This window comes from Archocentrus centrarchus, chromosome 19, assembly GCF_007364275.1.
Source record: "Archocentrus centrarchus isolate MPI-CPG fArcCen1 chromosome 19, fArcCen1, whole genome shotgun sequence".
NCBI lineage: Eukaryota > Metazoa > Chordata > Actinopteri > Cichliformes > Cichlidae > Archocentrus > Archocentrus centrarchus.
In genome coordinates, this window is record NC_044364.1 from 9,791,241 (window position 1) to 9,863,329 (window position 72,089).

General features: G+C 38.8%; 2 protein-coding genes across 4 annotated transcripts in view; both read right to left on the bottom strand.

The window, feature by feature from the left end:
* Positions 1–29,554: 29,554 nt before the first annotated feature.
* On the bottom strand, positions 29,555–46,982 carry LOC115798182 (integrin alpha-M-like). Its single transcript, XM_030754934.1, has 30 exons — positions 46,931–46,982; positions 43,188–43,290; positions 42,879–42,982; positions 42,556–42,626; positions 42,041–42,155; positions 41,384–41,511; positions 41,124–41,269; positions 40,584–40,734; positions 38,728–38,878; positions 38,375–38,448; positions 38,086–38,203; positions 36,357–36,496; positions 36,100–36,246; positions 35,797–36,006; positions 35,515–35,648; positions 35,056–35,198; positions 34,793–34,947; positions 34,533–34,655; positions 32,654–32,727; positions 31,947–32,088; positions 31,759–31,857; positions 31,570–31,649; positions 31,396–31,482; positions 31,227–31,296; positions 31,028–31,126; positions 30,847–30,927; positions 30,623–30,733; positions 30,340–30,453; positions 30,152–30,262; positions 29,555–29,952 (listed from the first exon to the last, which is right to left on the bottom strand). Exons 1-30 carry the CDS (start codon positions 46,965–46,967, stop codon positions 29,842–29,844), a joined length of 3,429 nt encoding a protein of 1,142 aa, XP_030610794.1. The 5' UTR covers positions 46,968–46,982; the 3' UTR covers positions 29,555–29,841.
* Positions 46,983–51,592: 4,610 nt separating this feature from the next.
* LOC115798177 (integrin alpha-M-like) overlaps positions 51,593–72,089 on the bottom strand; it is a 65,891-nt gene continuing 45,394 nt past the window's right edge. For all 3 annotated transcript variants that reach the window (XM_030754929.1, XM_030754926.1, XM_030754927.1), the window contains exons 5-31: positions 69,440–69,510; positions 69,130–69,244; positions 68,223–68,350; positions 67,963–68,108; positions 66,752–66,899; positions 62,509–62,659; positions 61,012–61,085; positions 60,719–60,836; positions 59,172–59,311; positions 58,910–59,056; positions 58,608–58,817; positions 58,365–58,498; positions 57,804–57,946; positions 57,542–57,696; positions 57,282–57,404; positions 55,481–55,554; positions 54,874–55,015; positions 54,686–54,784; positions 54,517–54,596; positions 54,343–54,429; positions 54,174–54,243; positions 53,983–54,081; positions 53,781–53,861; positions 53,554–53,664; positions 53,302–53,415; positions 53,114–53,224; positions 51,593–52,911 (exon numbers count right to left, since the gene is read on the bottom strand). In XM_030754929.1, the coding sequence (XP_030610789.1) occupies positions 52,801–52,911; positions 53,114–53,224; positions 53,302–53,415; positions 53,554–53,664; positions 53,781–53,861; positions 53,983–54,081; positions 54,174–54,243; positions 54,343–54,429; positions 54,517–54,596; positions 54,686–54,784; positions 54,874–55,015; positions 55,481–55,554; positions 57,282–57,404; positions 57,542–57,696; positions 57,804–57,946; positions 58,365–58,498; positions 58,608–58,817; positions 58,910–59,056; positions 59,172–59,311; positions 60,719–60,836; positions 61,012–61,085; positions 62,509–62,659; positions 66,752–66,899; positions 67,963–68,108; positions 68,223–68,350; positions 69,130–69,244; positions 69,440–69,510 (3,182 nt within the window). In that variant the 3' untranslated portion in view covers positions 51,593–52,800. The remainder of the gene's footprint in view (positions 52,912–53,113; positions 53,225–53,301; positions 53,416–53,553; positions 53,665–53,780; positions 53,862–53,982; positions 54,082–54,173; positions 54,244–54,342; positions 54,430–54,516; positions 54,597–54,685; positions 54,785–54,873; positions 55,016–55,480; positions 55,555–57,281; positions 57,405–57,541; positions 57,697–57,803; positions 57,947–58,364; positions 58,499–58,607; positions 58,818–58,909; positions 59,057–59,171; positions 59,312–60,718; positions 60,837–61,011; positions 61,086–62,508; positions 62,660–66,751; positions 66,900–67,962; positions 68,109–68,222; positions 68,351–69,129; positions 69,245–69,439; positions 69,511–72,089) is intronic.

Consider the following 72,089-nt stretch of genomic DNA (forward strand, 5'->3'; position numbering starts at 1 on the left):
TGCTATAATTGGTTAAATACACTGAAATTGTGCTTTTTGTCAAGGTCACGCTTGTCATACAGGCATTAACCTGTGACCTGTGGTGGATCTTGTGCTACTCCATCACAGGTGTTCTAGTTCTAAATTGTTAATCTATGTTAGCGCTGCAATTCACAGTCGACTAACAAACACAAGCACAGTGCTGTAGTTCCTGATATAAATTCAAATTTGTATACCTTTTGATATGTATATTCTTAAGTCTGAGATACTGTATAATGCATGTCTAACATTCATTATAAATTTAGCTTCAAGTAATACTGAACAAGGACCATACTTTAATTTACAAGGTTTACAATGTGTGCATTTAGTGATCTTTTTTATAACATACCAGTTAATATTAAAAAAAAAGTGTTAAACATAACCTTAAGTTTGAATCAAATAAGGGAAAAAACTTACCTAGTATCTTTAGACATATTTTCACATTTTTCAATAACTTCCCACGATGATCATGTTCTTCCAACTGGTAACATCCAGCGTGTTTCTTCATGGCTTTACCTAGCTTGAGCCTTCCATTGTTGATTCTGCCTGACTGATTTATATATTCCTCATTTAAAGTCACTTTCCCATTTGTCTCTATTTTTAAAATCCTCTGTTTCTCATCCTTCCTGACTACAATCGAAGTATTAGCTTTATAAGACAGATTAAAAATCAGTGGCTGTCCTGCAGCTCCAAAACAATAAGTTCCAGCAGATTCTGAGAAATGGCATTCAACTGGCCCTAAAAGAAACAAAAAATACATAAAATTAAATGTTTGATATAAAATACACATAAAATTAATTTTATAATTGAACTTATGAATTGTGTATTTTAATTTAAGGATAATCCAATATGATTATTACTAGTACTTTAAGTACTTTAATCTTTTAAAACTTTAACTATAAATAAATTATTTTTTCAATGATGCTTACCCATTCAAATAATATTTCTGTATTGAAATCTGAGTACAACAACTATTAAACTGAATACCTTTTGCCTGTGCTGTTGATGCCAGAACTGTGATGCTAATGTAGATGAAAATCATTGTTTCTGTAAAAATTTAGAAACACATCACACTTTATTTAAAATTATGCTGAGTCTAGTTTACTCAGACATTTGAAAAGTTGAATAAAAAGTAAATTCATACATTAAAAAGGTTAGACAATCTTTATAAAATAGCATACATGATTTATTTATTTAATAATCAGTCATTTTTTAGAGAAAATTTTGCAGAATTTTTGCTTGTTTTAACCAAAATCAACCTGCATGGATTCAAACTGAAAGCTGTCACTCACCACATTTGAAAGAGATGATGTGTTCTGTATGGCAGCGCAAAACTGTGCAGTGAATTTTTTTACTGGCAGAGGCTGACTTACTGTATTCCTCTTTGCTTCCTCTCTGATAAGAATCAAGGAAGTAGTTACTGCACTGTCACCCACAACTGTACAAACTGGGCTTTTATAAAGATATACCCATACTTTTAAAAATGGCTAAACTTGTTGAAAATATATATTTAAATATAAATATAGGTGTTTACATGTCAGTACATCTAAATACCTGAGGTGGCAAAAGCATTCTTTACTTGGGCAGAAATACTTATGTTAAAGAAAATACTCTGGTAAAAGTTAAACTGGTTCAACTTCTTCACTCAAGTAAAAGTAAAAATGTACAGGCTCTGAAAAGTACTCAAAGTACGAAAGTAAGAGTAGCTCTTTGGAGGACATTTCTAACAGCTATTTTTGTGTAAAGCTAACTGAACCTGCTATATTAATATAATAATATAAAATATTATTACATGAGAATACAAATGTTATTGCAATCTAAATTTTAATCCACAAAGATTAAACGACACAAGCTGCGAAAGGGGATTTAAACAGCTCTGTTTTCTGTTGCCTACATTGTAGAAGGTGACTTTGCCTCCACACCTAAACACAAAAATGAGTATACTCAGGTGTTACAGTGGGATTCAGAAGGTGGGGTAACCCCAAGATCAGTTGCAGTGGCTCCGCATGGGGAAAAGAATCACAACTTTCTATTGTGAGCTCCAGTAAATTTTCTTTATGTGGAGGCTGTGATCAGCTGACCTGCTGCTGCTGCTGCTCTGAGGGTTATTGCTCTGCGTGGATGAACTGAATTAAAAAAGATGTCACCCATGTCATCTTGGCTGATTTCCATCTCCTACTTTATGCTGACTGTATACAGGTTGTAAATGTGTTGAATTCAGAAAATTAATCTAAACATCATGAGCTTAGATTCAAATTCATCTCTGCTACATTTGAAGTAACCTAACTCAGACCATGAACACAGCAGCTGTGCACCAGTCCAACAGAGTTTTATTGTAAATACAGTACAGAAAGCTGACCTGTTTATCCTGCACTAAACTGCAGAGTATTTTCAGATAAGATTTGAATCACACAAAGTTAGCGTACCTCAGTTTGCAGTCCTTACCTTTAAATCTAACCTCTCTTATTCCTCCCTTGTCCTCTTTCTTACATTTTTCTTCATCTCTGAGTGAACTTCTCTCTCATTCTTTTCTCTCCCTGGAAATACAGAAGCTGGGCCCTTACCTAGCTGAAACATTGTGTGATAAACTGCAGACACTTTGTGTGTTTGCTTATATTTGTTGAGCATTTAAAAAACATTGCATTTAAAAATACCTGACACCACACGTTACTCTTTTTATGCACGCTCTACTTCAGCCGCCCTAGCCAGATGCTGAAGTACCACGACCACAACTTACGGGCATCAGCAATTGGCCCACTTTAACCCCTGATTATAGCACTATTAATGATGCATAAATTTTATGGTTTTGCCTCTTTAATCTCTTTGTATGCAATAAGCCCTGGTGATGGAAGATTGCCTCTTATCTGTTTGATGTGTGAAGGCACAGTGACAAAATTAAAACTTCCATCAGATGTCTGAAACTTAAAGTAATGAGTCTGTTTTGAAAATGTAAGGAGTAAAAAGTACAGATATTTGGGTAAAATGTAGGAAGTAAAAGTAAAAAGTTGTCAGAAAAATAAATACGCTAAATACTATATACAAATCTGGAAGATACCACCCTATTCCAGCTGAGAAAAAGATGCTCACGTGCGCAATCACGCAATCACGTGCGGCTTCCAAAAAAAAAATCACGTGCGGCTTCCAAAAAAAGAAACGAACGAAAAGAAAAAAATAAACGGCTCACTATCAGGAGCCGGCTTCTGTTGTTCACTTCAAAGAGCCAGATCGTTCGCGACGACAAATGAGAATTCAGAATGCCATGTGGAAAATGCCCCCACTGTGTAAAATGTGGGTCTGGCAGCTGACAGGAGAGAGAGGGAACTCAGTTCTTAGCTATGATGGGAAAAAACAGCCTCTGGACTTGATGACATGATCCTCCAGTATGATGTAAACATTCAGTTAAAGCCTGATCCAAACATGGAAAGGAGAACACACATGTCCTGATCCTGATGTGAACAGCGCCTCCTTGAGCTAACCACATTGCTCACACTAAGACAAACAAATCCATCATAAAAACCTGCAATAACCTTCAATCATCTATGGGCTGATCAGCCTTTAAGATTACTTATAAGGATATCTGTGGCTATATCTCTCAGTTCTCTGTCAGACAGTAAGGTAGTACAACAAGCTACATTAAAACTATTTGGAGGCTGACTGATAGGATCCAAGAACAGTACTGCTGCAATCACAGCAGAGGCGATTGCTCTAAGACTGCAAGGGAAGCTCAGCTTCCCCTAAAATGTAAAAAAATAAGTGATCAAATATATACTGTTGTGTGTACATGTCATTGACTAAATATGCGCTACAACGCGCTCAACTTTTGTTCAGAACCAGCTTCTTATCACTGGTAACGACGCAGCTTTCCTCTCACTCATTCCCGCAGCTTCACAGTGCTTTAATAAACAGTGCGGATGCTGGGCGTCAACAGAGTTCAATAGCGAAGCAAAGAGTGCAGCGAAACGAGACGAGTCATTGGATAAATGCTGGGCTTTGTCACGCCCATCGGACGCTCAGCGTCTCTGGGGGTCTATGGGGCAGTGGGCTGGCCTCGGCGGGCCCGGACGCTCAGCTTCTGCATGATGATTGGATGATCTGTCTGAGGCTGAACCCCTTTTTGATTGACAGCAAAATGAGCGAATCAGTGATCCTTTGGTGTAAACATCCATGGGAGCATTTTAAAATTTTCATTCTGTTCTGAGTTGAACCAGAGACTTTCCTAATCCTCTTAGCGGCATTTTCTTTGTTAAAAACGACTAGTGACAAATCGAGCTTCTATTTCTGGTGGTTTTTTTGTAGCTGCTTGTGTTTGGAGATTGACTTCTATCACTCTTTCTGACTTCTATCGCAGTTTCTGTCCAGCGGGTGCTGCTGAGACCCTCCACCGTCACAAAGCACTCACAGGTGGACACACTTCACACTAGCCTCGCGCCAGTTCAAGCTAGCAAGCTAGCTAGGTAGCAAGCTGCACATAATGGCAGACAGTTTGAATGTTGTGGACCGGAGTTGGACAGTGCAATGCCTCAGGTGTACAAACTATTGTCATTAGTGGCAATGATTGGAGCTACATCTGCAGGTGTAGAGAGGAGCTTCTCCTGTTTAACGCGGCTCAAGTCTTAGACCCACAACACCATGGGCCAAGGCAGTTTAAGCAGCCTAGCTCTGCTGGCCATTGAGAAGACACTAGTCAAGTCCCTGGAAAAGACGCCTTGTTGGTATGACAGGGTCACAGATCATTTTCTTGAAAAGGAACAGAGGGTAGAATTTACGTATAAATAAACCAACACATTTTATGATGTGGGCCGAAATTGTGCTTCCCCTCCTTGAAAGACCAGCATCCGCCACTGAATCACAGCACCTGGAAAGCTTCTCAGACGTGGACATTGCTCACTTTCCAAACAGTTTTTCCTGGAGTTGCAGCAACAGTGATGGTTCCAGGCTTTAGCCAGCAGAGACACTGTGTGAAGCTCTGATCTGCTCTGTGCTGGTCATTCGCAGCAGGTCAGACACAGCCTGCTGCGTCTCTCAGACCGGAGTTCCCTTTTTTGTCTGCACCTTAGTTTGAATGAAACCTTATGAAGTAAGGCTGCAAAGTTTGCTTTGTAATTCATTAATGTGGAAATATTTATGTGGCTCAACAATGAATCCATTGTTTGATTTCTGAGGCATCAAGAAAAAGTAACAAGAAGGCTTGTGAAAAAGATTCCTGATAAAATCAAAGAACTGCAAATTGGTTTTCTTTCAAAATCAGTCACTGAAAATGTAACACAGATCAGTGTGAATATGAATGTAACTTTGCTCTAATGGGGAAATGATTCTCCGTTTTTCTCATAAAATAACAGGCTGAGTCATTTTTAACAAACTTTTTTTTGCCTAAATCATCTAGTTTTAGAGGGTTCATCTTTCCTGGAAAACCTGAAAGTTATTATTTTAACAAGGTGAAGAAATGATATATTGCACTGCTTTGATGATTGTTTAATCAACTATCATGTCAATAAAGAATGAATGAAAAAGAAAATGGAGCTAATTACACTGCCTGGCCAAAAAAAAAAAAAGTTGCCACCTGGATTTAACTAAGCATATAGGTACGAGCCTCCAAATGTCTTCCTCAAAGACCCATCGTCTTCGAGGAAGAAATGTGGCTGTAAAAAAATCCTGAATGATCAAAGAAAAACAACAGTAGCACTCAGGGCTATGTTTAAGGTTTAGCAACATTTTGTGCTCAAAGAATGAGGTCAGCTGACTACTGAATGACCAGGTTATTCCATCAATGGATTGTTTCTTCCCTGATGGCACGGGCATATTCCAAGATGACAATGCCAGGATTCATCGGGCTCGAATTGTGAAAGAGTGGTTCTGGGAGCATGAGACATAATTTTCACACATGGATTGGCCACCGTCCAGACCTCAACCCCATTGAGAATATTTGGGATGTGGAGAAGGCTTTTTTTTGGCCAGACAGTGTATAACGTTAAGCGCTGATGAAACACGCACATTGTGTTCTTGGGCACTGAATTATCTCCGCGGAGTTTTCCGTGACCCTCAGCTGCTTACGGAGGTCACAGTCACTGTTCCTATAGAGATACTCTGTATGGAAAACCAGGCTGAGTGACCTCCTAATCCATGTTTAAGTCCAGACTCAACTCAGGGTCCTCTGCTGTACCCCACTGTTCCGCTACTTTTTCACACGCCAAAAGCCAGACACGGCCGTGGTATTCATATACTCTTGTTTTCACAATTTTCCTGTTATGTATGGAGTTCTACTCTTCCTCCTCTCTGTCCTCTATCTCTGTCACTCCCACACTTCGGGGCTTAGACTGAGCTTTTTTTAAAGTTAGGGGTTCGACTCCCAACCAAGGCATACTTTCAGTAACTGTCCCCATGCATACAATACGTATGTACCATACATACCACACCGTAAATACTGTGCCATAGATACTGTACGTACCTTACGTATGGTACATACTATATGCACCATACAGTACGTACCGAACATACCGTAAATTCCATAACAAACGTACCATAAAACCAAACCGTACATATCGTACGTACCATACATATAGTACGTACATACTGTGCGATCCATACATAGATTATAAATTACTTATATTTTTTTTTAAAATTTTTATATCACCTTATCGTGGTGGAGGGGTTTGTGTGTCCCAGTGATCCCAGGAGCTATGTTGCCTGGGGGCTTGTCCCCCTGGTAGGGTCCCCCATGGCAAACTGGTCCTGGATGAGGGTCCAGACAAAAAGCGGTTCAGAAGACCCCTATGTTTGTAACAGCAAGGGAACAGTTTACCCTGCCCGGGATAGGGTTACCGGGGCCCCACCCTGGAGCCAGGCCTGGGGAGGGAGGCAGGGCATTAGCCTGTGGTGCTCGGCTGGGCGCAGCCAAAAGAGGTTACATGGGCCCGCCCTCCTGTAAGCCCACCACCTGCAGGAGGTGTCGTAGGGGTTGGGTGCAGTATGTATTGGGCGGTGGCCGATGGGGCGGAGGCCCTGGCTATCGAGACTGGCTATTGGGACATGGAATGTCACCTCTCTGGTGGGGAAGGAGCCTGAGCTAGTGTGTGAGGTTGAGAGATGCCAGCTAGATATAGTTGGGCTCACCTCAATGCATGGCCTGGGCTCTGGAACCAGTCTCCTGGAGAAGTGCTGGACTCTGTTCCAGTCTGGAGTTGCCCTCGGTGAGAGGCTGAGAGCTGGGGTGGGTATTCTTGTATCGCCCTGGCTTGCTGCCTGTACGTCTGAGTTTTCACTGGTGGACGAGAGGGTTATTTCCCTGGGCCTTCGGCCCGGGGAACGGGTCCTGACTGTTGTTTGCGCTTATGCGCCGAATGACAGTTCAAAGTACCCACCCTTTTTGGAGTCGCTGGGCGGGGTGCTCGAGAGTGCTCCATCTGGTGACTCCATAGTCTTGCTGGGAGACTTCAGTGCTCATGTGGGCAATGACAGTAAGACCTGGAGGGGCGTCACGGGGAGTTCAAGTATCTCGGGGTCTTGTTCACGAGTGACGGGAGATGGGAGCGGGAGATCGACAGACAGATCGGGGCTGCTTCTGCAGTGATGCGGACACTGCACCGGACTGTCATGGTGAAGAAGGAGCTTAGTGTAAAAGCGAAGCTCTCGATTTACCGGTCAATCTACGTTCCTACCCTCACCTATGGTCACGAGCTTTGGATAGTGACCGAAAGAATAAGATCGCGAATACAAGTGGCAGAAATGAGTTTCCTTCGAAGGGTGACTGGCCTTTCCCTTAGAGATAAAGTGAGGAGTGCAGCCATCTGGGAGGGGCTCAGAGTAGAGCCGCTGCTCCTCCACATTGAAAGGAGGCAGTTGAGGTGGCTCGGGCATCTGATTAAGATGCCTCCTGGCCGCCTCTTGGGTGAGGTGTTCCGGGCATGTCCCACCGGGAGGAGGCCCCGTGGTAGACCCAGGACATGCTGGGGAGATTATATCTCTCGGCTGGCCTGGGAACACCTTGGGGTCCCTCCGGATGAGCTGGAGGAGGTGGCTGGGGAGAGGGAAGCCTGCCTCCGCGACCCGGCCCCGGATAAGCGGAAGAGAATGGATGGATATATATACCTACATACGGTACATATATACCGTATAATCTGTATGCACCATACATACCGTACATACATACATACATAGGTCCCATAACATACATACCGTACCTACCGTACATACTGTTTGTATAGTACGTACGTACCATACGATCCGTACCGAACGTATGGTACATACCGTACAACCATACCGTACCTACCATACATACCGTATGTTCCATAACATACATAACGTACCTACCGTACAAACCGTTTGTACCGTAGGGTACATACCATACAAGCCGTACCGGCTGACATAACATGACTGACATAACATATGGTATATATGTTATGTCAGGTATTGAAAAGCAGCCGGAATGATGTGGTGGTAACATTAAGATCCTTACAGCAGGAGATTAAGGGTTTAAGTCCCGACCAAGGCATGCTTTTAGTAAGTGTCCCCTTGTTTTTATATATTTTATACAAATAAATCTATAAATATAAATATATTTTTAAGAATTTTTATTTATATTTTTATCTTAGAATATTTACATACACATATTTATGTTTTTATATATTTATTTATATTAGCAGTGGGACTCGATTAAAAAAATAAATCCAATTAATTAGAAGCTTTTTAATTAATTAATCAAAATTAATTGCATTTTAATCACATTTAAATATTTAACATGAGAAATATTAATTTAAGTTTGGTCGATGAATGAATTAATATACATAAGCTTAAACTTCAAAATTTTCCCGCCAGTCTACTACACAGACCAACGAAGGGCAGAAGTGCTCCTGTGATAAGCAAACTCCTGAAATTAAAGTTAAGCAATCATAACTGGATAGTTTTATTCAACATTAATGTCTCACTTAATATAGTTGGAAATCATTCTCTCAGCTGTATTCCTTGATGTTGAAATGTGTTATGCTTGTTTTAACAGCTTATTTTGAATTAAAGACTTAAGCCACAAAAAGGAGCAAAAGTTCGTTCTCTGTTTAACCAGCTGCTTTTCCACAGCTATGCTTCGCATTCACGGTTCCTAGGCAACATGAGCTACACAGAGGTGAGGCAGGATACACTGATATGAAGGCTAGTCGCTAACTTCCAGCCTTTGTGGTCTTTGTGGGCTGCGAAGGACCCAGTCTATGTGGGCCGGGGTCCTTCGAAGGATGCGGCCCCTGAATTTCTGACATCGTGTGTCGATATAATCTGTATGCCTGGAACTCATGCAAAGTGCGATTAAAATGCTTTAATAAAAATTAAAGAAATTTTAATTTGTTATTTTCCCCGTAATTAATTAATATATATATATATATATATATATATATATATATATATATATATATATATATATATATATATATATATTCAGATTCAATTTGTATAGTTGAAGGTGCCCATTCAAGTGTCTTATAAAGATGATCAGTATTATAATTAATATAAAAATAAATTAGGGGTTGGACTCGATTAAAAAAATTAATCTAATTAATTAGGAGCTTAATTAATTGAAATTAATCTCATTTTAATCTCATTTAAACATTTAACATGATAAATATTAATTTAAGTTTGGTTGATGAATGAATCAATATACATAAGCTTAAACATCAACATTTTGTTTAGTTTCCCACCAGTCTGCTACACAGGCCAACAAAGGTGGAAGTGCTCCTGTGATAAGCAAACTCCTGAAATTAAAGTTAAGCATCATAACTGGATAGTTTTATTCAACATTAATGTCTCACTTAATATAGTTGGTGTTGATGTTGAAATATGTTATGATTGTTTTAACAGCTTGTTTTGAATTAAAGACTTAAAATTAAACCACAAAAAGGAGCAAAAAGTTCGTTCTCTGTTTAACCAGCTGCTTTTACACAGCTGTGCTTCGCACTCACGGTTGCTAAGCGACATGAGCTATGCAGTAAGGGCAGGTGACACTGATATGAAGGATAACCGCTCACTTCCAGCCTTTGAAGTCTTCGTGGGCTGCGAAGGACGTGGGCCGGGTCCTTCGAACGATGCGGCCGCTGAATTTTTGACATAGTGCGGAACTCGTGCACTGAGAAACGTTCCGGTGCAAAGTGCGATTAAAATGCATTAAAATTTTTAATTCGTTAATTTCCCCCTAATTATTTAATTGAAATTAACGCAATAAAGTCCCACCCCTAAAATAAATATATATAAAATTAAAAATTTCAATATACATACCATACTGTACCTACCGTGCGGTCCATAACATGCATACCATACCGTGCATATACGTACCATACTGTACATATATTATTTATATTTTTATATGTTTATGTTTTTACATTTATATATATATATATATATATATATATATATGTATATAAATACATAATGTAAAGAAAAATATATTTTGTTACTTATATGTTTATATACATAAATTTATGGTTATACATTTTTTAAACTGTTTAAATAATTTTTTTTATATTGACTGAGCTGTTTTATATATAAATACATAAAAAATAAATATAAAATTATTATATAAATATATATGTATATAAGATACAACTAAAAATGTATAATATATGTACGGTATGTACGGAAAGTACGCTATGTATAGTACATACAGGTACATACCGTATGTATATATATATTTATATTTTAAAATATATATAAAAAAAAAAAATTAAAAAAAAAAAAAAAAAAAAAAAAAAATATATATATATATATATATATATATATATATATATATATATATATATATATATATATATATATATATGTTTATTAATATTAAAATATATAAACAATAAAAAGATAAATAAAAAATATAAATAATAATTTATAATATATGTATGGTACATCCTGTACGTACATACGGTATGTATGCTGGGGAATGTACGGTACGTACGGTAGATACAGGTACATACAGTATGTACAGTATGTTCGGTATGTATGGTAGGATACGTACATTATGCATGGTACATAAAATAGGTACCATATGTATGTAATGGAATGTGTGGTACGTACGATAGGTACAGTATGGTATGTACGGCAAGATATGTACAGTATGTACGTATTGTAGGTAAGGTATGTATATTTATATATCTATTAAAACATAAAAATATAAAAAATAAATATGAAAAATTTATATAAATATATATATATATATATAAAATATAACTAAAAATTTATAATATATGTACGGTATATGCGGTATATATATTTATATTCATTAATATAAATTAAATTATAAATTATATAAATTATAAATAAATTAATATAAAAATATATTAAAAATATAAATAAATATAGAAAATTTATAATATGTGTATGGTATGGTATGTACGGTATGGTATGTATGTTCTTAAATGCATGGTATGTACGGAAGGTATGGTATGGTTTGTACGGTATGTGCCATACATACAGTATGGAATGTACGGTACGTACAGTAAGTACAGTATGGTATGTACGGTAAGATATGTACGGTAAGACACTACGGAATTGTATGTAAGGTATGTACAGTACATACTGTATGTATATTTCTATGCATCTATTAAAATATAAAAATATAAAAAATATAAATATCTAAAAATTTATAATATATGTAAGGTATGGTATCGTATACGGTATGTATCGTATGGAATGTACAGTACATACAGGTCCATACAGTCTCTATGGTATGTTCGGTACATACAGTATTATACGGTAGGTGTGTAATGGTATGTACGGTATATTTTAATATATTTATATATATATTTATTAATGTATAAATATATGAAAAATAAAATATAAATAAATATATAAAAATTAAAAATATAAATTGTAAATATATATTTTTAATGTATATTTTATATTTATATAAATATAAAAATAAAAAGATAAATATAAACATATAAATAAAATTAAAAATGTATAATATATGTATGGTATGTATGTACCGTATGGTACATAGTGTATGGTACATACTGTTGTGGAATGTACGGTACAAACGGTAGGCACAGTATAGTATGTACGGTAAGATACGTACGTATGTACGGTATTGTATGTAAGGTACGGTATGTATATTTATATTTACATATATGTATTAAAATATAAAAAATAAATCTAAAAAATTTATATATGTATATAAAATATAACTAAAAATTTTATAATCTATGTATGGTATGGAACGAATGGTATGTACGGAAGGTACATATATTTATATTTTAATATATTTATTAATATAAAAATAGAAGAAAAATAAAAATATAAAAAAATATATAAAAATTAAAAATATAAATTATAAATATATTCTCTGGAGCTTGAAAAAAGGCGACTGGACTTCTTTTTGTTTCTTGAAGACGTTTCACCTCTCATCCGAAAGGCTTCTTCAGTTCTCAACCAAATGGTGGAGAGACCCAGGTATTTAAACCCCAATGTCCACATTTTGGACAGGGAAAACAGATGGTTTGAAAGAGGAGTGAAAGAAGCCATCTATGTCCACTGTGAACAACCATCATTGAACAGAGGAGGTGGATTACGTCACCAACTTTCCCCCGCTTACAGTGCTGTCCTGAGCTCCCTTCCCAGACGTCTCAACCCCCATTCACACCTTTGTTCCAGTGACCTCAATAGGCCACAGGAAACAATGGAGCGGAGTCCTAAGTTGGTTTCAACTGAAACCACTGATTAAATATGACCCACGCCCCCTTCACACCTGGGCACATGTGTTCAAGCACATGATCAATAGAGGGTCATAACCACCTCCAGGGGACTACGCCCACAGGGGTTTAAATACCTGGGTCTCTCCACCATTTGGTTGAGAACTGAAGAAGCCTTTCGGATGAGAGGTGAAACGTCTTCAAGAAACAAAAAGAAGTCCAGTCGCCTTTTTTCAAGCTCCAGAGACTACTATGACCTGGATAACTGAGAATCTACACAGACATATAAATATATTATTTTTAAAGTATATTTATATATTTTCTATATTTTTATACATAAAAAAATATAAATATAAAATATAAATAAAAATTTATAATATATGTATGGTATGGTATGTACGATATGGTACATACTGTACGTATGGTGTGGAACATACGGTATGTACGGAAGGTATGGCATGGTTTGTACAAAATGTGCCATACATACGATATGTGTCGTATGGAATGTACGGTACATACAGGTCCATACAGTATCTACGGTATGTTCGGTACAGACGGTATTATACGGTAGGTACGGTATGTGTGTAATGGAATGTACGGTGCGTACAGCAGGTACAGTATGGTATGTATGGTAAGATACGTACAGTACATAAGGTATATATATATACAGGGGTTGGACAATGAAACTGAAACACCTGGTTTTATACAAGTCCTGCACAGTGGACAGAGGGATTTTAAGCCATTCTTCTTGCAGGATAGTGGCCAGGTCACGATGTGATGCTCGCTCCTCCAGAACACCCCAAAGTGGCTCAATAATATTTAGATAATATTGGTGACTGTGCAGGCCATGGGAGATGTTCAACTTCACTTTCATGTTCATCAAACAATCTTTCACCAGTCTTGCTGTGTGTATTGGTGCACTGTCATCCTGATACACGGCACCGCCTTCAGGATACAATGTTTGAACCATTGGATGCACATGGTCCTCCAGAATGGTTTGGTAGTCCTTGGCAGTGACGCGCCCATCTAGCACAGGTATTGGGCCAAGGGAATGCCATGATTTGGCAGCCCAAACCATCACTGATCCACCCCCATACTTCACTCTGGGCATGCAACAATCTGGGTGGTACGCTTCTTTGGGGCTTCTCCACACTGTAACTCTCCCGGATGTGGGGAAAACAGCAAAGGTGGACTCATCAGAGAACAATACATGTTTCACATTGTCCACAGCCCAAGATTTGCGCTCCTTGCACCACTGAAACTGACGTTTGGCATTGGCACGAGTGACCAAAGGTTTGGCTATAGCAGCCCGGCTGTGTATATTGACCCTGTGGAGCTCCCGACGGACAGTTTTGGTGGAAACAGGAGAGCTGAGGTGCACATTTTTCTGCCATGATTTGGGCAGCCGTGGTTTTATGTTTTTTGGATACAATCCGGGTTAGCACCCGAACATCCCTTTCAGACAGCTTCCTCTTGCGTCCACAGTTAATCCTGTTGGATGTGATTCATCCTTCTTGGTGGTATGCTGACATTACCCTGGATACCGTGGCTCTTGATACATCACAAAGACTTGCTGTCTTGGTCACAGATGCGCCAGCAAGACGTGCACCAACAATTTGTCCTCTTTTGAACTCTGGTATGTCACCCATAATGTTGTGTGCATTGCAATATTTTGAGCAAAACTGTGCTCTTACCCTGCTAATTGAACCTTCACGCTCTGCTCTTACTGGTGCAATGTGCAATTAATGAAGATTGGCCACCAGGCTGGTCCAATTTAGCCATGAAACCTCCCACACTAAAATGACAGGTGTTTCAGTTTCATTGTCCAACCCCTGTATGTATATATATTAAAATATAAAAATATAAATATCTAAAAATTTGTAATATATGTAAGGTATGGTACGTACGGTATGTATGGTAAGATACGTACAGTACATACGGTATGTATATTTATATATATTGTTAGATCCCACAGGTATTTACCTCTGTGACAGCTACTCCGTTTCATAGGGTCCAGATCACTTTCATCAGTGGGGTATTACCCTCTCCTGCAACTCAGTGACACTACTTAAGCTGTGACGGGGTGACTCATCTGGCTTCTAACCACTAATAATCCTAACCTCTGCCCCGCTTCCTCTATACTCCAATGCCGCTGATCAGGAAGGCTTCCACAGTCGACCCCGAAATATAGTCCGAATTAGTTGTAGTGGCTCATCCCTTGATCAGTGCACTTGTTACTGGCCAGATTATTTTATCGGCTCGGACAGTGAGCCCAAGGGACATAAGTAAAGTTGAAGTGGATTACTAACGACTAGTGTGTCCAAACAGAACCAGATGTTGTAGCTTGACTTGCCTAGAGTTTTACTGTTGCATGGATGTAGATGTACCGTTAATGGGGAAAATAATTCTCCAGAGAATTATACTGACTTTTTAGAGTCAAATTTTATTATGCAGGTTTCAGCTCAAGCAGTTTGCATTTAGCTCAAAATCAATTCTTAATCAATTCTCCAAATTCAACAATCAACTTAGAATTTAAGTTTCAGAATCAAAATGAATCAATCACAGAGCATATCTTTCAGAATTACTAGATCTGAATCAGGATGGTATACTTAAGAGCTGGGTTGTTGAGGAAGGGGCTTGAAAATATCCAATTGGTTAACATCCTATTTTGGGAAGAAAGGACTTCAAGTGAGTCACTCGGCCGAAGCGACCACACCCGATGTCCAGTCCGTTGCTGCCGCAGTGAAGTGGGGAAAAAGGAGAAGTCCAAAAAGAAAGATGTTGGTTTTCTTCTGTCAACTGTCCTCTTTTATAGTCCTTACTGTTATGCAGAAATCCTCCCTGAAATCCAACAGCCTAGGTACTTCCAATCTTCAACTGAAAATACAGGGAGAATGCACTCAAAACCATTCCAAGTCAATTAGTTGTCCACAGCTGGGTTGGCCCTGTCCATTCTGCAGATCAGTCCTGGTGCTGGGAAGGGCTCCCAAGATTCTCTTACTTCTGTGCATCGCCTTTTATATTTTAAATCTAAGACACATCCTAGTTTTAAAACATCATCACGACAAATTATCACTCCAATGCCCAGCTTCCAATTATGGTATTTGACTTAACCATTACTTCATTTCTCGTAATACAAGGCCTGTTAGGTACTTTCCATCTAAAGCTATTTTCAGCTTGTTTTTCCCCTCAGTTCCTACTGATTCCTAGGCAACAAGTTTCAGTTCCTCATCTTACCCTGCTCAGTGATTCTCCAAGATTTCACAATTTCCTTAACTTGTTGTGCTTTAAAATCATTTCTGTGTTAAACACATTCTTATCAACTTAGAAATCATACAGATTATTTGTTACATTCCATAAATCAATTTTCATTTTATATAACTCAGAATTATGATTATCCATATAGCACCAGGCATAGGCCATCGAATAACCAAGGTCTTAACCTCAACTGATTTCATATATATATATATATATATATATATATATATATATATATATATATATATATATATGTATAAATATAAAAAATATAAATATCTAAACATTTATAATATATGTAAGGTATGGTACGTACGGTATGGTTTGTACGGTATGGTACATACGGTATGTATGGTATGGAATGTACGGTACGTACGGTAGGTACAGTAGGGTATGTACGGTAAGATACGTGCGGTCTGTACGGTATTGTATGTGAGGTACGTATAGTACATACGGTATGTATATTTATATTTCTATGTATCTATTAAAATATAAAATATAAAAAATATAAATATCTAAAAATTTATATGTAAGGTATGGTACGCACGGTATGTGTGTACGGTATGGTACGTACGGTATGTTTTAATATATTTATATATATATTTATTAATGTATAAATATATGAAAAATAAAATATAAATAAATATATAAAAACTAAAAATATGAATTGTAAATATATATTTTTAATGGATATTTTATATTTATATAAATATAAAAATATGAATAAAAATACAGTATATACCATACTGTATTTTTATTCATATTTTTGTACGGTATGGTACATACTGTACATACATATGGTATGTATGTTGTGGACTGTACGTACGTACGGAAGGTATGGTGTGGTTTGTACGGTATGTGCCATACATACGGTATGTGTGGTATGGAATGTACGGTACATACGGTAGGTACAGTATGGTATGTACGGTAAGATATTTACGGTATGTACGGTATTGTATGTATATTTATATTTACATATATGTATAAAAATATAAAAAATAAATCCAAAAAATTTATATATATATATATATATATATATATATATATATATATATATATATATAGGTATATATAAAATATAAATAAAACTTTATAATATATGTACGGTATGGTACAAATGGTATGTATTTATGGTTTGGTTTGTACAAAATCTGCCATACATATGGTATGTATCGTATGGAATGTACAGTACATACAGGTCCTTACAGACTCTACGGTATGTTCGGTACATACGGTATGATACGGTAAATGTGTAATGGAATGTACGGTACGTACGGTATGGTATGTACGGTATGGTTTGTACGGTATATTTTAATATATTTATATATATATATTTATTAATGTATAAATGTATGAAAAATAAAATATAAATAAATATATAAAAATTAAAAATGTGAATTGTAAATATATATTTTTAATGTATATTTTATATTTATATAAATATAAAAATAAAAAGATAAATATAAAAATATGAATAAAAATTTATAATATATGTATGGTATGTATGTACGGTATGGTACATACTGTACGTACATATGGTATGTATGTTGTGGACTGTACGTATGTACGGAAGGTATGGTGGGGTTTGTACGGTATGTGCCATACATACGGTATATGTGCTTTGGAATGTACGGTACATACGGTAGGTACAGTATGGTATGTACGGTAAGATATGTATGTAAGGTACGGTATGTATATTTATATTTACATATATGTATAAAAATATAAAAAATAAATCTAAAAAATTTATATAAATATATATGTATATATAAAATATAAATAAAACTTTATAATATATGTACGGTATGGTACAAATGGTTTTTATGGTTGTATCATATACGGTATGTATCGTATGAAATGTACAGTACATACAGGTCCATACAGTCTCTACGGTATGTTCGGTACATACGGTATTATACGGTAGATGTGTAATGGAATGTACGGTACGTACGGTATGGTATGTACGGTATATTTTAATATATTTATATATATATTTATTAATGTATAAATATATGAAAAATAAAACATAAATAAATATATAAAAATTAAAAATATAAATTGTAAATATATATTTTTTAATGTATATTTTATATTTATATAAATATAAAAATAAAAAGATAAATATAAACATATAAATAAAATTAAAAATGTATAATATATGTATGGTATGTATGTACGGTATGGTACATAGTGTATGGTACATACTGTTGTGGAATGTACGGTACATACGGTAGGCACAGTATAGTATGTACGGTAAGATACGTACGTATGTACGGTATTGTATGTAAGGTACGGTATGTATATTTATATTTACATATATGTATTAAAATATAAAAAATAAATCTAAAAAATTTATATATGTATATAAAATATAACTAAAAATTTATAATATATGTATGGTATCAGAATCAGAATCAGAATCTTTATTGTCATTGTACACAGAAGTTGCACAACGAAATTTAAAATGCATTCCTTTTAGGTGCCTCAGACAATAAATAATAAAATAATAAAAAATATGAGTGATAAAAATGATTACTAAAATACAGTGCACAATAGTAAATTAAGATGAATCTAGCCCCAATACACACACCAACGCACGCACACAGTCAGCACTACCACCCCACATCACTGTCCAAACCACACAGAGTTCAGTTCAATGATAGCCCTGGCATAAAAGCTGTTCCTCAGTCTGTTTGTTCTGGCCTTCATTGTCCTGAAACGTCTGCCTGATGGCAGTAGCTGAAACAAGGAGTGTCCAGGGTGTGAGGGGTCCTGGAGGATGTTCTGTGCCCTCCTCTGGCAGCGGGCATTGAACAGTTCCTGGAGGGAGGGCAGGGGACAGCCTATGATCTTTTGAGCCGTATTGATGATTCGCTGGAGTGTTTTCCTGTCTGCTGCTGTGCAGCTGTTGAACTACACGCACAGACAGTAGGTCAGGATGCTCTCTACACAGCAACGGTAGAAGGACACCAGCAGATTCTGGGTCAGATAGTTGCTCCTAAGAACCCTCAGGAAATGCAGTCTCTGTTGGGCCTTCCTGTAAATGCTGGTCGTATTGATACTCCAGGTCAAATCATCCTGCAGATGTACTCCCAGGAACCTAAAATCTGAAACCAGCTCCACTTCATCCCCCTCAATGAACAGAGGTTGAATGACATGTGTTGTCCTCCTAAAGTCTACTACCATCTCCTTTGTCTTAGTGGTGTTCAGGATCAAGTTATTCTCACTGCACCACCTTGACAGCCGCTGCACCTCGTCCCGGTATGCTGACTCATCCCCGCCTGATATGAGCCCCACCACAGTGGTGTCATCCGCAAACTTAATGATGCAGTTACTGGCATGTATGGAGGTGCAGTCATGTGTGTAGAGGGTGAAGAGTAGGGGACTCAGCACACAGCCCTGTGGAGAGCCGGTGCTGAGGCTGATGGCTGAAGAGAGGTGGGGACCTACTCTTACCCTCTGGGAACGGTCTGTCAGGAAGTCCTTGATCCAAAGACAGGTGGAGCGTGGTATCCCCAGATCTGACAGTTTAGTCACCAGTCTGCCAGGAAGGATGGTGTTAAACGCCGAGCTGAAGTCCACAAAGAGCAGCCGAGCGTAGTTCCCCCCCTGCTCCAGGTGAGAGAAGGCAGAGTGGAGGGCCGTGGCAATGGCGTCCTCTGTGGACCGGTTGGCTCTGTAGGCAAACTGGTGGGGGTCTAGTCTGGGAGAGAGACTGGAGATGACGTGAGCCCGGACAAGCTTTTCAAAGCACTTCATAACAATTGGTGTTAGTGCTACTGGCCTGTAGTCATTCAAACCTCTGATAGTGTTCTTCTTGGGGATGGGGACGATAATGGAGGACTTCAGGCAGGAAGGGACAGCAGCCTGGCTCAGGGACTGGTTAAAAATGCTGGTAAAAATGCCAGCCAGCTGAGCCGCACAGACCTTCAGTATCCGTCCAGAGACACCATCGGGCCCCACAGCTTTCCTGGGGTTCACAGTTTCCAGCATACGCCTCACCTCTTGCTCTTGCAGCCTGAGGATGCTGCTGCTGCCTGCTGAGGGATGTTGGATGGCTGTCTCTGATTGCTGTACCTCAAAGCGTGCAAAGAAGCTGTTCAGCTCCTCTGCCAGATTGATGTTACGCTGATCAACTAACAGGCTGGGTTTGTAGTTCAAAATATGCCGAACCCCTTGCCACACCTGCCTGAAGTCGTGGCTCTGGAAACAGTCCTCAATCCTCCTCTTATACACAGCCTTGGCCTCCCTGATGCCCCTCTTCAGGTTGGCTCTGGCAGCGCTGTAAAGCGCCCCATCACCAGCTCTGAAGGCGATGTTCCTTTCTCTGAGTAAGCTCTGCACCTTTCCATTCATCCATGGCTTTCTATTTGGAAAAACCCGGATATTCTTGTCCACAGTTACAGTGTCGGTGCAGAACTTGATGTAGTCCAGAACAGCCGAGGTATACTGCTCCAGGTCCTGGTGCTTGAATACGTCCCAGTCAGTTGTTTCAAAGCAGTCCTGCAGCTGTTGAGAGGCACCTTCAGGCCAGGTCTGAACAGTCTTAGATGTAGAAAGAGCAGTTTTGCTGAGGGGGGTGTATGCTGGAATCATAAGCAGGGACAGATGGTCTGACTGGCCCAGATGTGGCAGTGGCACAGCCCTGAAACCCAGCTTGATGTTAGAGTAGACTTTATCCAGTGTGTTGTTCCCTCTTGTAGGGCATTTAACATGCTGATGGAACTTGGGTAGAACAGTCTTTAAATCGACATGGTTAAAGTCTCCTGCAATGATGTGTAAAGCCTCAGGATATCTGCTCTGTTGACTGCAAACCGTGTCATGTAAGAGACTAACAGCCGAGTTAGCATTAGCATCAGGGGGAAGATAAACAACAGTGATCAAAACAGCTGTAAACTCACGGGGCAGATAGATGGGCCTGCATTTAACAGTCATGTACTCCAGGTCCGGAGAGCAGTGGCTGTTCACAGTCATACTGTCTGTACACCAGCTGTTGTTTACATACAAGCACACACCCCCTCCTCTGCTCTTACCAGAGGTCCGCATTCTGTCATGCCGGTGCGTTGTCCTGCCGGCTAGCTCGATGGCTGCATCAGGAATGGATGAATGAAGCCAGGTCTCAGTGAAGAGCAAAACGCAGCAGTCCTTCACGGTCCTGTTTGTAGCCACCAGCAGTCTCAACTCATCCATTTTATTCGGGAGTGATCTTACATTGGCGAGGAAAACACTGGGTAACGGAGGTCTATGAGGCCGTTTACGTAGCCTCTCCAAAACGCCAGCTCTGCCGCCTCTTTTCTGCCTCCTTTCTCTGCGCCGTCTCCGTCGGCGACCCCCCCTCACAGGGATGATGAACCACAAAGAGCCAGGTGGTCTGGCGATGTCCACCGGGATGTTGTGAGAGTGGAGGAAGTCAGCCGTAACCGCCTGCTCACTTTGTGCTCCTATATGTAGGAGTTCGTGCCGTCTGTATGTTATAATGTCCGCCCGACATAATGGTGATGTGTTGAGCCACAGTTGAAGCACACATAACAACATACACAATTTCACAGAGCACCGAAAAGGAGAGCACTGAGCCGCTGCGACTATGCGCGCCGCCATCTTGAAAATAGTGAGCTAGCACAAATGGTACAAATGGTATGTACGGAAGGTACATATATTTATATTTTAATATATTTATTAATATAAAAATAGAAGAAAAATAAAAATATAAAAAATATATAAAAATTAAAATTATAAATTATAAATATATTATTTTTAAAGTATATTTATATATTTTCTATATTTTTATACATAAAAAAATATAAATATAAAATATAAATAAAAATTTATAATATATGTATGGTATGGTATGTACGATATGGTACATACTGTACGTATGGTGTGGAACATACGGTATGTACGGAAGGTATGGCATGGTTTGTACAAAATGTGCCATACATACGATATGTGTCGTATGGAATGTACGGTACATACAGGTCCATACAGTATCTACGGTATGTTCGGTACAGACGGTATTATACGGTAGGTACGGTATGTGTGTAATGGAATGTACGGTGCGTACAGCAGGTACAGTATGGTATGTATGGTAAGATACGTACAGTACATAAGGTATATATATATACAGTGGTTGGACAATGAAACTGAAACACCTGGTTTTATACAAGTCCTGCACAGTGGACAGAGGGATTTTAAGCCATTCTTCTTGCAGGATAGTGGCCAGGTCACGATGTGATGCTGGTGGAGGAAAACGTTTCCTGACTCGCTCCTCCAGAACACCCCAAAGTGGCTCAATAATATTTAGATAATATTGGTGACTGTGCAGGCCATGGGAGATGTTCAACTTCACTTTCATGTTCATCAAACAATCTTTCACCAGTCTTGCTGTGTGTATTGGTGCACTGTCATCCTGATACACGGCACCGCCTTCAGGATACAATGTTTGAACCATTGGATGCACATGGTCCTCCAGAATGGTTTGGTAGTCCTTGGCAGTGACACGCCCATCTAGCACAGGTATTGGGCCAAGGGAATGCCATCACTGATCCACCCCCATACTTCACTCTGGGCATGTTTTCAGTTTCATTGTCCAACCCCTGTATGTATATATATTAAAATATAAAAATATAAATATCTAAAAATTTGTAATATATGTAAGGTATGGTACGTACGGTATGTATGGTAAGATACGTACAGTACATACGGTATGTATATTTATATATATTGTTAGATCCCACAGGTATTTACCTCTGTGACAGCTACTCCGTTTCATAGGGTCCAGATCACTTTCATCAGTGGGGTATTACCCTCTCCTGCAACTCAGTGACACTACTTAAGCTGTGACGGGGTGACTCATCTGGCTTCTAACCACTAATAATCCTAACCTCTGCCCCGCTTCCTCTATACTCCAATGCCGCTGATCAGGAAGGCTTCCACAGTCGACCCTGAAATATAGTCCGAATTAGTTGTAGTGGCTCATCCCTTGATCAGTGTACTTGTTACTGGCCAGATTATTTTATCGGCTCGGACAGTGAGCCCAAGGGACATAAGTAAAGTTGAAGTGGATTACTAACGACTAGTGTGTCCAAACAGAACCAGATGTTGTAGCTTGACTTGCCTAGAGTTTTACTGTTGCATGGATGTAGATGTACCGTTAATGGGGAAAATAATTCTCAAGAGAATTATACTGACTTTTTAGAGTCAAATTTTATTATGCAGGTTTCAGCTCAAGCAGTTTGCATTTAGCTCAAAATCAATTATAAATATATTATTTTTAAAGTATATTTATATATTTTCTATATTTTTATACATAAAAAAATATAAATATAAAATATAAATAAAAATTTATAATATATGTATGGTATGGTATGTACGATATGGTACATACTGTACGTATGGTGTGGAACATACGGTATGTACGGAAGGTATGGCATGGTTTGTACAAAATGTGCCATACATACGATATGTGTCGTATGGAATGTACAGTACATACAGGTCCATACAGTATCTACGGTATGTTCGGTACAGACGGTATTATACGGTAGGTACGGTATGTGTGTAATGGAATGTACGGTGCGTACAGCAGGTACAGTATGGTATGTATGGTAAGATACGTACAGTACATAAGGTATATATATATACAGTGGTTGGACAATGAAACTGAAACACCTGGTTTTATACAAGTCCTGCACAGTGGACAGAGGGATTTTAAGCCATTCTTCTTGCAGGATAGTGGCCAGGTCACGATGTGATGCTGGTGGAGGAAAACGTTTCCTGACTCGCTCCTCCAGAACACCCCAAAGTGGCTCAATAATATTTAGATAATATTGGTGACTGTGCAGGCCGTGGGAGATGTTCAACTTCACTTTCATGTTCATCAAACAATCTTTCACCAGTCTTGCTGTGTGTATTGGTGCACTGTCATCCTGATACACGGCACCGCCTTCAGGATACAATGTTTGAACCATTGGATGCACATGGTCCTCCAGAATGGTTTGGTAGTCCTTGGCAGTGACACGCCCATCTAGCACAGGTATTGGGCCAAGGGAATGCCATCACTGATCCACCCCCATACTTCACTCTGGGCATGCAACAATCTGGGTGGTACGCTTCTTTGGGGCTTCTCCACACTGTAACTCTCCCAGATGTGGGGAAAACAGCAAAGGTGGACTCATCAGAGAACAATACATGTTTCACATTGTCCACAGCCCAAGATTTGCGCTCCTTGCACCACTGAAACTGACGTTTGGCATTGGCACGAGTGACCAAAGGTTTGGCTATAGCAGCCCGGCCGTGTATATTGACCCTGTGGAGCTCCCGACGGACAGTTTTGGTGGAAACAGGAGAGCTGAGGTGCACATTTTTCTGCCATGATTTGGGCAGCCGTGGTTTTATGTTTTTTGGATACAATCCGGGTTAGCACCCGAACATCCCTTTCAGACAGCTTCCTCTTGCGTCCACAGTTAATCCTGTTGGATGTGATTCATCCTTCTTGGTGGTATGCTGACATTACCCTGGATACCGTGGCTCTTGATACATCACAAAGACTTGCTGTCTTGGTCACAGATGCGCCAGCAAGACGTGCACCAACAATTTGTCCTCTTTTGAACTCTGGTATGTCACCCATAATGTTGTGTGCATTGCAATATTTTGAGCAAAACTGTGCTCTTACCCTGCTAATTGAACCTTCACGCTCTGCTCTTACTGGTGCAATGTGCAATTAATGAAGATTGGCCACCAGGCTGGTCCAATTTAGCCATGAAACCTCCCACACTAAAATGACAGGTGTTTCAGTTTCATTGTCCAACCCCTGTATGTATATATATTAAAATATAAAAATATAAATATCTAAAAATTTGTAATATATGTAAGGTATGGTACGTACGGTATGTATGGTAAGATACGTACAGTACATACGGTATGTATATTTATATATATTGTTAGATCCCACAGGTATTTACCTCTGTGACAGCTACTCCGTTTCATAGGGTCCAGATCACTTTCATCAGTGGGGTATTACCCTCTCCTGCAACTCAGTGACACTACTTAAGCTGTGACGGGGTGACTCATCTGGCTTCTAACCACTAATAATCCTAACCTCTGCCCCGCTTCCTCTATACTCCAATGCCGCTGATCAGGAAGGCTTCCACAGTCGACCCTGAAATATAGTCCGAATTAGTTGTAGTGGCTCATCCCTTGATCAGTGTACTTGTTACTGGCCAGATTATTTTATCGGCTCGGACAGTGAGCCCAAGGGACATAAGTAAAGTTGAAGTGGATTACTAACGACTAGTGTGTCCAAACAGAACCAGATGTTGTAGCTTGACTTGCCTAGAGTTTTACTGTTGCATGGATGTAGATGTACCGTTAATGGGGAAAATAATTCTCAAGAGAATTATACTGACTTTTTAGAGTCAAATTTTATTATGCAGGTTTCAGCTCAAGCAGTTTGCATTTAGCTCAAAATCAATTCTTAATCAATTCTCCAAATTCAACAATCAACTTAGAATTTAAGTTTCAGAATCAAAATGAATCAATCACAGAGCATATCTTTCAGAATTACTAGATCTGAATCAGGATGGTATACTTAAGAGCTGGGTTGTTGAGGAAGGGGCTTGAAAATATCCAATTGGTTAACATCCTATTTTGGGAAGAAAGGACTTCAAGTGAGTCACTCGGCCGAAGCGACCACACCCGATGTCCAGTCCGTTGCTGCCGCAGTGAAGTGGGGAAAAAGGAGAAGTCCAAAAAGAAAGATGTTGGTTTTCTTCTGTCAACTGTCCTCTTTTATAGTCCTTACTGTTATGCAGAAATCCTCCCTGAAATCCAACAGCCTAGGTACTTCCAATCTTCAACTGAAAATAAGATTAAGATTAAGATAGTGTTTATTTGTCACATGCACAGTTATACACAGTACAATGCACAGTGAAATGTATTTTGTACCTGCAACCATATATACACACACATATAAATAAGAAGAATAAAAATAAAAAAAGTAATTCACACTATACACTATACTCTATATACTATACACTATACACACTTTTATAAATTATAATATTTACATTGTGCAATAATGGTCCAGTTAGGGCTCAGAGTTGAGCAGACGGATGGCTTGTGGGTAAAAACTCTTCTTCAACCTTTCAGTCTTAGTCCTCAGGCAGCGGTAACGCCGGCCTGATGGGAGCAGGGAGAAGAGAGAGTGTCCGGGGTGGCTGAGCTGTTTTAGGATCTTCATGGCCCTCAGCCTGCACTGCTTGGTGTAAATGTCCTGCAGGTTGGGGAGGGTGGTTCTGATGGTCCGTTCAGCTGAACGAACCACCCTTTTTAGGGCCATGAAGTCCTGCTTGGTGCAGTTTCCCATCCAGGTGGTGATGCTCCCACGCATGATGCTCTCGATGGTGCAGGTGTAAAAGTTCCTGAGCACCTTGAGTGGGAGCTTGAAGTCTCTCAGCCGCCTGAGGAGGTAGAGACGCTGTCTGGCCTTCTTCACAGTGATGTTTATGTGATGAGTCCAGGACAGGTCCTGTGAGATGGTCACTCCCAGGTATTTGAAAGTGTCCACTCTTTCCACCTCAGCACCACTGATGACAAGTGGATGGTAGTCCCTCTGCTGCTTCCTGCTGAAGTCCACGATCAGTTCCTTTGTTTTGCTGACGTTGAGCAGGAGGTGGTTCTCCTGGCACCAGTTCTCTAGGCGGGAGACCTCTCTCCTGTAGGCTGTCTCCTCATTGTCTCCTCACTGTATCAAATACAGGGAGAATGCACTCAAAACCATTCCAAGTCAATTAGTTGTCCACAGCTGGGTTGGCCCTGTCCATTCTGCAGATCAGTCCTGGTGCTGGGAAGGGCTCCCAAGATTCTCTTACTTCTGTGCATCGCCTTTTATATTTTAAATCTAAGACACATCCTAGTTTTAAAACATCATCATGACAAATATCACTCCAATGCCCAGCTTCCAATTATGGTATTTGACTTAACCATTACTTCATTTCTCGTAATACAAGGCCTGTTAGGTACTTTCCATCTAAGGCTATTTTCAGTTCCTTCCTCACTTGTTTTTGAGTAACTGATATCGAGCCATATCCCCATTATTAAAATTTATATTTCGCAAGTTAATTAAACTTTTTACTGATTTGGAAATCCATGGTTTATTATTGGAAATATAGTCATGGGCGGAGCTTCTGGAGGGGCTGGGAGGGTGGCACGCCCCCGGCCCAGGGCTAGAGGGAGCCCGGATGGGAGAGAGGAGAGGAGAATAAGATTTCAGGTAGCCAGGCCTCTGTCACGTCCGTGGTGAGGTGGAGAAGGAGGGCCCTGTCTTGATTATATCGCAATATGCATGGCTCAATGTGCACAGTATACAACCCACTATACATCACACATCATTCATGTTTTACACGGGGGTTTTAAAGGTTGCCAGAGTCAGGACTGAGTCATGGTTGCTCAAAACTTTACAAGACCGACTGACTTTAGTGATCTAGTAGGTGTAAAATATTGAATAAGATGTTGGACTGCATGACTGGCTTTATTTTCACTCTAAAGGCCGTTTCACACCGGACGCGCTGCGTTTTTGCGAATTAATCGCCCTCATAAAACGCACTGTGAAAGAAAGGAAGTCGACATCAAACGATGATGTAATGAGGTTGTGATGTTTCTAAACAAGAGAAGGAAGAAACAGATTCTGGGTTCATCCAACTCATAAGAAAGCAACAGCAGGGAGAGTTTCATGGTTTGATCCAGGAGTTGAAGCTGCATCGCGGCCGCTTTGGCGCATACTTCAGGATGTCAGTGGGCAGTTGTTATTGGCAGAGTTGGGATCATATGTGAGGAGGCAGAGAATAATTTCAGAAAGCCGACTGGATTACAACAGCGTGTAGCTGTGTGTCTGAGGTAAAATAGTATGAGTTTACTGTTCCCAGCTGTATATTCAGTACATTGGTGCGCGTTTTGAGCTATGAACTCGCATGTTGCTAAATGCAGCGCTCTGATTGGTCAGATCTGTTTGTGCGTCTGGTGTGTAAAGGACCGGACGCGTAAATTCCGTGCGAATGTTTCGTGCGTTTCGGACTCGCCTGTTCTTAATGCAGCCGTTCACACCAACCTCGTCATTTCACAGGACGAATTTGCAGCATTTATTTTTCGGTTCAAGTTCGATTTTTCTGAATAAACAGGTCTGACCAATCAGAGCGCTGCATTTAGCAGCATGTGAGGTCATAGCTCAAAACGCGCACCAATGTACTGAATATACAGTGATGTGGGAACAATAAAATCATAATATTTTACCTCAGACGCACAGCTACACGCTGCTCCGGGTCAGTCAGCTCTCTGATATTATCCTCTGCCTCCTCACATGTGATCCCAACTCTGCCAACAAGAGCTCAAACTGTCCCACTGACATCCTGAAATATGCGCGAAAGCATCCGTGATGCAGCTTCAACTCCTGGATCAAGCCATGAAACTCTCCCTGCTGCTGCTTTCTTATGAGCTGGATGAACACATAAACTCTCTTTCTTCCTTCTCTTGTTTAGAAACATCAGGGCCTCATTACATCATCGCTTGATGTCGACTTCCTTTCTTTCCCAGTGCATTTTATGAGGGCGATTTATTCGCAAAAACAGCGCGTCCGGTGTGTATGTAGGTTACACGACAAGTTCACATCCGAAAGATTCGGAATTTCATGTCGTTTTTACGCAACGCACCCGGTGTGAAACGGCCTTAAAGGCCTTAAAGGCCTTAAGTGGAGCATTTTTACGGACTAAGCTAAGATGAGTGGCATTTCATAACATACACATTCCCACTGTTCTGGGCATGTGTATGTTGTAAAATGATGTTTATTATTTGGGTATAAAGGGCCCGGTCATTTGCCCTGCCCCCGGCCCGGCTCTGATTTGTTCCGCTAGTGCTAACAGGATAAACACCCATAAGTTGGTTTCAGCCATAGTCACAATCGGGAAGCAAGTCAGTGAGATTCAACCTCCACTGCCTGAAGAGGATGCTGCAACACCATGAGGATTGAATGATTGTGTGAAAGATGCTGACACTTATGAAATTTTTCTTACCCTGAATATGCTTTAGCTAAAGTTGCATTTATATTATATGTTTATTTACCTCAAGTGCTATGCTTTTGTGTCTGAGTGCAGGGGACTCAGACCCATGTGGTGTGCTTTGTGGATGATGATGCTTTGTTTGGTAACATCAGATTGTTTAACGGTGACAGAGGTTTCTGGAGTGGGGAGATTAATGTTGCATCTTACGCTGGCAGCCACACCATGTGCGTGTGAGAGTTTCATGTTAAATTCATATGATTTGAGCAGCATTTGGCACCTGCTATAAAATATGTTAGCAAAAAAACAGCTCCCGCAGTAGATTACACATTACACAAGCCTGAAAAGTTTTGTCATTTATTCCGGAAAAAATCATATCACATTTATGTTTTTGTAAACAAGCTAAGTGCTTTTAAGGTATTAAATTTCATACATCTTACAGTACATGATGGCATGAAAGTTCACAATACAAAAAAATTCTAAAAAAAAAAAATAATAATAATAATAAAGAAAATTACAACATTTGCAGAAATTTAAACACAAAGATTCTGAAAAAAAAAAAAGAATGACAGACAGAGGGGCAGAAGTTTATATGGCCTATAACGATACTTCTTTGGATATTTTAGGTTTATTCTATGACCTTGCTTTGAGAGTCCTGACCACCAGGTAGGACCCTCGGTTATAGGTAATAGTGAATGAGTGAGCGAGGGAGTGATTTCAGACACAGCAACAGCTGTTTTAGGTTTACTGTATCAAATGCAGTAGCATGGACATTTCTACACACTGTGTTCATTCCTAAAGATATCAGGAAGGTCTGTATCTTTCATAGTGATTAAATGAACAACTACGCACAAATATTATCTTTGTTATTCTGCTGGGGGTGCACCTGCCTCAGTCCCTGCATCAGTCCCTGGATCTGGACTGCCTTCTGCATTTTCATTCATCATCTGTTTGTATTTACTCTTGAAAAATCCAGCCTGGGAGTGCAAGAAAATAAAAAAAAAACACAAAAATTCAGCAGTTGAGCATTAGAGTTGCAATAAAAGTGGATGAAAATAACCACATTATGTGACTGAATGTAAAAACCTGTAAAGTTTTTTCTCTTAACTGGACGTGTTCTCTAATAACTTTTTAAGCTGAGTAATTAAATAAAAAAGTGTAAGAAGAGTCTTTTACCTTATACAGGCCAGCAGTGAGTAAAGTCAGTAAAGCCAACCCTCCCAGGGATCCTCCGACAATCGCTCTGGTGAAATCTGGTTTAGGATACACTTCTACCTCTGCCTCAATCTGAGAGATGAGGTGACAGAATGTGGATGACATTCAAGCTCTTATAAATCAAACAAGAGAAAATAATGTGTAATCACCTTGCGAACTGGAGGATTGTTGTTGGACCCTATTGAAAAGTAGATGTACTGGTTTTTGTCGTACTCCAGACTGGCTGTGCTGGTCAAGAGGAATTTGGCAGATTGAAGTCCAATCTAAGACCAAAAAGAATGGAATAATTGAACCTAAATTAGGCAGTGGTTGACTTTAATAGGAAAATTATTAAATCTAAAGATTCAACCAAGTTACTACAACATACTCAGGAACGATTGCAAAAATATATATATATATTATGTTATGTTATACAAACTACCCATCAACTACCTGCTCTATCCATCCTGAACTGAGGTTGGAAGAGATTTTGTACGTCCTGCTCTCCCGTATTCCCATGAATGTGTTGCACTTAAACACTCTGCACCTGGCTACAGAGCAGTCCTGTGGGGGATTTAAAAGAAGAGTGAATGTGATCCAATGTAATGTGATGTAATGTGTTTTTAAATCTATTACTAGGCTGAATTTCAATGGTTAAAGTGTATAGAGATACTTACCACTACTTTATTCTCTTGTATCTGAGGAACAAAATTTCTGACACCCGATTCTTCATCATTTCCTCTCTGACAATCTGAAATCTAAAATATATTTATTTCATGTATGTTTGGTTGTGTCCCAAAAACCTAAGATTGAGCCATTTTTGGAGTCAGCAGCTAAAACTTCTGACATATATTTTACCTGTAGACTGTTCAAATCCACCCAAATGTCTTTTTCACCGAGCTTCACTGGAACCCTGATCACCACAGTGAAATTAAGCGCTCTGATATCATTTGTAACCTAAAAGAAGGAGAGAAATGGATAACCAAGGATGTAGTTAGATCTAAATCATACAATGAACTTTTAAAAACTTCAGATATATACAGGTGTTACATTTTACCTGGATAGATTGTTGCACTGGTTTCTGTAAATTATTCATCCCAAATGTGAAATTGTTGTAGCTGAGGGAGCTAAACAGACATATTTTAAACATTACATAAATACCATACAATACAACATTTATTACTTTCTACATGATTTATTTTGTTAAGAACAGAACAACAACACACCTTTCAAATGTCATAAAAATGCTGTACTTCACATTGATCGATTTCTTTTTGTAGAGTTGACTTGTAGCAGCATGCTCCTGATTTCCACTGAAAGAGAGAAGTGAAATTATTTGTACTGTATCTGCGGGCTTATTGCTTAAATGAAGAGTACCTGCAACAAAGGAACAAGAGTACCTGGTGGCATTTGCAGTGACAAAAATCCTCCTCTCAAGCTGACTATTGGTGTCAACCCCATAGGAGACAATGAAGGAAGCCTTAATTGAAGGAGAGAGATGAGAGTGACTGCTCTTTGTTTAGAAACTGTACAAAAGTGAGAAACAATGAATGAGAAAAGATGTTCTGAACAAAAAATAAAAAACAAACCTTAGTTTTGCTTTTGAAAATTGGCTTGTCAATAGAGCAGTCTGTGCTTCCTCGTGATAAACCATCTTCACTGTCCAAGGAGTTGCACTCAATTCTTCCCTTTATTAGAAAACAAAATGACTGCTGGATGCATTGGGAGAGTAGCAGATCAGTGGTGAATTGATACAGACTTGATCCTGATGCCTTACCTGCAGAATGGTGAACTTCCTGTAGGAGAGTCCAGCTGGGTAGGTGAGAATAACACGGCTGTTGTAGGAGTTTTCCCCTCTGTTTTCCACTGTGACTGTGACATCCAAAAGCTCATCAATGCCCACTTTAACCTCTGAGGATCTGGCAGAATATGGAGGAGGACGAGAATAAAGGGAGAGGAAAATAAGATGCTAGCATGCTGATACTAAGTGGGAAGGTATTTTTACCATCTTAATTTATTGAGTTAACATTTGCTGACAACTGAGGCTGTCATCAGTTTTAATGGTATTACTGATGGCACGTTATGGCAAGTTAAAGGTTTACCAAAGAACTTACAATTGATATTCAGGAAGCAACAAGCTGTTAATGAAATTATAATTTATTCCAAAGTAAAATCAGAAATTAGACCCACAAAGTTGTGCCAAAATGAACATAAAGGAGAAAGTTTGTTGATGTGTTTATATGGGAAGATTCTCAGCAGACCACTCAAATCATTATGAGTGATCCTCTGATCACTTCTATTCAATTATCTGGCAATCATTTAAATAGCAGTTCAATACTTCTTTAATGAAACACGATCAGTTTTAGTGTAAAACTGTTAAACCTAGCATGTTACCAGACAGGGTCTAGTGGGGGTGGAGCCTTTCGCAGCTGCCATGGGGCGAGAGGCCACAAGCAAAGCTCAAGTTTTGTAACCGAGTCTCACCTGGTGAAGTTGAAATCCACTTTCAGGCTATCAACACATTCGTTGTCAGTGCCACAGCTGATTTCAAACCCTAACTGCAAATGAGAGCACAGTGGAAAAAGTATTTATATTATACATTATTTACAGGTTAAATGAAACATTGCATAAGTAAATCCAATGTCAATTGTATTTATATTTTAACATTTTAATTATGTAGCAGATTTCATTACATGTAAACTCAATGTTCTACCATAGCAATAAAAAAATCAACAAAACAAAACTTCACAAAGAAATAAAATACAAGTTAACATTACACACACACACAAAAACACAGTTATTAACTGTAAGCATGTGATAATAAAAAGGTTTTCTGTCTTTTCTGAATGTAAACACAGTTGTAACTGACCTCAGGTCAGCAGGCAGCTTGTTTCAAGGAAAAGGACCACAGTAACTGAAAGCACCCTCAGTACACTTAATTCTGTTTCCTCAATACACTTATTACTTTCTATTTCTATTTCTGGGAACAGTTAGAAGATCTGGACCTGATAACCTGAAAAGATCTTATTGGGTTATAGACACTGAGCAAGTCAGAGATGACCTGAGGGTCCAATCCACTGAGCGCTTTATTGAACTAGCAGAAGGATTTTAATGGCAATCCTAGTATATTGAACTGGGAACTGGGTCAAACCTGTTTGATCTGAATTCAAGCAATTTAGAAACGTTACTCTAGAAGAAAGAAGCAAACTCACTGCATGTATCTGTGGAAACATTCAGTCAGTAAAGTTTTGGAGTAATTTATCGATTAAAATAAAAAAGTGGAATAGGACTGGCTGTTAATCAGCTGGGAGATGTGGGATTTGATTTCATTCTTTTTAGTAGTGAAGTGCATTTTTATAGATTTCAAAGTCAATTTGTAGTTCATTTTTTCTATATTTTCTCTTAGCTCTCCACAGAGATTCTTTTCTATTGTTATATTTTTGCTGTTTCTCCAAGGTGCTTTAAGTGGACCACATATAAAAACAGTTCTGACAGAGAAATATAATTGATAATTTGAGAAATGGCTTTAGAGAAATTGTCTGAAATAGATCTGAGATGGCAATGAACATTTGTAACTGTGATATCAAGTCCTCTGGAAAAAATTGCATCAAGCGTGTGACCTTTTGCAAGGGTGTTACCAGTCACATGTTTAAAATGAAAACATTCCAATAAAATGATCAACACTTTCATGTCTGAATTGCATAAAATGTACAGACAGTGGCTGAAACTTTTCATTGTTATTAATGCTCGGTTTCACTTCAGCGATTTGGATGTTATAACTTTGCTCTTCTCCACAGCTCGCTGATGGACCAACAACAGCACATGCAAGAGTAACCCTCGGACCCATTTTTGACACTACGCCCATCTGACAACAAACACTCTTTGGAGGTAGATGAGCATCCCGAGACTGTCCGTAAACTGCCTTTACACCTTCCACCTTTAAAAAACATCATGGTCTTCTTCACAGCCAGGAAACTCATCTGTGTGATCTCAGACAGAGGCACTCTTCATAAGGTAAATGCTTGTATTTTGAATTTGTTCTTTTTTTCACTGCTGTTGAAGCAGCAGAGAACTGCGCAGCTTCTCCTCAGTGCCCAAAGTAGAGTTAAATGGAAGGTAAAAGGAGACAACTGTGCAGGTTTTAGTACAATTTGCATTTACTGTAGGGAGACAACACTGCAGTAATGTTGACTTATTTGCTTCCAGTACTTCAGTAGAAGTCTCTCCACTAGGTATTGGTCAATTTCATGCAAGTAACATAATGAATTCAGAAAATTTAAGGGCAAGACCAAAGATGCTTTTATACCTTCATAAAGACTAGACTCAGTTGTTCACTTAATAAGGTTTTTAAATGATTACTTACAGGATAAATGGTGGTTTGAGCCTGTGGGGCGAGACTTGGTCTGAGATTTGTGTTTGAGGGCAAACCATCAAATGTGAATTTGAGCTCATTGGAAAGCGCACTGAGAGCATCTTCTGGACAGGCCTGCAAGAAAAGAGCAGTGTTAGGCTTCAATTCAGTGTTGGAGGATTCTTAAAAATAAAATTGATTAAATAAAATCTTTTGTTTAATGAGTTGAACCTCTGTTGGTTGCAGTACTTTTTTCTGATGTTAGGTTTTACCTCAATATGGAATGTCAGAGTTAAACACTTTTTTTCCCCCACGTCAACAGTAACTGATCCAGACTGCTCTCGTTGTTTCCCACTGATGTAAGCTCGGCTGTTTGGAGGTTTGCGAGTGGCATCCAGTGTTAAAATATAATTAATCCTTGCTTGAGCTGGAACATCAGAGTTTGATTTAAAACATTATAAATGTAAACTCACAAAAAATAAATGAACTGATGCAGTGGTTTTGTGGTTTAGAAAAAGTGGGCAGAATGATGAACCTGTGTTGACTGTAGATACTCTGCTCATGGTAAAGCAGATTGTAGCTGTGTTCTCCAGTGGTTTTGAACAGTCTACATTCTGAGTAGGAATTTGCTTTGGGCTGAATGACACCTCAGCTTCTACCATCACTATGGGTCTTGATCTGGAAAGTAGGAAAATGTATGTGAACAACATTTGGATTTTTAATTTTGGTGTTCTGACCCAAATTAGTAACAAGGCTGCCCAACAATGTAATCTTTCCCATGTTCTACCAACATTCTACAATTTATAAATTCCACCATTTATGATCGACTTAATGCTATTTTATATAAAAATGTATGTATTGTTCTATAACAATGACCTTTCAAATTGACCTAAACTTTTTTACCATTAGTGCATTCATTAAAGTTGCACCTCAACAAAAACAGTAGAACTGACATAGATCATAATAATGCATGACTGGACTATCTTGGACTTACCTCAGTAAGACAACTTTGCCCTTTGAACCCACCACTAAGTCAGGCAGTTTATCACCACTCTGGTCAAATGATGATTGACTGATTGATAGGCCGAAGAACTTCAGTCCTGACTGAACCTCAGAGCCAGTAATTCTCTGTGTACATGGAAATACTTTTATTTAATCAAATTGTAGATTGTATAGATATTGATGTTACATCAATATCTATATCTTGTAAAGGTATCTATGTATAGATCTATACAAGATATTTATACATCTTTGTGAACTCTTCGATGTTGTGTACCTGTGAGTAAGTAGGACTGATTCTTCTTCCTTCACTGTTGAATATGTAGATGCTGCCTTCACCATCATTCTCCAAAGGTGCTCCAACTGCCAAATCCCTGAATCCATCTGAGTTTAGATCAGGCAGCACAGCAAGAGAAGAGCCGAACCTTCCTTTGACAGCTGCATGTCCTCTTAGTATTAATGGTTCATTAAAATTACACTCTACAAACTGAAAGTAGAAGTATTAGTATTATATGGTCATTTAAAAGGAGATAAAAAAAAAAAGATTAATTAAACTGCAGCAGATCAGACTGTGATTTACCAAACCAGTTAATCTGCAAACATAAACTCTTCCCTCTCCATTAGGCTCCAAGTGCATTGGGGCAGATATGAAGATTAGATCAGTGATGCCATCATTATCTATGTCCATGGCACACACCTCTGCCCCGAAATATTCACCAGTCTGATACTGTGTAAGCAACAAATTATTAATGAAAAGAGAAAAACAGTTTTATTTGAGAAAATTATTTATATAAAGTTTACAATGTCATTCAGCTCTGCCCTGCTGCAAATACATACCTGTGATGCAAAGGGTTCAATTGTTTGGTTTTCAAAGCTTTCTCTGTTAACGGCGACCACAACTCCTCTGTGTTTGTATCTTGGAGCACCAACAATTGTCAGAGAACCACTTTGGGTTTTAGCAATTGCCATGGAGTAACCTAGAATTTAGGTGGGCAAAAGGGGGAAGACAGATTAGGACTCTTTATTTCTTCCTCACAACTGTGTCCATTTTTCAAACTCATCAACTTGTTTAGGTGCAGCAGAGCTGTGTATGTACAGTGCTGTGAAAATGTATTTTCGGTCTACACCAAACATGTATTTTTTTTTTCAAGTTTTTCAGAAAACACACACAAAAAGGACCAAATACTAAAAACATGATGATTTAAGCAAAAATAAAAAAGAAATTGTCAAAATGTTTTATTAAACTTTATTTTAGAAAGGTGATGATATTTTAATATTAGACAAAGATCATTAAATAAGTAAAGATAAGTAAATACAAAATGCAGTTTTTAAATGATGGTTTTATTTATTAAGGGAAAATAGCTGGGGCGCCTGGGTGGCTTAGTGGTGAAGCCGGCGACCACATACAAATGCTGCGTTGCGGTGCAGGCGGCCCGTCGCCAATTTGCCCGCGTGTCTTCCTCTGTATCTTTCCCCCATTTTCTGTCTCTCTCCACTGCTAACAAAAGCCGCTGTGGCCAAAAACGCAAAAAAAAAAAAAAAAAAAAAAAAAAAAACTGTTCAAACCTTTGGGGCCTTGTGTGGAAAAGTAATTGCCCCCTAAATCTAATAACTGGTTGTGCCACCGTTGGCAGCAAGAACTGCAATCAAGCATTTGCAATCTGTCAGTGAGTCTTTCACATCACTGTGGAGGAATTTTGACCCACTCTTTTTTGCATAATTGTTCTTATTTAGCCACACAGGGCGGTTTGGCTTGTTTAAGCCAAAGCATCTCATCAGGTTTAAGCCCAGACTTTGCCTAGAAACCTTTTTTTTTTTTTTTTTTCTTTTTTTCAAGTCATTGAGCGTTGGACTTGCTGTTGTGTTTCCAATCATTGTCCTGTTGTATAACCCAAGTGTGCTTGAGCTTCAGGGCACAAACTGATGGCTGGACATTCTCCTTCAGGAGTTTCTGGTAGAGAGCAGAATTCGTGGGTCCATCAATTATGGCAAGTCATCCAGGTCCTGAAGCAGCAAAGCAGCCCGGTCTCTTTCTTATTGTTGAATCATGAACACAGACCTCAACTGCAACAATTGAGTTATTTAGATGGTGTTGTGGGTCCTTTTGTGACCTCCTGGATGAGTCATTGATTCACTCTTGGACTAATTTAGCCAGTTGGTCAGCCACTCCTTGGAAGGTCCACAAGTTTTCTCCATTTGGGGATAATGACTCACCAAGGTTTGCTGAAGTCTCAAAGCATTTGAAATGGGTTTATATTCAGATTTTCTTTCGAGACTGATAGATGTCAATTAATTTATTTCCCATCGATTGTTTGGCTCCTTCAGATCGTGGCATGATGTGTTGCTTTTTGAGATTTTTTTTTAGCCTACTTCAATTTGTCAAACAGGCTTATTTAAAAACTGCATTTTTCTATGTACTTGGGTTATTTTTATCTAATATTAAATTGATGATTTGAAACATGTAACTGTGACAAATATGGGGGAAAAAATCAGGAAGCAGGCAGATACTTTTCACAGTATATGATTATGTGTTTAAGTTAGATTGTTAAAAGTGTAATATTCTTACCAAGATAACTGTCAGGCTCCAAAGACACATCCTCATATGTTTTCACCTTCTGGCCCCTTGTGTACTGCACGTAGCCTCCCTTCCACTGGTTTGCACCAACAATAGACATTTGAATTCCCTACAGTGTAGACAGAAAATGTATTTTATATATAATTTATTTTACATTTTAAATCTGGATTGTGTTTAGCTGTATAACTGTTTGCTTTTAGGCAATAAAAAGTGCAACACAGGCATGTGTGACTCTTTCTATGACTTTACTGTGTGTTGAGTTTCTGGTAGTTTTAATGACCTCAGGCACAAAAGCTGCACTGAATCCTTCCTGAGACATTTCCATTTTCAGTGACTCTCCACTGCTTTGAGAGCCTGTAACATAAATGGAAAAGGCAACCAGAATATATAAAAAATCTAAACTTTTTTTCATTGTACTTCAAGTAGTCATTTCAAACAATTTTTTGTTGTTTATTCCTAAACTGCTGAAGCAGCTATCATTCATTTCGTTAATGTATAGTGACAGGATGTTGTGCTTGAAATGAAACACTAATAAGTAAAACACAATAAAGTTAATAAAAATGTGATCATGTTCATTTTTGGAACCTTGGAACATGAATTTTAACTGTTGTAACAATAAATTTATGTTTGTACCTTCAATGGAGAAAATTTTGTCCTGCAGGTTCTGTCTTATTATTTCAAGTGCATTGAAGTTCTCCACTTGAAACACATATTTGTCTGAAGGAGGCGATGCAATGGTGTTCAGTTCTTGTTTTGCTGCATGTTTCTTAAATGCATTCCCCACCTAGGGTAATTGAAAAACGTATGTTTCAGTTCTCATCCTGTGCAAAATGATTTGCTCACTTTATTGAAATACAGTCCATAAACTTAAGATTGGTATTGTACAAAAACAATGAATAGAATCCAAGTTTCCTTTATTAGTCATTGTACACAATGAGATTATGTTCCAGAACATCCATCCAAGAAAAGACAAACAAATCAAACAAACAGGGGAGATAAGTGTCTGCAGCCTTGCAGCCATCAGAGGTGCTGCCCTTTAAAAATGATGGAAACAATAGTGAACACAATGGGGTAAGTGAGGAGAAAAAAAGCATCTCATACTTTGCCCCAACAGGGCACAATATGAGGTTGAAAAAACCTGTACAGCGTGGTGTGAGCACATATACTGCATGGGAGTGCTGGGGTGGGCGAGGATGGAAGGGAGCCAGCAGAGGTGAGTGGGTTCAGGTTACTGTGGACCCAACTCCCTCCTCAGCTAACAGTTCCTGATAAGAGGTGTAATGTTCATCAGCAGTCTTGGTCTAGGGATATCAGTTCACACAGGTCAGAGGACAGTGCAGGGACGTAGAGCATCTGTTTACACAACATCCAGGAGGAAAAAAATGAGATATCTGGCAATCCAAGGCCGCCAGGGAGCCAAATTTCAGATACTACAATTGTTTTGGAACAGGCTGTCACTGATTAATTTTCTGACAGCCTTACAATCTTGCTGGCACCTCTTAATGGCAAAAAATCCAATCATCTGAATTTTCTTGGTTCTTTCCTTGCTGCGCAGAAACAGACACTTCTCCAAGATCTAATCCCTTCCGATTCAGCTCCAGCATAAACTGAGCCGGAGTTGAGTTTGTATTGCTCTGCATCCCCTCACAGGCAGCCTTAGCAAGGCCCAAACGGCTGCCCAGACTTCCCAAATTTCATGATAAGCCAGATATCCCCAAGTCCAATCAGGAGAAATCCTGGAATCAATAAGCCAAATATATATGCCACATCCTCAATCGACAGTACAGTATAGAATATCACTGCTGCAACAATTTCTTCCTTCCTATATATTACATGATATATTGCATTATATTAGAGAGTGAGGTCACCAAGTGCTGACGTATATAGTGCATAAAAGTCAAAAATCATAATACATTTTATTTGTAAGACCCTTCAAGACACCCCAGGATACTTTACAGAGGTAAAAACAAAACAAAACAAAACAAAAAATCACAGATAATATATATAAAAGCATAAAATGAATAGAAAAATGTGAGTATGCCATCTTGAATTTTTGATACGAGAATGAAAGGATAGAGAGCTGTCAAGGATGACACCCAGACTCTTAACCTGAGGGGAGGGGGAAACTAAGGAACTGTGGAGGGGAAACTGTTAGCTTTGGATGGAATAAATTTTGTTCAGACGAGGAGGAACTCAGTTTTATCACTGTTTAATTTAAGAAAATGCTCTGCCCACTCAATAACCTCCTCACGCATTAACATCAGCACAACAACTGTGCAGCAGGAGCTTCATGGCCTGGGTTTTCATGGCCAAGCAGCTTCTGGAAGTTTAATGAGCGGATGAGCCGATACTTTTCTCCATCACATGACTGTTGCATTATATTAGAGAGTCAGTTGTCAGACTACATGACTGTAGTCTGACAACTGACCAAAACACATCATCACTATGAAACTCAACACTCTGCAAGTTTAAATAATGAAAGTACTTACCCCAATAGCAAATCGAACAATGTTTTTATTCTCTGCTAGCTGTGCTGCACCTCGCAGATCCTTCCGGTCATTGGATTCTCCATCAGTAATTACTATCAAGACCTTCTTCACATTTGGTCTGGAACCACTTTGTGATGTGAAAACCTTTTCCCTGTCAAATTAAGAAAACAAAAGTCTAATATTAACACATCTTTTTACAGTTCATCTTGTAGTCATAGGGTCAGTTGCATGATTGGTTATCATTTCAGCATGTATCATTCTTTTTTACATTATCTTTCAACATTACTGAGATTTTTGTACTTTGCAGATCCAACTAATACAGGCATTGTTTTCTTAAATTTAACTGCAAGTATTTGAATTTAGCCTTGGCTGGGGCCATCTCATCCACACTGTAGAAGATAATACTTTAAAATCCACTTCTATGTACATTGTCTCATTTGAAAGGCTTGCATCAGTCGGAATCAACACAGTATTCACTGTGGTCAGATTCAAAGAAAGAAAATAACTATAGTGCTTCAGTAATATCATTGCATTCCTTACGCAACATTTTTGATGGCCTTAGCTGTGTAAGTAGTTCTCTGCAGTTGTTTGATTCCATTGATGTCTTTGTCTACTGATCCAGATGAGGAAAATTTCTTAAAGTGAAACTCAACCTGTGGTGAACGAGAGAACTGGGAAACAGAAAACTGAAAAAAGGGAGAAAAAATATTTAATACATCTAAAGTCGAATGGAAATGGAAATTATAAAATAACTTTTATGTCTATGCTATGATTTAACTGACAGAGTGACAGTGTCTCACCTGCGTGTCACCTGAGAGAAATGACAGGATTAGATCTTTCACAAACTTCTTCATTGTTAGAAAATCTCGAGGAGATACGCTGCCTGAACCATCCAACAGAAAAGCGATGTCTGCTTGTGATTGGCACTCTATCAAAGAGATGGATTCAAAATAGAATTCATTTTTATGAGTAAATGTTAATATTTTCCCCTCACACTCATGTTGTACGAACAAAAATAATTTGCCCCTTTTAGTAAAAGGACTGTGAACTGTGTGTGTGTGTGTGTGTGTGTGTGTGTGTGTGTGTGTGTGTGTGTGTGTGCGTATGTTTATAATACCTTGTGGGGACAATTTTCCTGACATATACTATGTTGTGGGGACCAATTGCTCCTTGTGGGGACTGGAACCTTGTCCCCACAAGGGGAAACCCTGTTTTTGGGTCAGGGGTCAAAGTTAGGGCTAAGGTATGAATTGAGTTTAGGTTAGGGTTAGGGTTAGGTATGTGATGGTTAGGGTTAGGAAAAGGGTAAAGGTAAGGTTTAGGCTGTAGAAATGAATGGAAGTCAATGGAAATTCCCCACAAAGATAGCAAAACACACTTGTGTGTGTGTGTGTGTGTGTGTGTGTGTGTGTGTGTGTGTGTGTGTGTGTGTGTGTCAAAACTCCATTTAGTGTTACCTTGAAGAGAAGAAGGTATGGGTGGTTCAAATTTATTGTTATGGTTCATCTGAAAGCACACACCGCTGAACATGGTGATACTTTTGCAGACCTTTGGAATAGTTGGACCGCAGACCTGAGAGGACACAAAGTCATGTTGTGAGTCAGACAGTATGCAGATTAGTTCCCTGTCCAATGGTTCATTCCATATAAGATCAACCAAATCTCGAACTATAACAGGTGGAACAAAATTTGGCAGTTTAATTCTTTTGTTAATTTATTGTTTTTTCCCTGTATTTTAGAGCCCTCAAAACTTTAAGTACTGTATGTGATAGATCCACATTAAGTTTTCAGTGCTGAAAAACACATTTAGTGTTTTAGCTGATTCTGTGGGGTGACAGGGAGGAGGCACAGTTATTTTTCCTGAAATGACCTTCATGCATTTTCTAAATATAACAAGACATTTGACACAAATGGGACAGGATTTTTTTAATCCTCTGTAATTCTTTGGTAATGTGTGCAGTTCACCAACTCACCACAGTGTTTTGTGTTGTGGGATCACTTTTCATTATCAAACCAAGCGACATGTTGACTGCAAAACCTGGTGCTGCATTGAAATGTTTCAATGGGTATTAAAACACTGATAAAAGACACTTTTGTGAAAGGAAAAGAACAACATCCAAACTGGCTGCCAAGCACCACAATTATAACCCTTCCCCAGTTCACACAACTACAACTAATAAAAATTTTTAATATTTGACTTTTCCTTTCCTTGTTTTACTTCATCAGTTGGTAAGTTTATATCAGTTTTGAAAGCTGAATAGAGTTTTGGGTAATTGACACATGGATGGTTACCTACCTTTAAATGGTAGATTCTGGCAATTTTGGGCAGAGGTGGAGCACTTATATATCTTCCCTCTTTCATTTTGTGAATACTGTTCAAGTGGAGCGCTGACGACCAAACTAAGGAAATGAATCCAGACAATGATACTGTATAAGTCTAGAGAGCTTCAAATAAACTACACGTTTTCTGTTAAGAAGTATTGTATGCTTGTTACTGTTAGCAAAAGCAGAGATATTTGTTCAAAAAAATCAAAATAAATAGCAGTAATCTTAAAAACGCAGTTGCAAACCCACATTCAACAGAACAATGCATGTCCTGACTTACTCTGATTGTCTTTGAACCACCTGGTAGCCAAAACCAGCAGCAGAGCTCCTCAGGGTCTTCCAGGCCACAGGATCAATGTTGAAACAAAGTGCAGCATTTAGCACTGAGAGTTAAAGAAGGAAGAACTTCAATAATCTTATTTAAACACACTGTATAGTATAGAATACTGTACAGAATGACAATGTGATTATAGCAACTCTAATTATAATCACAGACACCCGCTTCAAATAATAGCCTAAATCGTTTTTTCAGGTTTTTTTCACAAAACACAAAAACTGAACCAAATATTGAAACTAATAGGCAAAAATATTTTTTGGTCAAAAATTACTTAGGCTATTATTCTGTTTGTTTCTTTCTTTTGTGTTTCTTTCATTACCACTAGAGAGCACCAAAGTCAGACATTTGAACATTTTCGCTCAGCGCAATTACTCACTGGAAAAACACACACACACACACACACACACACACACACACACACACACACACACACACACACACACACACACACACACACACCCTGAATACATTTGCTTATCTAAAGCACTGAAAAAAATCCATCTGGATGGAGAATTGCACTTGCGTGCACTCTCCTGTTATCCTGGCCCTATAATACGAAGCGAGTTCAACAGATCCGTTGTATGGCTGCATATTACAGCTTTAAACCTTTGATGCATAACATATGCACACCCCTTCTAATGCACAACATGGGTCAAAAATGACCCGTATTCATTTACCAGGTTATTTCATGCTGAGTTTTTCTTTGCTCTATCTTTTGAAATCAATTTATTCTTTAAATATCTTCTTTTTAATTACCACAGATGAGTATTTTTTTTTTGTTTCATTTACTACTTCATCAACAAAAATACTTTTTATATTACTACACATGGGTCATCCAAGTGTGATTTAAAATGAAATGTCTTAATACTATAATAAAAATCCATTTCAAGTAATTACTTTATCAGTGAATGGGGCCACTTAAGCTTAAAGTACATGGTCTATAGTATACTTGCTATACTTATACTTATACTTAAGTATACTTCGTAAAATGAACTTTAAGTATACTACTTTTTGCTAAGGGTTATGCAGGTAACTGTTGGGGTTAACCCTGTATAAAGGTGGCTCACTTCTCTGTGGTAACCTGCTCCGGAGCAGGTTTACTGTTCTGTAAGCGTTAATGTATGACCCTAAAACGGGACATCTACACTGTGCTTGCCGACCTTAGAAATAAACAGCGGCACTGAGAGCGCACTCAGCAATGAAATGAACTGCAATTAAAATGTTTATTTTACCGCTCTGTGCGCTAAATCACCAGATTAATGATTTTCTGCAGCATTAATCTGTTGACCTTGCATTTTACTGTTATATTTTAATGTTCTTTGGAAGTTTTTAATGACCATTTGATAATGTCTTTTTTGTAGGTGGCACAGGGAGAAGAAGGTTCATATGACCCGTGAAACGCCCTTTTAGATTGTTTAGATGCTGGATATTAAAAAAAAATATTATGATGCATCAAATATGATTACCATACCATACAAATCTTTGTTTATATCACTGCTGATTTTTTCACAGTAAAGGTGAGTGAAGTGTCAGAATAACTTGAGCAGGTATGACGTGACATTGGCATAAAAAGCCTCCAGGTTTGTGTAGCCCTCAACAAAACAAGCAGGTACTAATAATGATCACATGAACTCATAATTATTTATGATTTTTTTTTGTCCTGTTCCACAGTTTGATTTAGTTTAACATGGGTCAAAAGTGACCCGGCTGAGTTTTTATCTTTTATATCCTTGCAATAATTTAATTTCATCATTCAGCATTCAAAGTATTCCTCAATTAACTTGTTTTTCATCATCATATATCCTTATTTTATTTTTTCCTTTCTTACTTTTTGAATAAAAACCCTTTTTGTATCACTACCCTTCTAATGCACAATATGGGCCAAAAACGAACCACATTCATTTTCCAGGTTACTTCATGTATGGCTGACTGTTTCTATGATATAGTTTTGAAATAAACTAATTTTATCATTTACTTTTAAAATTATGCGGTAAATATCTTGTTTTTGTTTAGCACAAATCACCATTTTTATTTTTTAAGTTATGAACAAGCACAGCTTTTCTAATTCTAGATCAAGTTTACACACATGGGTCAGAAATGACCTGCATCCATTTACTACAGCATTTAGTGGGAACTCTGAATTGTGCTTGTGTCAGATATTTCACAGCTCAGCACAGCACCCTTTGCCCATCTAATACATGTAAGTATTGTTTTTCAATTGTTCAGTTCAATTCATGGGAGCTTCATAGCTCGGAATTTGGATTCCATGGCAAAATGACCATGGTGAGCTATGTGCAGAAGAAGGGAAAGGCTGTTGTCCTACTAAGCACCATGCATGATGACAAATGAGTGGATAACAGCAGTCAGAAGAAGAAACCAGAAGTGATCTAGTACTACAATAAAATGAAAGGAGGAGTGGACACAATGGTTCACATGGTTAGCAGCTACACGTTTGTGGAGAACAAGGAGGTGGCCCATGGTTCTCTGGTACAATATGCTGGATGTTGCCACACTCAATGCCTACACCAACTTCAGTGCACAACACCGTGATCGTATGAGTGGTGCGAGTAATGCATGCTGGCTACTTATCAAGGAGCTGGGCAAAGAGCTTGTCATGCCACATATGAAGAGGCGCATGGAGGGCACACCTAAACTCCAGAAGCATATGATTGAGGCAATGGGAAGGTGTGGGTTAAAAAAACAAAACACAGCCACCACCCAGCTACAAAAGGATATCAGACAGGAGGGCCAAAGGAAGAGGAAGAGGTGTGCGATTTCCCCAGTTTTGAAAGACAAAAAAGCCAGCAGTGCACCAGGCCTGTGTACAAGGAGCACAAACACTTAGTGATCATTTGTGAGGCATGTAAAAATTGAGATGGCAGTTTGTGTTCTAGTGATGTGTTCAATTGTGTTTTATTTTGTTAGGTCACATTTCACCAGTTTACAGTTGTATTAAGGTCAGTTCAATAACTGTTATCTGTTATCAGGATTTATGTGTATGTGTGACAAAAAGACAAACACGTTGCAAATATTAAATAAATAACTGTTTGGCCCCATTCACTGATAAAGTAATTACTTGAAACAGATTTTTATTATAGTTTTAAGACATTTCATTTTAAATCACACTTGGATGACCCATGTGTAGTAATATAAAAAGTATTTTTGTTGATGAAGTAGTAAATGAAACAAAAAAAAATACTCGTCTGTGGTAATTAAAAACAAGATATTTAAAGAATATATTGATTTCAAAAGATAGAGCAAAGAAAAACTTGAAATCACCTGGTAAATGAATACGGGTCATTTTTGACTCATGTTGTGCATTAGAAGGGGTGTGCATATGTTATGCATCAAAGGGTTAATATCCAGTATTTATTTTAGTATGACTATTTATGAAATATTTTTCCATTCATTCAGCAGGTAGTTTGAGTCAAAGGGGATAAAATGCAAATAGGGAATGACCATCACTAAAGCACTTCTCCATGATATGGTTTCACTTATTAATCTATGATCCCTGCTGGTTTTTAATACTACAAGAAATGTTTTTTTGATTGAAAAATATTGCTGTATGTATTTAGTAGGAACACAGCTTGACGCTTTAATTAAAATGCCAGTCATATTTCCACTATTTAAAGAAACTGATGATTAGGGAAGGAAATACAGCATCAGAAAGTACAAATCTGTCTTACCTGACAAGTAAATTGGAACAATATTTATCCAGTCCATTGTGTTACTCCCAAGAAAAATGAATGACAGGTGAGTGAGGTATTACTTCTGCTGATAGTGTCATGGAAGGAGTTGAAACCAGCAATGCAGAAATCACAATGTGACTGCTCAAAGCTAAGACAGTCATTTAGAGGATGTCTTGTAGGAGGAGTTACAATACTGACAGCACTGATTGCATTACACACTAAACTGTGATGGTGGTGGTGTTTCATTATGATCCAGTCCTTCAGCCATTTAATTCTTTACTGAAGACTAGGATAGTTCATTAAAAAGCCCAGGAATTCAGGACTCTGCCTGCAGGAGGGCCTGAAAGGGAGCGCCAGCCCACACTCCACCTGAGAGCCTTAGAGACAAAAAGAGACAAAGCAGAGAGAAAGAGAAAGAAAGCAGAAAGAAAACTGAAGCCTGTCCATCCATAACAAAAATAACCAAACAAAACCCTCCATCTTCATTTGTTGTTTGCAGGTGTGAAAGTTGCTGAAAAGTTGGTTTTATTTAGATAACACTATTTCTATCACTTTAAATTAGACAAAAGAAACTAACAAAGGGTTGTTGAGAATATAGTTTAGAGTGAAGCCAATTACTTTCCACGTCGTCATGACTAACTCGCTACACAGTATGTTGCAGGGTTTAAAAATACAGTATTCAGAAACAGTTTGAACATCTAAAAATAATTTCTGAGCCTTGCCTGGCTGCTTGATGACTAACAAGTTCTCTGCTTGTTTTGACATCTTTTGACATCTATGCATGCAGTTCACGCTCTTTTGCTGCAAGTAATATGCACTTTTGTCAACCTAACACCCAATGATCTGAGGACATCTAAGGTGCAAAGTTTCACATCTTTTTTTTTTTAAGTCTGCATTCTTATGAACTACCTGACCAACAGAAAATGAAACAGACTCAGTGTGCAGTAAACCTGAATGTATAACCTTCCCCAGGCTTGGGGGTTCACCCAATTTGATAAACACAAAGACTTAAACACAGTTTCTCACCCTTTCTGATATAAATTACTCTGAATATTGAATATTACTACTGAATATTGATAACTAAAAAGCACTTTCTCCGCTAACCTTAAATCTATTATCACCACCTTGAAGTAAAATGTTTTTCCACTAAATTCCAAGATTGTCTGCAAGATTAAGCTCGTTTTATTTGTAAAAAAAAAAAAAAAGTTGTTTTTTTTAAAAAATAGATTTTAATCACTTATCATCATCTGATAACGTCTCTGGAGTATGCGGTGATCAAAAATCTATAAAGAACATTAAAAATATAACAAAGTACACTAAGGTTGCAAAAAGGACATGTGATTAATCCTGCAGAAAATCATTAATCTGGCAATCTAGTGCAGAGTGCTAAACATTTTAATTCAAGTTAATAATTTTATTGCTGAGCATGTTTATTGATGTTTTCTAAGGTGACGGCTGCACATTAGAGCTCTGAAACTTTAAACTGGATACTTTTACTTTTAGGCTTAGAAATAAATGGCAGCACTGAGATCAATAAAATCATTAACTTGAATTAAAAAAAATAACCTCTAAATCCAGAGACTAATGTTTTTCTGCAGGACTAATGTCTTTTATTTGTAAAAAAGGTTCATTTTGTTTTTTAATATTACTATTATTAATTAATAATATTACTAATATGGCAGCACGGTGGTGCAGTGGTTAGCACTGCTGCCTCACAGTTAGAATACCATCTGGAAGGCCTGGGTTCGATTCCACCTTGGCCCAGGCCTCTCCCTCTCCCTCTCTCTGTGTGGAGTTTGCATGTTCTCCCCGTGCTTGTGTGGGTTTCCTCCAGGTACTCCGGTTTCCTCCCACAGTCCAAAGACATGCACTTACTGGGGTTAGGTTAATTGGCTACACTAAATTGCCCATAGGTGTGAATGAGAGCATGAATGTGAGTGTGAAAGGTTGTTTGTCTCTGCAACAGGGATAGGGATAGGCTCCAGCCCTCCCGCGACCCTGAATATGATGAGCGGAAGCGAATGGATGGATGGATGGATGGATGGAATATTACTAATATGATAATGTAAACATTTGTATTATATCAGAGAATCCTCTTAATTTAAAACAAAGCCCAAAAATTAAATGTTAATTTTTCATTTTTTTTAACCTCACTTCATCTACATTCTCATCCAGACCCCGTCAGAACATTTGATAAAAATCTAAAAGTTTTTTTAAAATGTAGTATTCAGTATTACTACTAAAACTACTTATTTTGTGAACTTTGCCTGGCTTGTAGATGACTAACCAGTTGACTCTTGTATTGTCATCTTATCACATCTGAACATGCTTCTTTGTTCAGTCTGCCGTCTTTTCGGGAAGTCCCCCTCTTTTCACACCACTGATGTGCACTTTTGCCATCACAACCTAACACAGTCTTTTCTGTGTCTGAGACAAACTGAAACAGATTCAAAGTGCAGTGACTCTGACTTTGTAAATGTCTAACCTTTAGCAAGATTAGTAGTTGGACTAATTTAGTAAATCCATGCCATGATCAGGATTTCAACTGAACCTTCTATTTCCAATTTGCACTGAGCTTCAGCAATGATGTGACTGAATGTTGTTCAACATACTGTTCATTTTATGAGGCGCATTGTTAGTCCTGGGTGTGCAGGGCTCAAACCCAGGACATTTTTGAATAACCCGGGATCTTAAAAGAATTGTTAAGGGCCAGAGAGGGAATGAAGATACAACCTGTCATGAGTTGTCATAATTCAGTCAATATTTCATAATATTCAGAAAAGGACCAGAATATATAATATTATGTTGATGTGCCTCAGTGTCACTTTTTATAACAAAATGTATTCTTATTAAAAAAACTTTTTCATTGAGTGTAATTGTGTGTGTGTGTGTATTATAGCATCTTTAATTATAATCGCATACAGGAAAATGGATACAGTAATCTGTGTTACTTTCAGTATAGTTCTTCAGTACAGCCGCAGTTTCTTTTATTACCACTAGAGGGCACTAAAGCCAGACATTTCAAAGTTCTGAACATTGTGGCTGTGAATGATTATTCACTTGACAATCGTGCTTAGGACTTCAATATGATGTGTTATCCCTTCTGGCTCCGAGCCTTGGTTTAAGTTTTGGGGATTTCTTATTTAGTAAAGCTTCATTAAAGCCAGTTCTTTGAGTTAATCCTGTCTCCTTTGTCCTGGGTCCTACCCTGCCTGCCATACAGCCTATTTATGACAGGTGAAGGCAACAGTGGTCCTCGTGATAATCGGAACACTCAGAGCAGTGTGCTTCCAGGCCTCTGGTAGACGATCTGAGATTGGAGGACGAGGACTGCCCAAAGACTTACTGCCTGGCTTACTACTATTGAACTTTTAGATTTTTGTTGTTGTTGTTGTTGTTTTTGTTGTTGTTGTTCAGAAAGTGAGTTTGAGCTCTCAAACTTTCAATCTTGTTTTTCTGTTTTTACTTCAGGGGTTTTCTTGCAATAAGCTGTCATTCTTTCCCAAGCTGATTTTTTTTCGGTCCTTGCTTCACGTTTCCATTATTACAGTGTTTGAGTTCTATTTCTTGTCAAATGTTTATGGAGTTTGGTTGCCTATTTAGGTTGTATCTGTTCTATTATTGGCTCTGAAATCTTGATTTGTATTTAGTTTCAGTTCCCACTTTGAGTTTCGTATCTGTGTTTGATTCCCAAAGTGTTGTTCATTCCTCTGTCTCAGCCTTCTGTTTTCTAGTTTTATCCTCCAGCATTCCTTTGCATTCAGTCTTCATGTTACTGCAAGATCTTCTTCTTCTACTGCTTCTTCTTCTTCTTTCTTTTTTTAAATTCTGTCCTTTTTGGCTGACTGTCTGTACTCTCATCCAGCCCTTGTGAGTGAGAATATCTGATGTGTAAAAGTGACTCTGGTTGTATTATCTCCTATCTATGCATGCTTATTTAATCACACAACCACCACTTTTCAATCACCCTCTTTTTCTACAACTGCCCTCCACTGATAAAGTGGAGTGCAGCTGCAGTAAAATGGGCAGTAAAGTTTTGTCACCACAACCTCACATCAGATAAATATCTGAGGTGCAAAGCTTCACATGATTTATTTTTAAAGTCCTTCTTATGCTTAGTTATGAGCTTTCTAAGTGTGAGAAATTGAAACAGATTTCCTAATAACACGATCAAATCATAAAAACATTCGTCTGCACTCTCATCCAATCCCTGTGAGTCAGAGAACTCAACTGGCTCCTTTCGATGTGGAGGAGCAGCGGCTCTACTCTGAGCCCCTCCCAGATGGCTGCACTCCTCACCTTATCTGTAAGTGAGAGGCCAGCCACCCTTCGAAGGAAGCTCATTTCTGCCGCTTGTATTCACGATCTTATTCTTTCGGTCACTACCCAAAGCTCGTGACCATAGGTGAGGGTAGGAACGTAGATCGATCGATCTACGTTCAATCTATGAAAAAAAGTCATCTGAAACATAATACACACAGATCTTTGGTTTTTCTCTTTCTTGGTCCTAAATGCCTCACTCAGACGCAGACGCACACTGGCATTTCATTTCTACCCTAAATATTTCAACAGTCCCATAGGAGGATGCTGCAAGGAGGACTCCAAGAGGAAAACCACACAATCAAGCTCATTTCCTTACTTATTATACATGGTGTTTAATGGTTCCAGTTAATGCCACATTCCCCACACAAATGTTCTTCTGTGTTCTTTTTTTATAAACTGGTTATGCACTAACATGTTTAGTCTGTACACCACACTGCTGTTATCTGTCTAACTAAAAATGGGGAAAACGAGTCATGAAAGCAAAAATGAAATATGTTCCATGTACACACAATAAATAATAAGCATTGAAGTATGGATTTTTTTTAAGCAAAGTCACAACACAGCTTCCTGAATAAAGCAAGTCTTTATGTTTTTAAGCAAGCAAGTATGTATATGTATTGAATTTCAAGCATTTTACAATACATGATGGCATGAATGTTATGTTCAACAAACAACTTTTAAACAAGCTCTCTCCAATGTTTGCACATAAAGTCCTATTGCAAACACACTTTAAAGTTGCGACCATAATGCATCACAGGACTGGGTCAAAAATCACTTCCATCTGCTCAGGTACACTATATTGCCAAAAGTGTTCGCTCGCTCTGCCTTCACATGCATACGAAACTGAGTGACATCTCGTTCTTAATCACCAGAGTTTACTATGATGTCGGCCCACCCTTTGCAGCTATAATAGCTTCAACTCTTCTGGGAAGGCTTTCAACAAGGTTTAGGAGTGTTTATGGGAATTGTTGACCATTCTTTCAGAAGTGCATTTGTGAAGTGAAACACGGATGTTGGACGAGAAGGCCTCGCTCACAGTTTCCACTCTAATTCAAGTCAAAGGTGTTCTGTTGGGTTGGTTTTATACACCTGTGGCCATGAAAGTGATTGGAACACCTGAATTCACTGATTTGGATGAGTGATTGAATACTTCTGACAATATAAAGTAGTTCACTACATTTATTTTGAGCATCTTCTTGTGATGCTTTGCCTTAAGCAGATGACCGGTAATAGTATTTTTCTGCTCAGACAGCTTAAATCAAACACGTTTAAAAGGTACTTTGTAAAAAAATAATCTTCTTTAATATTTTAGTTTTATTTTGTCTTGAGGGTCCTGACCACCAGGTAGGAAGCTCGGTTATAGGTAATAGTGAATGAGTGAGTGAAGGAGTGATTTCAGACACAGCAACAGCTGTTTCTTGTTTACTGTATCAAATGCAGTAGCATGGACATTTCTGCACACTGTGTTCATTCCTAAAAGTATCAGGATTGTTTATAGCTTCCATATTAATTAAATGGCCAACTATGCACAAATATTATCTTTGTTATTCTGCTGGGGGTGCACCTTCATCAGTCCCTGCATCAGTCCCTGGATCTGGACTGCCTTCTGCATTTTCATTCATCATCTGATTGTATTTACTCTTGAAAAATCCAGCCTGGGAGTGCAAGAAATGAAAAAAAAACAAAACACAAAAATTCAGCAGTTGAGCATTAGAGTTGCAATAAAAGTGGATGAAAATAACCACATTATGTGAGCGAATATAATAACCTGTAAAGTTTTTCTCATAACTGGACTTGTTCTCTAATAACTTTTTAAGCTGAGTAATTAATTAAAAAAGTGTAAGAAGAGTCTTTCACCTTATACAGGCCAGCAGTGAGTAAAGCCAGTAAAGCCAACCCTCCCAGGGATCCTCCGACAATCGCTCTGGTGAAATCTGGTTTAGGATACACTTCTACCTCTGCCTCAATCTGAGAGATGAGGTGACAGAATATGGATGACATTCAAGCTCTTATAAATCAAACAAGAGAAAATAATGTGTAATCACCTTGCGAACTGGAGGATTGTTGTTGGACCCTGTTGAAAAGTAGATGTACTGGTTTTTGTCGTACTCCAGACTGGCTGTGCTGGTCAAGAGGAATTTGGCAGATTGAAGTCCAATCTAGGAAAAAAAAATATTCAGATGAGCCTGAATTTGTAGGAAAACTATTAAACCCAAAGATTTTAGCAGTTACATAGTTTATACTCAGGAACAGTTAAAAAATAATCTAGCATTTATCATAAACTTCCCATCAACTACCTGCTCTATCCATCGTGAACTGAGGTTGGCAGAGATTTCATACGTCCTGCTCTCCCGTATTCCCATGAATGTGTTGCACTTGAACACTCTGCACCTGGCTACAGAGCAGTCCTGTAGGAGATTTAAAAGAAGAGTGAATGTAACACAAGCTGTGATCCAATGTAAGCTGACTTTTTAAACATATTTTAGGTGAAATTTTAACACCTAAAGTTTGGGGGCATACTTACCACTACTTTATTTTTTTGTATCTGACGAATAAAATCTCTGATAGGTGATTCTTCACCATTTGATTTCTGACAGTCTGCGATCTGAAATACATTTCATTTATGGAATTTTGATTTGTCCTAATTTTAACACATCCATTCATCCATACCTAAGATTGAGCCATTTTTTAGAGTCAGCAGCTAAAACTTCTGACATATATTTTACCTGTAGACTGTTCAAATCCACCCAAATGTCTTTTTCACCGAGCTTCACTGGAACCCTGATCACCACAGTGAAATTAAGAGCTCTGATATCATTTGTAACCTAAAAGATGGGAAGAAAAGTAAAAGAAATCCAAGCATGAGAGTTAAGTTTAATTCACAAAATCACATGTCTTTGTATTCATTACATTTTACCTGGATAGATTGTTGGACTGGTTTCTGTAAATTATTCACCCCAAATGTGAAATTGTTGTAGCTGAGGGAGCTAAACAGACACATTTTAAACATGAAATTAATACCATGTAATAAAACATTAGTTAATGTCTACATGATTTATTTTGTTAAGAACAGAACAACAACACACCTTTCAAATGTCATAAAAATGCTGTATTTCACATCAATCGATTTCTTTTTGTAGAGTTCACTTGTAGCAGCATGCTCCTGATTTCCACTGAAAGAGAGAAGTGAAATTATTTGTACTGTATCTGCAGGCTTGTTGCTTAAATGAAGAGTACCTGCAACAAAGGAACAAGAGTACCTGGTGGCATTTGCAGTGACAAAAATCTTCCTCTCAAGCTGACTATTGGTGTCAACCCCATAGGACACAATGAAGGAAGCCTTAATTGAAGGAGAGAGATGAGAGTGACTGCTCTTTGCCTTTAAACTGTTCAGAAGTGAGAAAAGATCATTTGTCCAAAAAACCAAACCTTAGTTTTGCTTTTGAAAATTGGCTTGTCAATAGAGCAGTCTGTGCTTCCTCGTGATAAACCATCTTCACTGTCCAAGGAGTTGCACTCAATTCTTCCCTTTATTAGAAAACAAAATAACTGCTGGATGCATTGGGAGAGCAGCAGATCAGTGATGAACTGATACAGACTTGATCCTGATGCCTTACCTGCAGAATGGTGAACTTCCTGTAGGAGAGTCCAGCTGGGTAGGTGAGAATAACACGGCTGTTGTAGGAGTTTTCCCCTCTGTTCTCCACTGTGACTGTGACATCCAAAAGCTCATCAATGCCCACTTTAACCTCTGAGGATCTGGCAGAATATGAAGGAGGAGAATAGAAGGAGAAGAAAACAAGTCATACAAATGTTACATGATGCAAAATTTTGATGAACCATATTATTATTCAGCTCAACTAACATGCTGCTGCTCAGTGAGAAGGTATTTTTGCCATCTTATTTCACTGAGCTATGCTATCATTTGCTGACTAGCATAAAATACAACAAACTACTAAAGGTGTCATCAATTTTATTAATATTAGTGATGGCGTATTATGTAGTGTTAAGCAACACATTTGAAGAAAAATTTATTTTTTCAAGTTCTCTTTTCTTCTTCCCTTCAAATTGCAGTTTGAAATACAAAATATTATAGATTAAATAATAAACTGTGCATAAATATCTGAGTCTTTTATTCCATGATCACTTTTACTGTACAAGCCCTTAAGTCTAACAGGTTACCAGACGCACGAGCAAACCTTAAGTTTTGTAACTGAGTCTCACCTGGTGAAGCTGAAATCTACCTTCAGGTTGTCAACACATTTGTTGTCAGTGCCGCAGTTGATCTCAAAACCTAACTGCAAAAGAGAGAACGATGGAAAAAGTTTTTTTTTTTTATCCATTAATCACAGACTAAATGAAACATTGTATAGGTGTCAATTTTATTTTATTATTTTGCACATTTGATTACACAAACTCTACAGTCTTTTATGGCAGTAAAAACAATTAATTTAATTAATTTAGAATTCTTTCCAAAGTTGAAGTTTGTCATTACTGTGGATTCAGCTGAGAACTGCGCACTGTTAAAAACAGTGATGTCAGTAACGCGCTACTTAGTAACTCGTTACTCTAATCTGACTACTTTTTCTCGGTAAGGAGTAATCTAACGCGTTACTATTTGCAGTCCAGTAATCAGATTAAAGTTACTTATCCAAGTCACTGTGCGTTACTTTTTTGCATTTTCCTCAGTACAAAGATATATTTTTGCTTTCTTCTTGCATCTCGGGTAATGACGTCTGGCAGATGCGACAGTTAAATCCCGTTTTCAGCATGAGGACAATAACAGCACAGCGACACAAATGTAAACAATGCAGGGAGGAGAGAGATGCGCGTTTTCCAGCTGAAATACAGACACTATAGTGAGTCTGTGTCAGCTAAAGATGACAACATCAAGGTTAGCTGTGCACTTTGTGCTGGCGACAAAGTGCTATCTAGCTTCAAAAACACTACGTCAGACATGAAGTAACATCTGGAGTCACGGCGCAGTCAAACTTACAGAGCGAGTCGCAACAGTGGCGAAGCAGAGCTGCGGCTAATGCAGGAGCCCCCCAGCACCCAAGTGGGGGAGAGCTGAAGAAGTTGAAAAGCCCTCTACTATAGTATGTAGTAGAGGCTGGTATTGTGCCAAAAAGTGATCGTCTGCCAAACAGCAATTTTCGGTATTTGCCAAAAAAAATAAATGAATAAAAATCATTGCCAGTATTTAAACGGCTGTAAATGACTTGTTGACCTATAATCTGTGAAGTATATATCAAACACATCTCTCATGAATGATATCAGGTGATTCATGACCACTCAAACTGAGTGGTAGATGCTCCACTCAGTTTTTGGCAAAGTGATTTTTACATATTCGTTTTTTTTTTTTTTTCCAAGGTAAAAACGGTCTGACATTAAAAATATCTTTTTAAACAGAAATCTGGCTCAGAGGCTGCAGAAATCACAACAAATATAACATCACAGTTATATAAAGATATTTGAAGTGGCCAAGCCACTCATAAATCATGTTGACTGCACTCAGTTTAGCAATATAAGCAAAGACATTACACATAAAAGCACACAGAAACATCTGAATCACTTTATCACAGACGATCACTTTTGGCACAAGACCGGCAGCTGTTGAAAGTAACTAATAAAGTAACTAGTAATCTAACTTAGTTACTTCTAAAATTAAGTAATCAGTAAAGTAACTAAGTTACTTTTTAAAGGAGTAATCAGTAATCAGTAGTCGGACTACTTTTTCAAGGTAACTATACCATCACTGGTTAAAAACAAAGTTACATGGGAAGTAAAGGTAAAAGTAGAAAACTATAAAGTCTGCATTCATTGTAGGGAGATGCCACTGCAGTATGGGGCCTCACTGACTTCCAGTACATCAGTGGAAGTCTCTCCAATAGGTATTGGTCAATTCCATGCCAATAATGAAATGAATTCAGAAAATTTAAGGGCAAAGCTAAAGTTGCTCTCATAAAATCATAAAGAATAGACTAAGTTATTCAGTTAATAAGGTTTTTAAATGGTTACTTACAGGATAAGTGGTTGTTTGAGCCTGTGGGGCGAGACTTGGCCTGAGATTTGTGTTTGAGGGCAAACCACCAAATGTGAATTTGAGCTCATTGGAAAGCGCACTGAGAGCATCTTCTGGACAGGCCTGCAAGAAAAGAGCAGTGTTAGGCTTCAATTCAGTGTTGGAGGATTCTTAAAAATAAAATTGATTAAAAAAAATCTTTTGTTTAATGAGTTGAACCTTTGTTGGTTGCAGTACTTTTTTCTGATGTTAGGTTTTACCTCAATATGGAATGTCAGAGTTAAACACTTTTTTTCCCCCAAGTCAACAGTAACTGATCCAGACTGCTCTCGTTGTTTCCCACTGATGTAAGCTCGGCTGTTTGGAGGTTTGCGAGTGGCATCCAGTGTTAAAATATAATTAATCCTTGCTTGAGCTGCAATAAATACATTTTAACTTAAGTATTACAAATGTACATACACTAAAAAAAATGAACTGATGCAGTGGCTTTGTAGTTTAGAAAAAGTGGGCAGAATGATGAACCTGTGTTGACTGTAGACACTCTGTTCATGGTAAAGCAGATTGTAGCTGTGTTCTCCAATGGTTTTGAGCAGTCTACATTCTGAGTAGGAATTTGCTTTGGGCTGAATGACACCTCAGCTTCTACCATCACTATGGGTCTTGATCTGGAAAGTAGGAAAATGTATGTGAACAACATTTGGATTTTTAATTTTGGTGTTCTGACCCAAATTAGTAACAAGGCTTCCCAACAATGTAATCTTTCCCATGTTCTACCAACATTCTACAATTTATAAATTCCACCATTTATGATCGACTTAATGCTATTTTATATAAAAATGTATGTATTGTTCTATTATTGTAGGGTCTTTACCCACAATACAAAGCGCCTTGAGGCGACAGTTTGTTGTGATTTGGCGCTATATAAATAAAATTGAATTGAATTGAATTGAATTCTATAACAATGACCTTTCAAATTGACCTAAACTTTTAACCAGTACCGCATTCATCAAAGTTGCACTTCAACAAAAACAGTAGAACTGCCAGAGATCATAATAATGCATGACTGGACTATCTTGAACTTACCTCAGTAAGACAACTTTGCCCTTTGAACCCACCGCTAAGTCAGGCAGTTTATCACCACTCTGGTCAAACGATGATTGACTGATTGATAAGCCAAAGAACTTCAGTCCTGACTGAACCTCAGAGCCAGTAATTCTCTGTGTACAGGGAAATACTTTTATTTAATCAAATTGCAGATTGTATAGATATTGATGTTACATGACAGATGTATTTAGTCATATTTGTAAACTCTTCGATGTTGTGTACCTGTGAGTAAGTAGGACTGATTCTTCTTCCTTCTCCATGGAATATGTAGATGCTGCCTTCACCATCATTCTCCAAAGGTGCTCCAACTGCCAAATCCCTGAATCCATCTGAGTTTAGATCAGGCAGCACAGCAAGAGAAGAGCCAAACCTTCCTTTGACAGCTGCACGTCCTCTGAGTATTAATGGTTCATTAAAATTACACTCAACAAACTAAAAGGATAAAAGGAGAGCAAATCTTTAATAATTATTAAAATGTAGACAAACTGATTCATTTCACCGCAGTAGATCAAACTGTGATTTACCAAACCAGTTAGTCTGCAAACATAAACTCTTCCCTCTCCATCAGGCTCCATGTGCATTGGGGCAGATATGAAGATTAGATCAGTGATGGCATCATTATTTAAGTCCATGGCACACACCTCTGCCCCGAAATATTCACCAGTCTGATACTGTGTAAGCAACAAATTATTAATGAAAAGAATCACAAAATAAGTTTTTATTTGAGAAAATAATTTATATAAAGTTTACAATGTCATTCAGATCTGTCGTACTGTAAATATATACCTGTGATGAAAAGGGTTCAATCTTTTGATTTTCAACACTTTGTCTGTTAACAGCGACCACAACTCCTCTGTGTTTATATCTTGGAGCACCAACAATTGTCAGAGAGTCACTTTGGGTTTTAGCAATTGCCATGGAGTAACCTAGAATTTAGGTGGGCAAAAGGCAGATTAAGACTCTTTATTTCTTCCTCACAACTGTGTCCATTTTTCAAACTCATCAACTTGTTTAGGTGAAAGAGTTGCAGCAGAGCTGTGTATGTACAGTGCTGTGAAAATGTATTTTGGGTCTACACCAAACATGAATTTTTTTTTTCAAGTTTTTCAGAGAAAACACACAAAAAGGACCAAAATACTAAAAACATGATGATTTAAGCTAAAAAAAAAAAAAAAAAAAAAAAAAAGAAAATATCAAAATGTTTTATTAAACTTTATTTTAGGAAGTTGATGATATTTTAATATTAGACAAAGATCATTAAATAAGTAAAGATAAGTAAATACAAAATGCAGTTTTTAAATGATGGTTTTATTTATTAAGGGAAACAAGCTGTTCAAACCTTTGGGACCTTGTGTGGAAAAGTAATTGCCCCCTAAATCTAATAACTGGTTGTGCCACCGTTGGCAGCAAGAACTGCAATCAAGCATTTGCAATCTGTCAGTGAGTCTTTCACATCACTGTGGAGGAATGTTGACCCACTCTTTTTTGCATAATTGTTCTTATTTAGCCACACAGGACGGTTTGGCTTGTTTAAGCCAAAGCATCTCATCAGGTTTAAGCCCAGACTTTGCCTAGAAACCTTTTTTTTTCTTCTTTTTTTCAAGTCATTGAGCGTTGGACTTGCTGTTGTGTATCCAATCATTGTCCTGTTGTATAACCCAAGTGTGCTTGAGCTTCAGGGCACAAACTGATGGCTGGACATTCTCCTTCAGGATTTTCTGGTAGAGAGCAGAATTCATGGGTCCATCAATTATGGCAAGTCATCCAGGTCCTGAAGCAGCAAAGCAGCCCGGTCTCTTTCTTATTGTTGAATCATGAACACAGACCTCAACTGCAACAATTGAGTTATTTAGATGGTGTTGTGGGTCCTTTTGTGACCTCCTGGATGAGTCATTAATTCACTCTTGGACTAATTTAGCCAGTTGGTCAGCCACTCCTTGGAAGGTCCACAAGTTTTCTCCATTTGGGGATAATGACTCACCAAGGTTTGCTGAAGTCTCAAAGCATTTGAAATGGGTTTATATTCAGATTTTCCTTCGAGACTGATAGATGTCAATTAATTTATTTCCCATCAATTATTTGGCTTCTTCAGATCGTGGCATGATGTGTTGCTTTTTGAGATTTTTTTTTAGCCTACTTCAATTTGTCAAACAGGCTTATTTAAAAACTGCATTTTTCTATGTACTTGGGTTATTTTTGTCTAATATTAAATTGATGATTTGAAACATGTAACTGTGACAAATATGGGGGAAAAAATCAGGAAGCAGGCAGATACTTTTCACAGTATATGATTATGTGTTTAAGTTAGATTGTTAAAAGTGTAATATTCTTACCAAGATAACTGTCAGGCTCCAAAGACACATCCTCATATGTCTTCACCTTCTGGCCCCTTGTGTACTGCACGTAGCCTCCCTTCCACTGGTTTGCACCAACAATAGACATTTGAATTCCCTACAGTGTAGACAGAAAATACATTTTATATACAATTTATTTTACATTTTAAATCTGGACTGTGTTCAACTGTATAACTGTCTTTCAGCTTGTATTTAATAAAAAGTGCAGCACAGGCACGTGTGAATCTTTCTATGACTGGACTGTGTGGTGAGTTTCTGGTAGTTTTAATGACCTCAGGCACAAAAGCTGCACTGAATCCTTCCTGAGACATTTCCATTTTCAGTGACTCTCCACCGCTTTGAGATCCTGTAACGTAAAGGGAAAAGATAGCCAATGCAACAAATTCTACTTTACAAGTTCATTCTTTGATTATGCTTCAAGAAGTCATTTAAGTTTGTTTTTTTGCTGTTAATTTAAAAGTGCCTGATAGTTAATTGTTCATTTCATTAATGTAATAATCTTCTCTGAAACCAATTAAGACTTTCCTTGGTTTTGTTTTTGAGATCATCATCTTCCTGAAATGTCCACCCTTATTCCATCTTTATCATCCTGGTACATGGCAGCAGATATCAAGAATGTCTCAGTACATTTTTCCATTCATCCTTCCTTCAGTTATAAGAAGCGTACCCATGCCGTATGCTGGAAAATAGCCCATGATGTTCCCATCTCCAAACTTCACTGCTGGTATAGTGTTTTTTGGGCGCCTTTTGACCTCCAAACATGGTGAGTATTATCACATCCAAAGAGTTCAACTTTGATCTCAACCTCTCAGTATTTCACAGGCTTGTCTAATTGTTGTTCAGCAATCTTTAAATGCATTTCAGCATGCTTTTTCTTCAGCAGTGGAGTCTTGCGTGGTGAATGTGCATACAGGCCACGGCGGTTGAGTGTACTACTTATTGTTTTCTTTGAAACAATTGTACCTGCTGATTCCAGGTCTTTCTGCAGCTCTCCACAAGTGGTCCTTGGCTCTTGGACAGCTCGTCTGATAATTATTTTCACTTCTGTGTCTGAAATCTTGCAGAGAGCACCTGGTTGTGGCCGGTTAATGGTGAAATAATGTTCTTTCCACTTCTGAATTATGGCTCCAAAACAACATTGTTGGAACCTTCATTAGTTTAGAAATTCATCTCAAACCAATGCCATCAGTATGGTTTGCAACAATAACAGTCTTGAGATAGGTCACTGGTTTTATCATGAGATTTTTCTTGTTTAATACCTTGGTAATAAGACACCTTTTTATAGGCCAGCAATTGGGACTGAACCAGCTCATATGTGGGAGGATTGCTTTCTAATTACTGATAGATTTCAGCAGATGACATGAAGTTCCATGCCTTTTTGCCAATCCCTTTCTATATGTGTTCAATACTTTTTCCTCGTGTCATTTCCCATTATTACACATTATTTATGGACATCTATGGTTTGATTTCTTTGCACGTGTGGATTGGATGGGTTGTTATAGACATCTGGTGCAAATTTCATGTTAATAGCACCTTTAGAAATATATTTACTTAGAAAATTGGTGATGTGTTCTTACTTTACCCACTGTAAATCTCTTTGTGGTTGATTTAGGAAGGGCATCTGCTGCTGCCTTATTCACGTTTGTTTGTTTTTTGAAACCCATGAGAATAAGAGAGCAGCAGAAAGTAATATTTAACATGTAAGAATTGTAATTTTTAGAACCTTAACAGAAAATTTAACAGCTGGAACAATAAATTTATGTTTGTACCTTCTATGGAAAATATTTTGTCCTGCAGATTCTCGCTTATTCTTTCAAGTGCGTTGAAGCTATCCACTCGAAACACGTGTTTGTCTGAGGGAGACGATGCAATGGTGTCCAGTTCTTGCTTTGCTGCAGGTGAAGTAAATGCATTCCCCACCTAGAGTTGTTGAAAAATTATTTTTGACTTCTTATACTGTGCAAAATGATTTTCTTAAATTACAGTCCATAAACCTAAGCTTTTCAACCCATTTATAACACGATTTACATGTAAGTTTTAATACAGTCTAAGTGAATAGAACACAAATCCACAAAATAGTTATCTCATGCAATCAAAATAGTTATCTCATGCAATCCAATTCCTCAAGATGGCGGCGCGCACAGACGCAGCGGCTCACGGCTCTTCCTTTTGGTGCTCTTTTTTGTACTTTTTGTATTTCATATTTGTTAGTTTTGGTGCATTTGTCTCTGCAAACAACTGCTACACACGCCAGGATCTTGTGGACATTGGCTACCGGCACAAGATATCAGTATCGAGTGATTTTCACTACACTCATAACATCCCAGACAACATAGCGAGACCGCCGGGTGCTCCGTGGATTGTTATCGGGTCTGGAAGGCGCCGACGACGGCGGAGGGAGAGGAAGCAGAAGCGAGGCTGCAGGTCCGGCTTTATGCTGAAGCTGAAATGCCAACCACACAGACCTCCTCTGCCGAGCCTGTATCTCTCCAACGCCAGGTCCATGGTAAATAAAACAGAGAACCTAGAGTTAGAGCTGGCTGTAAATCGCTATGTTCATGACTGCTGTGTAATGATTATCACCGAGACCTGGTTAAACCCGCAGATTCCCGATGCTAGTGTGCAGCTAGCAGGCCGCACTCTGCTACGCGGAGATCGGACCAAGGACTCCGGTAAGAGCCGGGGAAGGTTGTCTCTGTATTTACGTGCATGAGGACTGATGTAACAACGGAACAATCATAGACAAACATTGTTCCCAGACCTCGAGTACATGTCTGTAAGATGTCGGCCTTTTTTTCTACCCAGAGAGCTAACAGTAGTGATCGTCACAGCTGTGTATATAGCTCCCGATGCTAACGTTAGCATGGCGCTGGCTCTCCTGCTGAACGCCATTAACGAACAGCAGCGGGTCCACCCCGACGGTTTTCTTATTATCGCGGGAGACTTTAACAAGGCCAACTTAAAGACTGTACTCCCGAAATTCCACCAACATGTCAAATGTTCTACAAGAGGGGAGAACACTCTTGACCATGTTTACTCCAACATTAAGCACGCTTACAGAGCCAAACCCCTCCCCCACCTCGGCCAGTCCGACCATCTTTCCCTGCTGCTCACCCCAGCATACACCCCCCTCAGACGGAGAGCCAGGCCTACTGTAAAAACCATTACAACCTGGCCTGAAAACGCACTCTCCGACCTACAGGACTGCTTTGCATACACAGACTGGGACTTATTCGAACACAAGGACCTAGAAACATTCACAGGGACGGTACTGGACTACATTAAGTTCTGTATCGGAAATGTGACTGTTAGCAAAAACATCCGGGTTTTCCCTAACCAGAATCCCTGGATGAACAGCCAGGTCCATTCACTCCTCAAAACCCGTGATGCTGCCTTCAGGTCAGGCGACAGAGCTCTGTACAGTGCTGCTCGAGCTGACCTGAAAAGAGGAATTAAAAAAGCCAAGACGGACTACAGGAGGAGAATAGAGTCCCATCTGTCCAGCAATAACACACGGGAGGTGTGGCAGGGCATTCAGAACATCACAAACTTCAGAGGCTGTGATGTGACTGCAGGAGACCTGAGTGTGTCACTAGCAGAGGAACTTAACTGTTTCTTTGCTCGCTTTGAGACACCTCAGGACCACCCATCTGCTCCAGTCCTGCCCCCCCACTAGGCTGCACCCCACTCACTGTCCAGGAGCATGAGGTATGGCGCGTGCTCCTGGCAGTGAACCCCAGGAAGGCTGCCGGACCAGACGGAGTACCTGGCAAGGTGATCAGAGCGTGTGCCCACCAGCTCACCCTGATTCTCACCAGGATTTTCAACCTCTCCCTGGCCCAAGCAGTCATCCCCCCCTGCCTAAAAACAGCCACAATCATCCCCGTGCCCAAAAGGTCATCTGTCACCAGCCTAAATGATTACCGCCCTGTGGCCCTCACACCGGTAATCATGAAGTGCTTTGAGAGGCTGGTTCTCCAGCACATCAAAGACCATCTGCCCCCCACTTTCGACACCCATCAGTTTGCATATCGTGCAAACAGATCCACAGAGGACGCCATCGCTGTAGCTCTCCACTCTGTGTTGAGCCACTTGGAGCAGCAGCAGAGCTACGCTCGCATGCTCTTTGTGGATTACAGCTCAGCGTTCAACACAATCATCCCGGACATTCTCACCACCAAACTGCACACCCTGGGCCTCCCCCCTCTCACATGTTCCTGGATCAAGGTCTTCTTAACCAACCGGCCCCAGACTGTGAGACTTGGCCCCCATCTCTCCTCCACCCGCACACTGAGCACTGGCTCCCCACAGGGCTGTGTGCTGAGCCCCCTCCTTTACTGCCTCTACACCCATGACTGCAGTCTGCTCCACAATAACAACCTCATCGTCAAATTTGCTGACGACACCACAGTGGTCGGACTCATCTCAAAGGGAGATGAGGCAGCTTACAGAGAGGAGGTCCTGAAGTTGACAGCCTGGTGTTCAGAGAACAACCTGGTACTGAACACCATGAAAACCAAAGAGATCATCATCGACTTCAGGAAGCACAGGACTGACCCAGCTCCCCTCTACATCAACGGCGAGCGCGTGGAGAGGGTCCACACCTTCAGGTTTCTTGGTGTCCTCATCTCTGCTGATCTTTCTTGGTCAGATAACATCACAGCTGTTATCAAGAAGGCTCAGCAGCGACTTCACTTCCTGAGGGTCCTCAGGAAGAACAACTTGGACTCAAACCTGCTGCTGACCTTCTACCGCTCATCCATTGAGAGCCTGCTGACCTACTGTATCACAGTATGGTACGGCAGCTGCACTGAGGCAGACAGGGTCAGGCTTCAGAGGGTAGTCAAGACAGCACAAAGAATCGTTGGCTGCCCTCTCCCCTCCCTGATGGACATCTACACCTTCCGCTGCATCAGCAGAGCCAGGAACATCATCAAGGACAGCTCACACCCTGGCTTTGACCTGTTTGACCTGCTGCCCTCTGGCAGGCGCTACAGGTGCATCAAAGCCAGAACAAACAGACTCAAGAACAGTTTCTTCGCCAGAGCAATCACCACCCTGAACTCACACACTCACCCACCGTAACTGTGCAACACCCACATCTCTGTGCAATATTAGATTATTCATACTGAACAATATCTAACATTCCTATATTGGTAATATCCAGTATTCATTCACTAGTGCAATATTCATCATCTTCATTTTTATATGTACAGTATGCACTTATTTACTTTTCTTACAATGTACAGATGCACCAATGTATGTATATTTTTTTATACATTCTATTTTTTGTATATTTTATACATTGTTTATTTTCTGTATATTTCTTGATTATACTAGATTATAATATTTTTATTTTTTATTTTAGAGAATTTGATTTTCTATTGCATGGCACTGAACAGGAGTGGCCCTCCTATCTCATTGTACATCCTGTATAATGACAATAAAAGGCATTCTATTCTATTCTATTCTATTCTATTCAATCGTTTTGTCTGTTTTCCTTTTTTTTTCCTGAACTGGTTGCATTTGCATTACCCACTCAGCCCATCAATGTTTCCATCAATAATTCTTCTTTGACATTTATTTAAGAAACCTCTTTTCAAGTTTGCATAGGCTTAGATTTAATTAATTTCATTATATGGACAACGGTGTATATATGAAAGTGTGGCAAATATATAGTCACACCTGTGGATCTTTGAATTCAAGTGTTTCTAGTCTCATTGCCACAGGCATAAAAAAAAAATCAATCACCTAGCTATGCAGTCTCCCTTTACAAATATTTGTGAAAGAATGAGTCATTCTAAAGAGATCACTGAATTTGAGTGTGGTACTGTATTCCATGATTGACTGCAAGTGTTATTATTCCAAAATAATAGAGGTTTACTGAGTGGGTGAGCCAGTACTTTTCTCCAGATAGTGCAGCATCATGTGACGGAAGTCTGACAACTGAGCAAAACACACCATTAGTATGAAACTCAAAATTTTGCAAGTTTAAATAACAGAAGTACTTACCCCAATAGCAAATCGAACAATCTTTTTACTCTCTGCTAGTTTCACTGCAGGTCCCAGATCCTTCCGGTCATGGGATTCTCCATCAGTAATTACTATCAAGACCTTCTTCACATTTGGTCTGGAACCTCTTTGTATGAAAACATTTTCCCTGTAAAATCAAGAAAACAAAAGTCTAATGTCAACACATCTTTTTACAGTGCATCTTGTGTTCATAGGGTCAATTGCATGATTGGTTAGACTTTTGTACTGTGCAAAACTAGCAAATACAAATATTATTTTTTGCAAATTTAGCTCTGCCAGTATTCGAAATTAGATTTGGTGTGGGTCATCTCATCCACTCTGTAGAATACTTCAAAACATCAGAGCTTTTTTAAAATTATCTTTCCTTTTTCACTGCTCATGTCTTACATAACAATGTTCAAGCTGAGTGCATTCATTCGAATTAGAATTTGGATTGAAATAAAGTTTGTACTCTCATGTAATAATATTATTTTATTATTACATTAATATAGCACAAGGTTCAGTTAGCTTTGCACAAAATAGCTGGTAGAAATGTCCTTCAAAGAGATACTTTTACTTTCTTACTTAGAGTACATTTCGGAGCCCGTACATTTTCACTTTTACTTGAGTAAAGAAGTTGAATTAGTACTTTAACTTTTACCAGAGTATTTTTTAACACAAATAACTGTACTTCTACTTAAGTACAGAATATTTGTACTTCTGCCACCTCTGGGAATGAAACATGAAGTTCAGACAATAAGTTAACCATTTTAAATCTCTTCTTAAGACCCACTTACTGTGCTGGTTGTGTTCCAGGGTCGGTGCTGGCTTTTGGGGGGGGGGGGGGTAGTTGGTGAACCACTGTGTAGTAGTTGGTGAACCACTGTGTTTTTCTACTTGTGTTATGTCCTCCTATTCTGTTCTCCTATTTCTCCCCCTTTTCTATTTTTCTTTCTAGCTATTTTTTCCCTGGCTGTCAGCTCTGGCATTGCCAAATTACACATGCACTCATGTGAATAATAATATAAATAAATAAACTTAAAAGAAGAACACTAACTAGAGGAGCCTAATTTATAGAGCTGATCTTGGAAAAGCAAATATGTTTGGCACAACAGTGCACTCAGATCATGATTCTGATTGCAAAAGCTGCCAGAAAAGACAGGCTAATATATAAAATTGTAATGCTTCAGTAATATCATTGCATCCCTTACACAACATGTTTGATGGCCTTAGCTGTGTAAGTAGTTTGCCTCTGTTGATTGATCCCATCGATGGTAGTCTCCATTGATCCAGATGAGGAAAATGTCATAAAATAAAAATGTACCTGCGGTGACCTGGAGAACTGGGTAACAGAAAACTTAAAAAAAAAAAAAAAGGAGATTAAAAAAACATAAAACAAAAAGGAAATGAAAATGTAACTCGTTTATGTCTGTGGTATGATTTCACTCACAGAGGGACTACAGTGTCTCACCTGTGCATCACTTGAGAGAAATGGCCGGATTAAATTTTTCACAAACATCTTCATTGTTTGAAAATCAGTACGAGATACACTGCCTGAACCATCCAACAGGAAGGCGATGTCTGCTTGCAGCGGGCACTCTATTAAAGAAATTGATTAAAATTTTTGTTAATTTTTAAGGGTTTATTTTAAAACTTTTCCTTGCATTTATACCTTACAGGCAAAAGGACTCTGGGCCTCTCAGTACATGAACTATGAACACCACAGACTTACAAACTTTTTTTTAATGTCCTCTTGAAACAAGAATGCATTTATTTGGTGAATACAGTCTATTTAACCCAGTCTTATTGTTCATGCTTATTTGACTGCTTATAGAGATTTTAGTAAAGTTTATATAAAATATCTAGAGATATTCTTATGATTTTTTGCATTAATTTTGAATTACTTAAGAAACTCCCTTCTCTGGTTTTCAGTGTTGTGTACAGTAATCACATTACATTTTTCAGTAATGTAACAACTACCAAATGCATTACTAAATGCAGTTATCACATTACAGTTACAATTATGTTGTTATTTGCCAATAACCAGTTACAATGGTTATTCAGTTATCTGCATGAGGGACTATAGAAAAAACAAGCGTGCCCTTTTCTTTGTGTGCACTGGGCTACAATCATTGACAGTAAGGAGTTTCAGTGTTGATGACACAGAGTAAGGCCAAGTCACTCCAGAAAAGCTTCCAGAGGCTCAGTAAAACTTCCCTCCACATCAGGTAGGTGTGTGTGTGTGTGTGTGTGTGTGTGTGTGTGTGTGTGTGTGTGTGTGTGTGTGTGTGTGTGTGTGTGTGTGTGTGTGTGTGTGTGAGAAAAAGAGTGTGTGAGGATATTATCAAACCTTTTTCACAAACTCTTTTTACTGTTACCTTGAAGAGAAGAAGGCATGGCTTGTCCAAATCTATTGTCACGATCCATCTCAAAGCACACACCATTGTACATGGTGATACTTTTGCAGTCCTTTGGAATGGTTGGACCACACACCTGAGAGCAAACAAAGTCAAACTGTCAAGGCTGATTATTTCCCTGTGATTTAAACAATGGTTCATTCAATATAAGATCAACCAAATGTGGAAAAAAGCTAGCTATAACAAGACATCTGGCACACAGAGTAGAGAGGATTTTGATCCTCACTGATTTTAACAAAGTACTGGTAATGTGTGCAGTTCACCAACTCACCAGAGTGTTTTGTGCTGTAGGATCACTTTTCATTGTCAAACCAAGGGACATGTTGACTGCAAAATCTGGTGCTGTATTTAAAGCATTCAATATTTGTTAAAACACTCATAAAAGACACTTGATAAAAGGAAGAAAACAAGAAAACTGCACTAATTATAACACCAAAATAACCATATTCCTCAGTGACTACAGAGAATGAGAATGACAAACAGAACAACATTGTTATCTCTTGCGTAGCAGGTTTGTCAAAGCAACTTAGGAGAACTGTCTCCCAGCTTGACATCCCAGTATACTTCAGACCCAGCCACACACCAAAACAAAAACTGGCTCATCTCAAGGGCAAAACACCCAAACGCAAGCTAAGCTCGGACCTCTACAATGGAGAAACCAAACAGCCACTTCACAAACACATGGCACAACATAGAAGAGCCACCTCAACAAGAAAAAACTACTTCTTCACCCAGGGGCGCAGCTATATACTTTCTGAGGTGTATGGGGACACATTTTTAGGCACCCGCCCCGGCTCCCAAACCCACATGCGCTCACGCACACACACACACACATACACACACACACAGAACGCACCCTCTCAAGGTTTACTGTGTTCATGTGTGCAGATCTCACTTATTCATGGACTTATAAAATAAAAGACTTCTATTACAGGCTTTTATTTTCCATCCATCCATTTTCTTCCGCTTATCCGGGGTCTGAGGAGGGGAGGTGAATACAGCTGTGCACATCATATGATGTGCCTCTGTTATTGATCACATCATGTGCACAGCTGTTGAATACAGAAAATGCCGACTAGAGAAATAATTTCCCCCGCATTCACATTCATGTCATGTTTGGTCGCTTCCTGTTTGATTTTGACAGGCTTTAGTTTTGCTTCCCTTGTTTCATTAATCTCATTTGATTTGCCTGTTTTTCTCTGCTGTCTCTATTCTCTCTAATTACCTTGTGTTTATTTAAACCCTCAGTTTTCTTCTGTTCATTGTTGTGTCGTCTGTGTTTCCTGGAAGCTGTGCCCCCCCCTGAATTTTTCCTTTTTGGTAACAAGGCTCTTGCATTTTGGACTTAGGGATTTTGCATTTTTGAGTAGTTTACATTAAGTTTCTTGTCATGTATCCTGTATTTGGGTCCAATTCTGCCTACCACACAGCCTCCCTCTGACACCTAAAGGATAAAGGACACTCTTTCAAGGACGCTAATGTTCACAATTTGGACTGAGATGACAGATGGGTTGAAAGGAGTAAAAGTTGCCATCTATGTCCACTGTGATTGACCGTCGCTGAACAGAGGTGGTGGCTTAAAACATTCGCTGTCAGTCACCTACAGTAAGAACCCTTCCCAGGCACCAACCTCCACTCACACCTTAGTTCAGGTGATATCAATAGATCACATGATAGGGTCTTGGTATTAGAGGTGAAGATGCCTCTTGCATGAGAGGTGAAACAATTTCTAAAAGAGTTCAGACGTTCTTTTTTTTTGTGAAGAAACAACAACAAGTGGGACACAATCGTGAAGTGGAATGAAATTTATAGGATGTGTCAAACTTTTTTAACAAATAAAAAACTGAAAAGTGGTTCGTGCAATATTATTCAGCCCCTTTACTTTCATTCCAACACCTGGATATGTTTATTTGTGAACCATTCCATTGTGGATTTGGCTTTATATTTTGGATCATTGTCTTTTTGGAACATAAATCTCCGTCCCAGTCTCAGATCTCCAACAGGTTTTCTTCCAGAATGGTCCTGTATTTGGCCCCATCCATCTTCCCATCAATTTTGACCATCTTCCCTGTCCCTGCTGACGAAAAGCAGGCCCAAACCATGATGCTGCCACCACCATTTTTGACAGTGGAGATGGTGTGTTCAGGGTGATGAGCTGTGTTGCTTTTACGCCAAACATATAATTTTGCATTGTGGCCAAACAGTTCAATTTTGGTTTCATCTGACCAGAGCACCTTCTTCCACATGTTTGGTGTGTCTCCCAGGTGGCTTGTGGCAAACTTTAAACAAGACTTTTTATGGATATCGCTGAGAAATGGCTTTCTTCTTGCCACTCTTCCATAAAGGCCAGATTTGTGCAGTGTACGACTGATTGTTGTCCTATGGACAGACTCTCCCACCTCAGCTGTAGATCTCTGCAGTTCATCCAGAGTGATCATGGGCGTCTTGGCTGCATCTCTGATCAGTCCTCTCCTTGTTTGAGATGAAAGTTTAGAGGGACGGCCGGGTCTTGGTAGATTTGCAGTGGTCTGATACTCCTTCCATTTCAATATGATTGCTTGCACAGTGCTCCTTGAGATGTTTAAAGCTTGGGAAATCTTTTTGTATCCAAATCCGGCTTTGAACTTCTCCACAACAGTATCTCAGACCTGCCTGGTGTCTTCCTTGGTCTTCATGATGATCTCTGCGCTTCGAACAGAACCCTGAGACCATCACAGAGCAGGTGCATTTATACGGAGACTTGATTACACACAGGTGGATTCTATTTATCATCATCTGTCATTTGGGACAACATTGGATCATTCAGAGATCCTCACTGAACTTCTGGAGTGAGTTTGCTGCACTGAAAGTAAAGGGGCCGAATAATATTACACGCCCCACTTTTCGGTTTTTTATTTGTTAAAAAAGTTTGACACATCCAA

Coding starts and splice junctions, on each gene's coding strand:
- LOC115798182 (XM_030754934.1), bottom strand. CDS start 46,967: ATGGACTGGATAAATATTGTTCCAATTTACTTGTCAG. Junction 35,199..35,514: donor GGCAAAGTTGTCTTACTGAG/GTAAGTCCAAGA, acceptor CCTACTTTCCAG/ATCAAGACCCATAGTGATGG. Junction 29,953..30,151: donor TCACTGCTGGCCTGTATAAG/GTAAAAGACTCT, acceptor TTGCACTCCCAG/GCTGGATTTTTCAAGAGTAA.